The sequence below is a fragment of the Coregonus clupeaformis genome, chromosome 1 (genome assembly GCF_020615455.1).
Source record: "Coregonus clupeaformis isolate EN_2021a chromosome 1, ASM2061545v1, whole genome shotgun sequence".
NCBI classification, from domain to species: domain Eukaryota; kingdom Metazoa; phylum Chordata; class Actinopteri; order Salmoniformes; family Salmonidae; genus Coregonus; species Coregonus clupeaformis.
This window is the reverse complement of record NC_059192.1, coordinates 42,250,215-42,322,303: the sequence shown is the minus strand read 5'-3', so window position 1 is coordinate 42,322,303 and position 72,089 is coordinate 42,250,215. Positions and strand designations below refer to the sequence as shown.

Below are 72,089 nucleotides of genomic sequence, written 5' to 3'. Positions count from 1 at the left end.
ATAGTACATGTGCATGCATACAGTACATTTTGTTGTGTGACAGTCTGAATATAAAATGTATTAGTTATTGTGCTGACATTGCTTCCGGAGGCAGTTTGGAACTCGGTAGTGAGTGTTGCAACCGAGGACAGACGATTTTTATGCCCTAAGAGCTTCAGCACTCGGCGGTCCCGTTCTGTGAGCTACCACTTCGCGGCTGAGCCGCTGTTGCTCCTAGACATTTCCACTTCACAATAACAGCACTTACAGTTGACCGGGGCAGCACTAGCAGGGCATACATTTGACGAACTGACTTGTTGGAAAGGTGGCATCCTATGACGGTGCCACGTTGAAAGTCACTGAGCTCTTCAGTAAGGTCATTCTACTACCAATGTTTGTCTATGGAGATTGCATGGCTGTGTGCTCGATTTTATACACCTGTCAGCAACGGTTGTGGCTGAAATAGCTAAATCTACTAATTTGAAGGGGTGTCCACATACTTTTTTTATATACAGTGCATTCGGAAAGTATTTAGATCCCTTGACTTTTTCCACATGTTTTTACATTACAGCCTTATTCTGAAATGGATTTAAAAAATGTTTTCCCTCATCAATCTACACACAATACCCGATAATGACAAATGAAAAACAGGTTTTTAGAAATCTTTGCAAATTTATTTTAAAAAATCTAAAAACTGAAATATCACTTTTACTTAAGTATTCAGACCCCTTACCCAGTACTTTGTTGAAGCACCTTACTTTGTTGAAGCACCTTTGGCAGCGATTACAGCCTTGCGTCTTCTTGGGTATGACGCTACAAGCTTGGCACAACTGTATTTGGGGAGTTTCTCCCATTCTTCTCTGCAGATCCTCTCAAGCTCTGTCAGGTTGGATGGGGAGCGTCGCTGCACAGCTGTTTTCAGGTCTCTCCAGAGATGTTAGATTGGGTTCAAGTCCGGGCTCTGGCTGGCCCACTCAAGTCATTCAGAGACTTGTCCCGAAGCCACTCCTGCGTTGTCTTGGCTGTGTGCTTAGGGTCATTGTCCTGTTGGAAGGTGAACCTTCGCCCCAGTCTGAGGTCCTGAGTGCTCTGGAGCAGGTTTTCATCAAGGATCGTTCATCTTTCCCTTGATCTTGACTAGTCTCCCAGTCCCTGCTGCTGAAAAACATCCCCACAGCATGATGCTGCCGCAGCCATGCTTCACCGTAGGGATGGTGCCATGTTTCCTCCAGACGTGACGCTTGGCATTCAGGCCAAAGAGTTCAATCTTGGGTTTCATCAGACCAGATAATCTTGTTTCTCATGGTCTGAGAGTCTTTTGGTGCCTTTTGGCAAACTCCAAGCGGGCTGTCATGTGCCTTTTACTGAGGAGTGGCTTCCGTCTGGCCACTCTACCATAAAGGCCTGATTGGTGGAGTGCTGCAGGGAGAACCTTACGGAGCTCTGTCAGAGTGACCATCGGGTTCTTGGTCACTTCCCTTGCTCAGTTTGGCCGGGTGGCCAGCTCTAGGAAGAGTCTTGGTGGTTCCAAACTTCTTCCATTTAAGAATGATGGACACCACTGTGTTCTTGGGGACCTTCAATGCTGCAGAAATGTTTTGGACCCTTACTCAGGTCTGTGCCTCAACACAAATCCTGTCTCTGAGCTCTACGGACAATTCCTTCGACCTCATGGCTTGGTTTTTGCTCTGACATGCTCTGTCAACTGTGGGACCTTATATAGACAGGTGTGTGCCTTTCCAAATCATGTCTAATCAATTGAATCTATCACAGGTGGACTCCAATCAAGTTGTAGAAACAACTCAAGGATGATCAATGGAAACAGGATGCACCTGAGCATATTTATTTATTCCATTTTAGAATAAGGCTGTAACGTAACAAAATGTGGAAAAAGGGAAGGGGTCTGAATACTTTCTGAATGCACTGTATACTGTATATATATCTCAATGGTATATTGAAATGTTAATGTTTTAAAAGTGGTGTGCAACTGTGAAAAAAATTGTCTATTTACATATGCACTTTTGAGCATTAGCTGTTCCACTCAACTTGACAAGATACAATACCTGAGCTAAAACCTCCATGAGGGAAACCATCCAACAGCTTAAATGTGTTACCAAACATGAGAAATCCATTCAGTGGGCCATGAAAAACAACTGTCAACAGTCTCTTTGTGCCATTTTGCCCATGTTACACACATTCCCCCTTGTTTCTTCATGGTATCACTTTTCCCCCTCCCCAATACTGTATATGTGACAAGTAGAAATTCGATTTCTAGGGAAGAGAGGAGAGAGTAGAGAGCGAGAGAAAGAGGTAGGACATTACCTTCAGGCATTTAAGTGGAAACGGGGCCTGTTATAGTTTTAACGAGATATCGAGGTGGATAAAGACATAAGAAAGGGGACTATCTCTCTCTCTCCATCCCTCCCTCTTTCCCTCTTCACGTCCGCCTTGAACTTGTCAGGAGTTCAGCCGGCTCTGTGACTACGGTCCAGACGGGCTCCTGGAATGCGAGTGCGCCCACTCAAGCCCGTCCGACCTGCCACCGAAGCGGCTCTGTTTCACTAGGGCTAACTTACCTATTCATTTTCAATGGGACTTCAACTTTATCTCTCACCGTAACACAACATTAACTACCAAAGAGCTGGAAATGTATTATCAGCCTGCCCCAAAGCTTTGGGATTGCTTCCCTCATAAATAAGATCATTATACCAGTGGTAATCCCATTAAATAGATCATTTTGCAAATATCTAAATCCAATTAATAATGTGTTTTCAGAGGGTGGTGCAGAAAACACTGCTCTTTAGAAAGCTGACATGCTGGGAGTCAAAGTCCTTTGTTAGTTGCCACTGCCTCCGTAGCTAGCGTGATATTAATAAAGTACAAACTTGAAGCCTGAAGCGCAGTCTAAAGGAAAACAGCAAGATAAAGGCTTTTGCTTATATTCTCACAAAATAAGACATCTACTGACATTCCTTAGAAGACTATTTATCAACATATCTTAGACAGTGCTCGGGACATTCGACTCAAACCATCTCTAGCTATTTGTTGCGAACATATTGTACATATAACATTTGAAGTCATAAATCATAAAACACAGAAATGTTCTCTCTATTACAAATACACGTGTACAGTAAAAAATGTGTATAATGGCATCAGATGATAGAACTCACGTAACCCTCATGAGTCAAGTTAAAAGTGCTAATCTTAGGCCATATGGTTCAATAAACTAATAACCAACCATTCAACCATGCTAAACCATTTAGGTTTAAACTTAGGTAGACTTGGTTTATAAATTAGTAATTTATAGGATTAATAGGGGTCACTTAATTGGGAATAGCTGAGAATTACGAAGCTATTACAAAAACTCATCAGAGAGAATACCCTCTAAGTGTCCTTTAACAACCTCACTAACTTAGTGGAGAATATTTGAAGATTTAGAAATAATGGTGACACTTCACATTTTGATGCAGTTATAATGCATTGTAAGACTTATAATGTCTTATAATCATTTCATAATGATCCTGACTAAATACAGACCATTTGAGTCAGTTGAAATGTTGAGACATACTGTAGTAGACATAACAATTATAACACATTTCAAAGGCTCATGTTCTTTTAAAAGTTATAAAGCATGGTCTGCAAGCTCTAAGTGTTACCAAAATAGAATTATTCATTAATATTATTGTATTTTATTAAAACAGCAACAATACAACAGAAAGACAATACGAATGGCCGCTCCCATCAGTGGGTGCTCTGGTCAGTGGGTGCGCTTGCCCCCACCAGCCCCGAGACGCCGGCAGGGCGAAGCCCCCGCCCCCGGCCTAAAGGGATTTTCAAAGGTCGGGAAAGACAAAGCATAGAAGCGAGCGCACCCATAACCACCAGGACATTTGCCGTATTTCCAGGAAATTATACCATGCCCAAGCGGCTATCAGCGTAAAGCATTTATCACAATTTAACGATACAGTAGTTGTCCCTGAAGTGGTTTTGTATGTTACACTAGACTAATAAGTGTATAATCCATTGAGAGATGATATCCTGAGCTCTGATTGTGCCTGAAGTGGTTGTTTTACCTTTGTAGAATTCACATCTAGTATGGTAAGGCTGTTTTCATGTCTTTCCATGGTTTTTAATTGCCAACTGAAGCGGTTAAGAAAACACTGTTGTGGTGAAATGAATTAGTGTGGAATGCCCCGGGTGAAGTTAACACATTATACACATTTCATCCATGCATACGTGTGTGCAGGTACGTGTGATTCCTCTGGGTTAAACAGTTAAACAGTTTGGGCTACCATCCCACCAGATCATATTCCGTGATGCAGCCTAGGAAGGAGAGGTTTGCGCACTACAGCAGACCCCTCTTCAGCATCGTAATGACAGTATAATTAGAAGTATCATTGTGGTAATTATTATTTTCATCTGAAGGGAAGTCTGCAAAGTGGGTGGGTGAAGAACCCAGGTTGAAGGTTGCCAGAGCCCTCCTCTTTTAGTCCCCCTTTTTACCTGTCTAATCTCAGTCTTTCTCTAATGGAAAGAAGGAAAGAAAGACAAGAGAGAGAGCGAGATAGAGAGAGATGTGGAGGGTCAAACTCGAGGGGTTATACCTGGTGTCCAACACAGCACACAAACTCTGCTGAGCTCATCACACTAATTAAACAGACACACATCCTCTCTGAGCTCCGATGGCCAATCACTGCCAGCTAAAAAAGCAGCCCATTCATGGAGCCTGGCAGGGTGTGTGTGTGGGGTGGGCCGGGGAAATGCTACCTGGCCTTGCTCAGTTTGATTAATGTGGGGAACAATGGCACACTTGTGGGCCGTCAGCCCCACTCCACTTGGTTCTGGTTCAGAGCTCCCAAAGAGGAGACTTCATGTTCCAAGCTCATACCCACTAACCCACCCGCAACTAACCACCCTCTATCTATTTCTACCTCGTCTCAGCCACTCTGTTCACTACGCCCATCTCCTCTATCAATGGATCTGTCGTTGTGTTGTGATCGTTGTGATATCATTTTAACATTTTAACACACAGTAGCAAAGGCATGTCCTAATGGACCTTGTTCACTGATAAACCAATATGGATGATAGCGTCCTCTATTTTCTAAAATGATTGGAAATGATTGCCATTTTAATGAACAAAACTCATATTATAATACTACTAAACTACTAAGCTACTCTCTATGAGAGTTATATACTTTGGTTTAGTTCATTTACCTATTGTACTGTAATACTTGAACGAATTTGATGACACAATCTTTATTTACTTATCCTCCACATCAGATAATTTAAGGGTTATCCTTCGATGTTCATTTACATTTCTCAACTTTGCTATCCATCACAAGTGGAAGAGAATAATGGATGTTTTAGCCTACAAGTGTGACCATCCTTCTCTCTCGCTCTCGCCGTCTAACTGACAGCCAGCAATTACCTCTCAGGGATAAAGATGTCAAAATCATCCTTCTCTGAGACTGACGGCATAATGCTATGTTTGTCAAAACTGGGCAGACATAATTAATTGCAGCACTTCTTCAGCTCACAGAGAAACTCCTAGAACTCAATCCTCACTCTCAGGCTCACTGCCTCCATTGTATTAAAACATGGAAACAAATTGAGCAACATGTGTACGTTTCCAAAACAGACCCCGAAGCCTCATTTCACTTGCAAATCAAGAACGTTTTTGGAGGAGAAAAAAAAGAGAGAAGGTCCACAAAGGTTAGCTAGATTCCAGCCAGCTCCGACTTGATGGGACTTCATGGAGCTATGTGACACTTGGAAAACATTGGAGACTTTCCATCTCATTTCAGGCTGGAAAATGAGCATGTGAAGCCCTAATGAGAACATATGGCCTGAGAGTATGGTGTTGGGCTGTTTTGAGAAATCCTTCACGGGAATCTGCCTTGCACTTGACTTGTGTTTAGAAAAATAAACCTTGCCATGTTCTCAGGCAGGGACAGTGAAAGCTTGGTTTGTTGGACGTGACAAGGACTTGGATGATCATTCCTCAAGTTGAATCTAAGATCATTTATACAGTTTATATTAAGGCTGGGCTACATGAAGAATAGAGGTAGGCTGAAGTGGTATTAGCATTCACAGTAATTATCACCAAAAGAAAACTGCAAACCTGGAGCACTTCTGCTGAGAACCTTGAGAAAGAACACACTACTACTGCATAATTGACCTTGCTCTTGACACTGTTAACCATGCTGCTAATACTAATCTTATCAGAAAGGTTTACTCTAAAGTCGTGTTCACATTGGCAGTTTGAAGTGACTCAAATCCTATTTTTGTAGGTGGATTGAAATCAGATACAAATCTGATTCCTGGCCATGCGTGTCTGAATGGTCAAATCTGATTTATTTGCCCTCAAGTGGTTTTAGACTGTTATTTGGCAAATCTTGTTGCTTGCTAGCTACTTTGTTGACAGTTTGACAAGAACATATGGTAGCTAACTAGCTTGTTAATTGTTTACAAACAAATTAGTGAATGTGCTAGAAAGCTAAACAGCTACCTAGCTAGCTAGTTGACTGTTGTGGATAGCCAAAAAGGACTTGTTTGAAAGTTGGATCATCTTATCCTTTGAGGCTTTAAAGGTGTTCTTACACTATGACTTTGATCATTCAAAGGAACTGGGAAACATCCATGGCAGGCATTGTTGTCACCTTCTCTTGGTTGCAAAATAACTTCTGCGTGATAGGAAGTATGAGCATCACCTCCAATCAGCCTACACCACTGCGCAAACACCTGTCATTACTATGACAACTAGCATAGCCATATGCTGTCTGAACACACTCAAATCCGATTTGGTCACTTGTAACTTTCTGTTTGGACAGTCAGTATTCCAAAACGGATTTGAAATACAAAACTGATTTGAGCATTAAGGCCTGCAGTGTGAACAAGGCTTTAGAATATTTTAGTGTAGGTTTAAAATGGAGAGAGAGAGAGAGAGAGAGAGAGAGAGAGAGAGAGAGAGCGGGCCCATCGATAAAAAGTTATTATTCGGTTTGGTGTTTTATGATTTTGTAATCCTCTCTGGAAGCAATTTTGAAATGGAGTAAACTATTATCTCAGATTAATTTGATTAAAGACCCTTTAAATCTCGTCTGCTGTGGAGTGCTCATGGAGCTTCTCTTTGTGCGAAAAATTAACACCAATGGACCTTTCCAGCCAGTCATCTTCTGTAGATTAAAGGATTGTAATGAATTGGTAAATTGGCTAATTGTTCTGTTGCTTAATTAGGCACCGCAGAGGAATAATTGTCTTCACTAAATGACCCTCATTTAATGTGCAAAGCACCGAGGTGTAGTTTCATTACCTCATTCATGCAAGTCATATTCAGTATAACTGCACACGCAGAAGCCATGGAAATGCAGCTCCACCACACCTTGACAGCAGCAGTGTCCCAGATCCATGCTCTCTGTACTGTACACACAGGCAACATAACAGACAAATTACAAAATGGGGGCAAATCAGGGAATCATGCCATTGTTTGGGGTAAAAACATCTGTGTATCTGAGAAATCTCATCACCTCTTGTGTTAGAAGAAGGATTAGAGTGAAATTACACTAGTCCTTGACTTCTCTAATACACATTGGTGAAAATAACAGTATTCACATCTGATTGACTGTTATGATCAAACACATAATAAAGGGTAATAACTGAAGTTATATACAGTACAGAACGAGGACCTGATTTGTTTGTTCATCTGCTGGAACTAAATAATTCGTAGTTTGAAAAACGGAACACTAACTTTGAACTTTCAAATCAATACATTGCAAGAAATATGCAAACAAATATACGTGAATTTGTGTATAGGGCAAAACAGTCTAATAAACTATACAATCCATTTCAACAAAATAAGTTGTATTGAGTATTTTGCAGTTAAATGTTGCATTTAAAATGTTTTTCAAAACCTTACATGCAAACACTTTTTTTTCACTTTCAGTGATGGTTTTAAGGTTAGGGTTAGCACAATTTATTTTATTTTATTATTCCTAACTAAAATTTACAGATATTGTGCTTTTTCATTTTGCTAGTTTGATCCAAGCTTCTACACAAATAAACCATCGAATTGTCACCTCCTTGGATGAAATTCCTCCACTCTGTGGCGTAGTTAGTGGAGTACCCCAGTTCAATCCTTTGATCAAAAACAATTTTCGAAGAATGTTGAAGACGCCATAAACTACAGTGAGTATCGTCAGCTGAACCACCATGTAATGTCATGCATGGCCTGCAAACAGGTGAATATGCACAGCCTCAACAGCAGCTTTCACACTTTCACATTTGAACAGTGGTGCTCTGTGCAGAGCTACAGGGTTAACTATCAAGCCAGACACTCAAAGACATTGGCAGATCACTGAGTCGAAGGTAGCCCAAATATACAACGTTTTCCTCTCAAACCTCGGCTTGTTTAGCTGCTGGCACCCAATGCCAGCCGAGCTGAAGTCTGTCCACAGAGTACACACAGTGGCATCTCTACTAGCACTCCTCATGCCCTCACTGTGTCTACCTTGGCACATTTGATGGAAAAAGCAACACATTGTAGCTGACAAGTCAAGTGCCAGACAACATATTTATACATCTTAATTAGCATTAATGAGGGGTGCTATCTGCCAACATCTGATGCCAGTGGTGCCAAGTGTTGACTGTGTATGTCTGTTGTTTGCCTGTTACTACAGTAAATGTTAGACTCATTTACCAGAATAAAATAATTGGAATGTTTAGACATCTTTGTTTCTCTGTATAAATTGTTAATCTACATTATTTTATTCTGTGGAAATGAAAAATGTCCATAGACTTGATGTGCTCGTGAGGTATGTAAACAGTTTGAACTGAGGGAGAAAAGACTTACAAGTTGTAACTTGCCTCGAATTTACACAGGATTATGAATTGGCTTAAAATATGATTTATATTGCACTTGGATTTGACATCTCACACATCTTTCGTTTCAGCGGACCTGTTACGACATGGCGGGGAGCCACGTTACTCTCGAGACATTTCCTCAAAGATTTCTATGATTTGAGGCCATGTTTTGATGTAAGCATGTTTCGATTTGCCAACGGTGATAAGTTTCAGCCCTGCAGAGAAACAAGTTCTAACAACAGTTATGGAAACGAGGACAGCGTGGATTTTCTGTAAAATACAGCCGTCCCAGTGACGTGAATTTATGTCTGGGAAATTCCCCAATAGAGTAATTTGGTTGGTACATCTGCAGCTTAGCAGCATTCCAGCAGAGCTTCCCTGCCCTGTGAAGTCAGGGAGATGACTGATTGATTGTATTACTCCCAGTTTAGCATGTGTTTATACTGAGCAAGCAATAAAAGTTAAAATGCAAACTACGAGCAACCTGTTCGCATAAGTCTGCTGCAAGACTCACAAACCCATGTTGATTATGTTAACCATTACTAGTATGTTGGGACCTTGATCGGTCTGGCTGCACAACGTGAATAATCATCATACAGATTCCACCCATCTAATTAACCTGACAGAGGTTAGAAGAAGTGATGAAGTGTCACTTATGTCACATGTAGAACATTGGTTAACTCATCTTCAGTGTTGACCTGCTGTCTGAGAGATCATGAGCACCCTTAATGAAAATCCTGGTTGACAACGAGATCCTCATTACCTTCTAGTTTGCACTCAAATTGGCTTTCACACTAATATAATCCCTCCCAAGGGCCTTTGTGGTGCCAATTACAGGATATAAATGACTAAACACTACAGCCTGTAGTCTCTCATTGAGCCGGCTCATGTTTCATAGCTTTTGGATGATAAGTCTCATCAGGCACGTGCTGGTCAGACAGTGCTAATAATGAGAGAAGTCGCTCACCAGCTTGCTGAAGGATGTGTTTTTTCCTGACACCTCCAGAATGGCAGTGAGAAGGCCTAGTCGCACGTGCTCAATCTGTTCTGCCACAACAGTTACACAATGATAGAGCATGGATCTGGGACGCTGGTGCTGTCAAGGTGTGGTGGAGCTGCATTTCCATGGCTTCTGACAGGATGGATAGCCACAAAGAAAGTCAAAAGGCCCAGCTGAAACGTGACACACTGACCACCGAGGCTGGACAGACTCAGTCCTTAGCAGGTGCCTTTCTAGCTCCATTGTTTCTAAAGGCTCTAACTTTTAATCATTATTTCTCGATGATATGCATTTGCCAAGAAATTGTGTGACATCTGCTCAAATTGTGATGAATAAAAGTAAGGGTAAACTGCAAGTAGCATAGAAATTAAACCCATGTCACTTTCTCATTGAATATTGTGCATTCTCGTACAGTTATGTCAGGATATCTACAGTAAGATCCTAAGGGAATACCAGTCAATGTGTGTAGATTTATGGCTTTAAAGACGTTAAATACTCATTACTTCAGCATGGCCCTGTTACAGAGAGACATGGTTACAGGGTGTCATCTTGCTTTGTTCACCTGATCTTAGACGCGTGGCAGCGATCAGAGGCAGACAGTAGACACAATATGCACAAGGCTCGGGTCTTGCCTGAAGTGAGCGGAACACAGGGCCGGCCCTAGGCATAAGCGACATAAGCTGCTGCATAGGGCCCCCGACCAAAAATTATTACTTTTAAAATTATAATTATGTTTTTAGGAACTCAGTCGTGGTCTGAACTTACTGTTCAGAGTTAGTATAGTACAATACACAAGGTTTCATTTAGAAATGTGGTTGTGCATCGGCAGTTTTCCTCTTCTTATGTCAGTCACTGACAGGCACTCAATTAGCCCATGTCAGCTAAAAATGTTTTGATTGGTAAGTTAGTCTAGCCAGCTATCTAAACCTTGTAATAATCGTGGTCAAATTACCGACTGTGCACGCAGGGCATGGGCTCAGGGGCCCTGACGTCCAGGGGGCCACTTTTGATTTTGTTAGTCACTCTCACTCAGATATCATATTAACATGGCATAAGTCATGGCAAAACATTATGGAATTGCAGGAAATTAGTTTTTAAACTGCAAATGTTTGTCTCCTCCCCATGATAAAATGAGTAGAATTGCAGGAAGTTAGTTATAAAATTGCTAAACGTTCTCTCCGTCCCTTGAAATGTTTTGTAGAAAAGCATAAAACTTGCTTTAAAAACGGCAACATTTTCTCTATGCCCCATGGTTAAATGTGTAGAATTAAAAAAGGTGTAGAATTCTGCTGTCAAGTAGGGGGCCATTAAATGTTTTGCCTGCAAAGTGGTGATGCCCCCCAAACCAAATCTTGCTTACGGCCCCCAAAAGGCTAGGGCCGGCCCTGGCGGCACATTTGACACCTGATTTCTCTTGAACGCCTATTCAGATTAGCTAACTATCTTTTGTACGTAGCCATGGAGGCTCCATGGAGGGCGGGATTGACCTTGACATCTGGCCCCTGTCCATCTACCTTGTCTGGGGCAGCTTCCCAAATATAGGTCTACATTCTCCCTCAAAAGCACTTCATCCACCTGGCATATTTCACCTCAGAAATGATTCATACCCCTTGACTTATTCCACATTTTGTTGTGTTACAGCCTGAATTCAAAATTCTTCAAGCTCTGTAAAATTGGTTGTTGATCATTTCTAGACAACCATTTTCAGGTCTTGCCATACATTTTAATGTAGATTTAACTGAAACCTGTAACTCGGCGACTCTGGAACATTCACGGTCTTCTTGGTAAGCAACTCTAGTGTAGATTTGGCCTTGTGTTTTAGGTTATTGTCCTGCTGAAAAGTGAATTAATCTCCCAGTGTCTGGTGGAAAGCAGGCAATAAGGTTTTCCTCTAGGATTTTGCCTGTGCTTAGCTCCAATACGTTTCTTTTTTATCCTGAAAAACTCCCCTGTCCTTAATGATTACAAGCATACCCATAACATGATGCAACCACCACTATGCTTGAAAAATGGAGAGTGGTACTCAGTAATGTGTTGTATTGGATTTGCCCCAAACATAACACTTTGTATTCAGGACAAAAAGTGCTTTGCCACATTTGTTGCAGTATTACTTTAGTGCCTTGTTGCAAACAGGATGCATGTTTTGGAATATTTTTATTCTGTGCAGGCTACCTTCAATTAGGTTAGTATTGTTGATCCATCCTCAGTTTTATCCTATCACAGCCATTAAACTCCGTAACTGTTTTAAAGTCACCATTGGCCTCTGTGAAATCCCTGAGCGGTTTCCTTCCTCTCTGGCAACTGAGTTAGGAAGAACGCCTGTATCTTTGTAGTGACGGTGTATTGATACAGCATCCAAAGTGTAATTAATAACTTCACCATGCTCAAAGGAATGTTCAGTGGCTGTTCTTTTTCTTTTTACCCATCTACCTCAAAACCTCCCTGGTCTGCGTGGGGTACAGAGATGAGGTAGTCATTAATAACAAAAATTAACACTTATTGTTGCACACAGTCTATGCAACTTGTGTGACTTGTTAAGCAAATGTTTACTCCTGAACTTATTTAGACTTGCCATAACAAAGAGGTTGAACTCAAGACATTTCAGCTTTAGATTTTTAATTAATTTGTAATAATATCTAAAAAAAAAAAATCCACTTTGACATTAAGGGGTATTGTGTGTAGGCTACTGTCAAAAAAACTCTAAATTTATTCCATTTTAAATTCAGGCTGTAAAACAACAAAATGTGGAAAAAGTCAAGGGGTGTGAATACTTTCTGAAGGCACTCTAAGTGTCTACGTGATTGCCGCGGGCATTCCCCATTCATCGATGCGTGCGGGTGACATCAATCCCAGGCCCATCCATTTAAAAAGGGGAGCGCAGGTGACCTGTATGTGGCCCCCCTCTAGCACGTGTCCTCTTTAACTGCACACGCGTGCTGTCCGGTGGGCATACTCCCTACCCAAGCTGTTGTTACCCCTGCCATTCACTTATCCCCATACATAACATGTTTTGTAGTTTTTGCTCAAATTCAAGCAATTTAATGTACACTAATATAATTATCTAATGGGCTTTCATCTTTGGAAGTGTCCATGCAGGCGACACGTGCCATCCAAAGCCTGGCCTATGTGAAACTTGATCTGCTGATGAATGTGTATTGGTGGCAGTGAGTGCTTCAATTAGCTTCTCATTGGATCAGATGACACCTAACACATACTGTAAGGACCATTTAATCATTTGATGTTGGTTCACCAATGATTATGTAATATGAAACATTATGCAGCTATTCAAAAGTTAATAGCAACAAAAACATATCAATGACTTTGAGATTGTCTTGACGGAGGATGTAAAATGCATAACTGGCCTAAAATAAATTAACCAAAAGCACTATGTAAACTAGCAACAAAAAATAACTAGTATAACTTGGGGTATGTTAGCAGTTGAACATTCATATAATAAGTGTTAAGAGGTGTGAATGAACAGTTTATTCACAGTTCATATTCCCCAGTCTGAGTAAATCCCATCTCAGAAAGATTGTTGGTAATGGTTTCCAACAGAGTACCGTAATTATTACAGCACGATAAAACATATTTGTAAAATATTATAAGCCATTCAGACACTTTTATCCAAAGCGACTTACAGTCATGTATGCATACATTTTACGTATTGCTGGTCCAGGGAATCGAACCCACTACCCTGGCGTTACAAGAGCCATGCTCTACCAACTGAGCTACAAAAAACTGATTCTATATACAGTCGTGGTCAAAAGTTTTGAGAATGACACAAATATTAATTTTTACAAAGTCTGCTGCCTCAGCTTTTATGATGGCAATTTGCATATATTCCAGAATGTTATGAAGAGTGATCAAATGAATTGCAATTAATTGCAAAGTCTCTCTTTGCCATGAAAATGAACTTAATCCCCAAAAAACATTTCCATTGCATTTCAGCCCTGCCACAAAAGGACCAGCTGACATCATGTCAGTGATTCTCTCGTTAACACAGGTGAGTGTTGACGAGGACAAGACTGGAGATCACTCTGTCATGCTGATTGAGTTAGAATAACAGACTGGAAGCTTTAAAAGGAGGGTGGTGCTTGAAATCATTGTTCTTCCTCTGTTAACCATGGTTACCTGCAAGGAAACACGTGCCGTCATCATTGCTTTGCACAAAAAGGGCTTCACAGGCAAGGATATTGATGCTAGTAAGATTGCACCTAAATCAACCATTTATCGGATCATCAAGAACTTCAAGGAGAGATTCACTTGTTGTGAAGAAGGCTTCAGGGCGCCCAAGAAAGTCCAGCAAGCGCCAGGACCGTCTCCTAAAGTTGATTCAGCTGCGGGATTGGGGTACCACCAGTGCAGAGCTTGCTCAGGAATGGCAGCAGGCAGGTGTGAGTGCATCTGCATTGATGGCCTGGTGTCAAGAAGGGCAGCGAGGAAGCCACTTCACTCCAGGAAAAACACCAGGGACAGACAGATATTCTGCAAAGGGTACAGGGATTGGACTGCTGAGGACTGGGGTAAAGTCATTTTCTCTGATGAATCCCCTTTCCGATTGTTTGGGGCATCCGGAAAAAAGCTTCTCCGGAGAAGACAAGGTGAGCGCTACCATCAGTCCTGTGTCATGCCAACAGTAAAGCATCCTGAGACCATTCATGTGTGGGGTTGCTTCTCAGCCAAGGGAGTGGGCTCACTCACAGTTTTGCCTAAGAACACAGCCATGAATAAAGAATGGTACCAACACATCCTCAGAGAGCAACTTCTCCCAACCATCCAAGAACAGTTTGGTGATGAACAATGCCTTTTCCAGCATGATGGAGCACCTTGCCTTAAGGCAAAAGTGATAACTAAGTGGCTCGGGGAACAAAACATCGACATTTTGGGTACATGGCCAGGAAACTCCCCAGACCTTAATCCCATTGAGAACTTGTGGTCAATCCTCAAGAGGTGGGTGGACAAACAAAAACCCACAAATTCTGACAAACTCCAAGCATTGATTATGCAAGAATGGGCTGCCATCAGTCAGGATGTGGCCCAGAAGTTAATTGACAGCATGCCAGGGCGGATTGCAGAGGTCTTGAAAAAGAAGGGTCAACACTGCAAATATTGACACTTTGCATAATCTTAATGTAATTGTCAATAAAAGCCTTTGACACTTATGGAATACTTGTAATTATACTTCAGTAAACCATTGTAACATCTGACAAAAATATCTAAAAACACTGAAGCAGCAAACTTTGTGAAGACCAATACTTGTGTCATTCTCAAAACTTTTGACCACGACTGTACACTGAGCAAAAATATAAAAGCAACATGTAAAGTGTTGGTCCCATGTTTCATGAGCTGAAATAAAAGTTCCCAGAATTTTTTCATACACAGAAAAAACTTATTTCTCTCTAATTTTGTGCACAAATGTGTTATCATCCCTGTTAATGAGCATTTCTCCTTTGCCAAGATAATACATCCACCTGACAGGTGTGGCATATCAAGAAGTTGATTAAACAGCATGGTCATTACACAGGTGCACCTTGTGCTGGGGACAATATAAGGTCACTCTAAAACGTGCAGTTTTGTGACACAACACAATGCCACAGATGTGTCAAGTTGACGGAGCATGCAATTGGCATGCGGACTGCAGGAATGTCCACCAGAGCTGTTGCCAGTGAATTTAATGTTCATTTCTCTACCATAAGCCACCTCCAACATCATTTTAGAGAATTTGGCAGTACGTCCAACTGGCCTCATAATCACAGACCATGTGTATGGCGTCGTGTGTGCAAGTAGTTTGCTGATGTCAACGTTGTGAACAGAGTGCCCCATGGTGGCGGTGGGGTAATGGTATCTGCAGGCATAAGCTACGGACATTGAACACAATTGCATTTTATCGATGGCAATTTGAATGCACAAAAATACTGTGACGAGATCCTGAGGCCCATTGCGAGGTCTATTTTTGTGACTAACAGATGCATATCTGTATTCCCAGTCATGTGAAATCCATAGATTACGTCCTAATTAATTAATTTCATCATATGAACTGTAACTCAGTAACATCACTACTAAAGGACACCAATAAGAAGGAGAGACTTGCTTGGGCCAAGAAACTCGAGCAATGGACATTAGACCGGTGGAAATCTGTCCTTTGGTCTGATGAGTCCAAATTTGAGATTTCTGGTTCCAACCACCGTGTCTTTGTGAGTAGGTGAAAGGATGATCTCCGCATGTGTGATTCCCACTGTGAAGCATGGAGGTGGTGGTGTAATGGTGCTTTGCTGGTGACACTGTCTGTGATTTATTTAGAATTCAAGGCACACTTAAACAGCATGGTTACCACAGCATTCTGCAGCTATACGCCATCCAATCTTCTTTGCGCTTAGTGGGACTATCATTTGTTTTTCAACAGGACAATGACCCAAAACACACCTCCAGGCTGTGTAAGGGCTATTTCACCAAGAAGGAGAGTGATGACCTGGCCTCTACAATCACCCGACCTCAACCAAGAGTGAAGGAAAAGCAGGCAGAGTGAAGGAAAAGCAGACAAGTGCTCAGCATATGTGGGAACTCCTTCAAGACGGTTGGAAAAGCATTCCTCATGAAGCTGGTTGAGAGAATGCCAAGAGTGTGCAAAGCTGTCATCAAGGCAAAGGGTGGCTACTTTGAAGAATCTCAAATATAAAATATATTATTATTTGTTTAACACTTTTTTGGTTACTACATGATTCCATATGTGTTATTTTATAGTTTTGATGTCTTCATTATTATTCTACAATGTAAAAAATTGTAAAAATAAAGAAAACCCAAAGCAGTAATATCATGTTATTTGTTAAAAGCTTTTGTAGATTTTTGGTTTGCTTTAGTTGCCGCCGACCAAACATGTTAGAACTGTTCTTATTGTTAAATACTTGTACTTGAGCGTGTCAAACCCTCATTCCACGGTTCAGCATGCTAATGATTTTCTTTGTATTTCAAAATAAACATTTAGTTGAATACCACAATCAAAACATGTATTCACAAAGTTTAAATGTTTTACCCTAAAAACCTGGTAACGAGTTTGATTGAATAGGGTCCTTTATCTGCCTCTTGTTCTTAGTTCTATTGAGCGTAAACAGTTCTACTGAACAGTAAAACTGTAGTCTTTGGTTTTAACCTGACATCTGTCTGAGAGCTGGGATGTATCCTACTGCCTTTGGGTGCCGGGGTGACAGAAGAGGGGTCATGTTTTAACCTGCTATTTGGAGAGGTGGAACGAAACCTGCCCACAAAAGCACCAGGTGGTAAACAACACAAGTGTTACTTGTCCTGAACGAATTCACACACACTTCTTATACACATAAGCAAATTAGAGGGGAGGTTTAACGAGCAACCTTGCCACTCACAATTGTCTAACTACGCCACTCGTTTTTTCCTGGGAAGGCATGGGAATTTCTCCCGAACAAAAACAGCCACTCAATGGTAGGCACACAAAGTTGGACAAGAAATCCAACACAAATACAGTTCTAATCATGAAATCTGAGTACTGCATTGTATACTGAAATGTGTATAAGGACTATTAATACAGGAATGGAAAGCAGGGAAATTACTTTCCTTTTTATTCAATGGACTGGTGATTCAAATGTATGTAGTGCATTTGAAAATGTTCAGACCCCTTGACTTTTTCCACATTTTGTTATGGTACAGCCTTATTCTAAAATACATATTTTTTTAAACCATAAATCTTCACACAATACCACATAATAACAAAGCGAAAACAGGTTTAGACATTTTTGCACATTTATTAAGAATAAAAAACAGAAATAGCTTATTTACATAAGTATTCAGAGACTTTGCTATGAGACTCGAATTTGAGCTCAGGTGCATCCGGTTTCCATTGATCATCCTTGAGATGTTTCTACAACTTGCTTGGAGTCCACCTGTGGTCAATTCAATTGATTGGACATTAATTTGAAAGGCTCACACCTGTCCGTAGAGCTCCGAGACAGGATTGTGTCGAGGCACAGATCTGGGGAAGGGTACCAACACATTTCTGCAGCATTGAAGGTCCCCCAAAACACAGTGGTCTCCATCATTCTTAAATGGAAGAAGTTTGGAACCACCAAAACTCTTCCTAGAGCTGGCCGTCCGGCCAAACTGAGCAATCGAGGGAGAAGGGCCTTGGTCAGGGAGGTCACCATGAACCTGATGGTCACTCTGACAGAGCTCCAGAGTTCCTCTGTGGAGATGGGAGAACCTTCCAGAAGGACAACCATCTCTACAGCACTCCACCAAATCAGGCCTTTATGGTAGAGTGGCCAGACGGAAGCCACTCCTCAGTAAAAAGGCACGATAGCCCACTTGGAGTTTGACAAAAGGCACGTAAAGGACTAAGACCATGAGAAACAAGATTCTCTGGTCTGATGAAACCAAGATTGAACACCTTGGCCTGAATGCCAAACGTCACGTCTGGAGGAAACCTGGCACCATACCAACGCTCAGGACCTCAGACTGGGGCGAAGGTTCACCTTCCAACAGGACAACGACCCTAAGCACACAGCCAAGGCAACGCAGGAGTGGCTTCGGGACAAGTCTCTGAATGTCCTTGAGTGGCCCAGCCAGAGCCCGGACTTGAACCCGATCGAACATCCTGGAGAGACCTGAAAATAGCTGTGCAGCAACGCTCCCCATCCAACCTGACAGAGCTTGATGTTCGATCGGGTTCAAGTCCGGGCTCTGGCTGGGCCACTCAAGGACATTCAGAGACTTGTCTGCAGAGAAGAATGGGAGAAACTCCCCAAATACAGGTGTGCCAAGCTTATAGCTCTGGCTGGGCCACTCAAGGACATTCAGAGACTTGTCTGCAGAGAAGAATGGGAGAAACTCCCCAAATACAGGTGTGCCAAGCTTATAGCGTCATACCCAAGAAGACTCAAGACTGTAATATTCGCCAAAGGTTTAGTAAAGGGTCTGAAGACTTATGTAAATGTGATATTTCCACATTTCTAAAACCTATTTTTGCTTTGTCATTATGGGGTATTGTGTATAGATTGATGAGGGGAAAAAACTATTTAATCCATTTTAGAATAAGGCTGTAACGTAACAAAATGTGGAAAAGGTCACGGGGTCTGACTGTTTCTATATTTAGTTTGTGCCTATATACAGAAAAAGCACATTGTATTATTTATATAAATCATGAAAATAAGCAATATAGGTGCATTAGTAAATCCATTAAAACAAAAACAGGTGTTTTCTTTAAGAAGTACAGTGTATTTATTGAAAAGAGCAATGTAATCATCTTGTTTGTGGCTTCCAATTTTGTTATCCAGTGGATCACTGGAAATTCATAATACATTTCTACTCTCCAAGACATTCATGTAAGTACATCCATGCCACATGCCAAAATTGTTTAAGTAGTTAGGAAGAAACCAGCTTTTGGGGGGACTGTGTGTGAGAGAGAGATGGACAATAAATATACAATTTACACTGAAGGCTTTTGAAGCAGTCATGTCAAGCAGCACCATTCTTAGCTTTTTACATAATCTGCATTGTTGTCCCCATAATTATACCTTGTATACCAACATAGACATCACGTTCATATTTCTTTTTAAGTATCACAATCAATAGTTTTCCAAACAAACCAAACTTTCCCTCAACCCCTTATGCCCAATCATCCAGACATACAAACATTTGCATAAAGTGTGAAAAATTTTAATGTCTTGCGAAAACTTGCACCCACCTTCGTGAACTGCAGCTAAGGTTAAAGAAATGCATAAGGAAAAGTATAGTGCCATTGCCACCATACAGAGAAGAGGCGTTTGGAGACATTCCTGCTGTATTATTGTACAATCCCGACTTTGATCAAATACTGTTCTTTTTTTCTATTTTTTTTTGCTATGATATGAGCAACTGTGATGGCTCTCTAAACAGAAAGTGACAAAATTGCATGAAGCTGTATTGCGAAAATGACAAATGCAATTTAAGATGAAAGCTAACTGCAGAGTTAGCGCTCAGATAATGATTAAATAAGTAAAAGTACACAGATGTTGTGCTATGGAATTAACTCATGGAGAAAGTGTTAGAATATTAGCTGTATATCAACACAATGAAGGGATTTTAAATACTTAACAATGAGCGCTGAAACAGTGATTGTGGGCTTGAAACTGGTATTATTTACTTGTAAGCGTAACAGCCTTCATAGAGCTCAGTGCTATCAATGATACTTCCTCCATGGAGATCTCAAAGTATTCATTGTCACCGTTTCCACGGAGTAAATGGACAGACTTCAAAATCAACCTAGTTGTCGGATGCTGAAGAAAACAACTATTACCTCCTTTAGTATGAAATTAATTATGCCCGTCATCCTATAAAGCCATTTGAACATTTAATAATATTGTCCTAGCTTTTTCCCATTATTTAATACATGAGATTTCATTATCATGTTTTTCAATAAAAAGGGCATATTCATTGGAGCAAGCGTATTAGTTCTGCTATAATGTTGCTGTAAAAATTAAAACAAATTACCTTTAAATTTCCAGCGCAACAAACAAATTAACATCTGTTGTTATTCATTAGCATGGGTTTACCCCATCTAATTCTGGATTAAGTCATTTCTGTTGCGTCAAAACACATTCAAAGTCAAATACAAACAGCTGAATAATGTATATGTACAGTTGAAGTCGGAAGTTTACATACACCTTAGCCAAATATATTTAAAATCAGTTTTTCACAATTCCTGACATTTAATCCTAGTAAAAATTCCCTTTCTTATGTCAGTTAGGATCACCACCTTATTTTAAGAATGTTAAAATGTCAGAATAATAGTAGAGAATGATTTATTTCAGCTTTTATTTATTTCATCACATTCCCAGTGGGTCAGAAGTTTACATACACTCAATTAGTATTTGGTAGCATTGCCTTTATAAACTGTTTAACTTGGGTCAAACATTTCGGGTAGCCTTTCACAAGTTTCCACACAATAAATTGGGTGAATATTGGCCCATTCCTCCTGACAGAGCTGGTGTAACTGAGTCAGGTTTGTAGGCCTCCTTGCTCGCACACACTTTTTCAGTTCTGCCCACATATTTTCTATAGGATTGAGGTCAGGGCTTTGTGATGGCCACTCCAACACCTTGACTTTGTTGTCCTTAAACCATTTTGCCACAACTTTGGAAGTATGCTTGGGGTCATTGTCCATTTGGAAGACCCATTTGCGACCAAGTTTTAACTTCCTGACTGATGTCTTGAGAGGTTGCTTCAATATATCCACTTAATTTTCCTTCCTCATGATGTCATCTATTTTGTGAAGTGCACCAGTCCCTCCTGCAGCAAAGCACCCCCACAGCATGATGCTGGCACCCCCGTGCTTCACAGTTGGGATGGTGTTCTTCGGCTTGCAAGCCACCTCCTTTTTCCTCCAAACATAACGATGGTCTTAATGGCCAAACAGTTCTATTTTTGTTTCATCAGACCAGAGGACATTTCTCCAAAAAGTACAATCTTTGTCCCAATGTGCAGTTGCAAACCGTAGTCTGGCTTTTTCATGGCGGTTTTGGAGCAGTGGCTTCTTCCTTGCTGAGCGGCCTTTCAGGTTATGTCGATATAGGACTGATTTTACTGTGGATATAGATACTTTTGTACCTGTTTCCTCCAGCATCTTCACAAGGTCCTTTGCTGTTGTTTTGGGATTGATTTGCACTTTTCGCACCAAAGTACGTTCATCTCTAAGAGACAGTATGACGGCTGCATGGTCCCATGGTGTTTATACTTGCATACTATTGTTTGTACAGATGTACGTGGTACCTTCAGGCATTTGGAAATTGCTCCCAGGGATTAACCAGACTTGTGGAGGTCTACAATTTTTCTTCTGAGGTCTTGGCTGATTTCTTTGATTTTCCCATGATGTCAAGCAAAGAGGCACTGAGTTTGAAGGTAGGCCTTGAAATACATCCACAGGTACACCTCCAATTGACTCAAATTATGTAAATTAGCCTATCAGAAGATTCTAAAGCCATGACATCATTCTCTGGATTTTTCCTAGCTGTTTAAAGGCACAGTCAACTTAGTGTATGTAAACTTCTGACCCACTGGAATTGTGATACAGTGAATTATAAGTGAAATAATCTGTCTGTAAACAATTGTTGTAAAAATTACTTGTGTCATGCAAAGTAGATGTCCTAACTGACTTGCCAAAACTATAGTTTGTTAACAAGACATTTGTGGAGTGGTTGAAAAAAGAGTTTTAATGACTCCAACCTAAGTGTATGTAAACTTCCGACTTCAACTGTACATGAAGTCATTTTGAATTATGGTAAACAGTAACTGAATATAAGGTCTGGATAAAGCTAAAATTGTAAAACATGAGGCAGAAATATTTGCCTAATTATATCAGTATAATGAATGACGGCACACTTTAGAGCCTACATTCAAAACAGGATGATTTAGGTAAAGATTGAGAAGAATAAATTTTTTTGGAAAGCTTTTTTCAAAAATAAAATACATTGTAATAGAGGCTAAGCATTTGTACACAATAGGTGCAGAAAACAAAAAAAAGTGTCTCAGTGATGCTTGCTAGGACAAGCTTTATAAAAAGCAGCTTTTGCATTTTGTGGAATACAATTACAAATTCTTTGTCCTAGTTAATTGTGACTGAATTGGGAGGATTTTGCAGTAAACTGTATTTGTTACTTAAGAAAAAAGCAATGAAATATCACATTTTAATGTAGAGTGAGTAATCCAAAAAGTTCTGAAATTGAAGCCTCTGAGGTTTTGAACTTCCAAAAAGGAATGTCTTAAAATTCTCATGCTTTCACTTAGAGCTGTATCCTGACTTGATATGTGGACATTCAGTAACTTCACCATATTTTACCAATACAAATTTAGAATATAAAAATTAGAATTAAACAATTTACCAAAGAAAAAAAAGTAGACAAAAGACAGGAAAAAGCAACAAAAATTGTCTAAAATGTGTGACTATTCAACTCAGTGTAGTCAATGGTTTAGACTTCTGAGGTGTCAATAGTTCATAACAGGGGTCACAATACAGTGTACATAACTTTGTAACATTAATCCTATTGTCTAAAATACCAAGCATATAACACTGTAAATGGCACAACATTCTACAAAAACAAAAAAGTTTAAAAAAAAAGTAAACCTTTCTGCTAATTAGGCGAGACATGTTTGTCATCACTGGCATTTGCTCTATGAAAGGAAGTACATATTGAGGGAAAATATTTCAGTAACACAGTAATAGTTTTTTCTGTAAGTAGGTAAAACTAAGTAATAACTAAGTAAAGTAACCTTTATCAAAAGCATTACAGTGTATGTAACTATTAAAGAAAATTCAGTAGCACTCATTAAAAGTAGTCTCAGAAATATGATATCATACACAGCGGGGCGACTCCCTGCTTAAAGCATACAATGATACTTGACAGTAAAGGTAATAGCAGAATTTGTGTATGCTGTGTAGAACACACATTGTATTTGTTATGAAGCGATATGCCACGGTGACACAAACTATTAAATTGAGGGTGGTCTGTTTTTTTGACAAGCTGATACTGTTTGTTATGTCGTCATAGTACTATTTAAGGTAACATATTTCATAACAGTTAGCCTACATTGATTGTAAAAGTGTCATGATATGTTATATATTTGGCCTTGCTTTGGACAGTATTTGTCATACAAACTATTTGTCTCCTGCGGGGGCAAACCACAGCCATAACGATTAATTATTCAGTAAAACATAAATGTCATAAATGATCACATATAAATTGGAATTAACAGGTTAACTCGAGCCCTTGTTACAATCTGTACTGATAGTTTGGTTTGTGGATGTGTTAAGTTAGTACACAGTGTATTACTAGCACTTTGATCCGTCAACGGGCAGTGTAACATTTTAACAAAATAAATACATACATAAAAATCAGCCAGCAAATTAATTGCCATGTAGCTAGGTACCTTGCTTATATTACCTTCAAATAATTAAAACAATTCAAGCAAGAAATCAGTAAATCTACAAACTGTAACAAAAATTGAACCACCTGTACCTAATGGAACCATATTTTCTTTCTGTTGACAAACAATGACAGATCACAAGTGTCGAACGGATGTCATTCAGACGTGTTCGACTTGAGTACACAATACAATGATTAAAAGTGTAAACATTTTGTGGACACCAATAGAATATTAAACATGTTGCTAAATTATGATTGCACTTCATCTTTCTGTCTGTGTAAAGCCATACAAGTAAAGCGAGAATAACTTGACCAATGGTTTATACACATTTGCGTATGACAATGTATGGGCCTACATTTAATGCAAATTAAGGTCATACAATGCACTTGATCCTAAAAACAAAACGATAGTCATCACGAGTCATTGAAAAATCTAAAATAACAAACCCAAAAGCAATGACTTCAGAGTTGATATGCTGGACAATGGTAGCTCTTTGAATGAATTCACTTTGGTGTAAATATTGGGGAGGCTTCAATAGCAGTGTCTTTAGTTTGCCTCCACTCAATTACATTCTGCGCCTGCACGATGCCCAGACATTCCATTTCATCAAAATTGACCAGAGAATACAGTGTTCATATATTTTTTAGTTTTCACTGAAGGTCACAAAATTGGAATTCCGTGTCACATTGTTTTTGGATGTGTGTTTGGAAATGCATGCCTTGAGTAAAAATTCAGTAGTACCTACCCTCATAAGAGTACCTTTAAATAATATATTTTTGTCAACAGATACTGTAGGTCCAAACCATCCTAATGCCAAAAAGCTCACATCAGTCACAGACAGGCAATAACAGTGTGTTCATACCTGCATATCAGTATATCAACACAATCCTGTATTGCATACAGTATGAGCAGTGGAAGGCTGATTGGCAGAGTGTGGAGTTTGTGTCATAATCCTGCATCTTGGTCTGAAGTGTAAACACAGTCATTAATGCTCTGCAGTCCTCAACCACTTGACCACTGACAACAGCACACGACTGCCTCTGGTAAACATATACTTGCCTACATTCACAATATAAGAGCATCTGGGTTGAATACCGCATCAAGTGGCCATATTTGTTATGGCTATATGTTGCTTCACACTTCCATGTCAGACCTATTAATATTGCAAACCCTATTCAATTGACCCTTCACTAAGCCCGGCCCCAGAATTTGGGGCAACCAATCACAGCACTCCAATGGAAAGGAGGATACCTAATCAGTTGTACAACTGAAATGTGTCTTCCACATTTAACCCAACCCCTCTGAATCAGCTAGAAAGTGTTGTCGAGTCAGACCCCTCGGACAAGCTCACGTTTTAAACGCATGGAAGCCATTGAGGGCATTGCAAAAACTGAATTTATCCAAAAACAGAGTTTAAATGGCTAAATAATTGAACAGTGCACCAGGAGCACTTGCTTCTGTGATTCCTGAAATGCAGAGCCTGTTGGAGTACTTTTCGAATCTGAAAAACTACTTTTGTTACATTGTCTGCTAGCTCAGCTGGTTATTAGTACATCACTGGGACCGTGCTCCCACACATCCAGGACATATACTGGAAACGGTGCCTGAGGAAGGCCTGCAGCATCATCAAGGACCCCACACACACCAGCGGTTCACTCCCTTACCGTCGGGCAGACGGTATCGGAGCATGATGTCTGATACCAACAGGCTCAGAGACTATTTCTATATAGAAGCCAAAAGAATGCTGAACACTTGAACTGACCACCTGCACTGACTCTCCGCACCTTAGCACCCATGCACTCACGCGCACAACCCTAGACCATGCCCTTTTTGTTTTTTAACACAATTGTTTGGATACGTTTTAACACTTAGGCCATATACATTTTATTAAATGTTTAACGGATTACATTTTGGGGGGATAATTGAGGCGTGCAATCAAATACAAAATAAAAAAGTAGACCCTTATTAAAATACTATAGCAACCGTAGCCCAATAATTACATTTTACATTTAAGTCATTTAGCAGACGCTCTTATCCAGAGCGACTTACAAATTGGTGCATTCAACTTAGGATAGCCAGTGTCCTAATCATGAGATGACCTAATCATGAGATTTTTGCCTCTTGGAGAGGCTAAAAGAGGCATAGTTCAATCATAATCAGAGAGGAAGTTGTTTCTCTCTTTACTGGAAGCTCGAGGACATTCTTTTTTCAAATCTAATCGTGCAATTTTTCAGTACAACTGATGTGAGCGGTGAAGAGGTACACACTTTAAATATTTAATCAAATCTAGATGGCCTTATCAGTGTTAAAACGCAAATCTAGCTTGATGGTGGTTCCATGTGCACACAATCGCTCCAGAAGCTGTCTGGGATTTTCATATGTTATTTTACATTTTAGTCATTTAGCAGACGCTCTTATCCAGAGTGCATACATTTTTTCATACTGGCACCCCGTGGGAATCGAACCCACAACCCTGGCGTTGCAAGCTCCATGCTCTACCAACTGAGCTACGCCTACGTTATGTGTGTGAAAGTGCACAGGTCCATGGCATACACTATTAAAGGCCTTGGGAAACGGTCAGGCATGGCATAACCCCACTAGTTTGTTCCTCATCATCTCATAATCAACGGAAAATGAGGTCAACACAGTGCTAGCTAATTTGAATTCCACTGGTTTCTGCTAAGGTGTTCTCATGAATTTGTGAGATACATGATGTAATTTCACATTATTTCAATTCACCTGAGGAAGGAATGCCATACAAACAACAGAGCAGGAGGTATCAAATTAAAAAGGATGAGTGGATCAATATAGAGCAACTGATTCAGAGATTAGCCTACCTATCACAATGGGACAGCCATGGGGTTAGTTATAATGCAAGTAAAATGTCTTATTTATGTCGTCGGATGTACTATTCTGCTGGGGAAACCGGTGTAAACTCAAATCACAGCATACAAAACCTATAAAAACGTATAAACTGCATCAATGCAGTTTCAGTAAAGAAATCAAAACGACCGATTTGGCATTGGTCAATCCCCCTTCTCTTAATTTTATGTTCCATACCCACAATACATTACAAAAATGGCTAGGATGGGATATTACTGTTACAAGACACTATTTTTTGGACCCTACTCTACCTTGACTCTACTTCTTTTTGGAGATTTTCCCCGCTTTCCTGTTGGGCTCGTAGGGTGTCCGTAGGATGCTCGGCGAATCCTCCATAACACGGACCAGCAGGTTATCAATGTAGTCTTCCAGTTCACGGATATGCGCGTCCTTCTTTTTCACCACATCCTTCTGCTTGATGAGCTCGCGCACCACCTCATCAAAAGACAAGTTGCTATAGGAGGCCACGCTCGGCTGCTTTGTCTCCTGCGGGGGCAAACCACAGCCATAACGTTGAGTTTCAACAATGATAGCACCATTTACAAATACCTCAGTAAAAGCGTATTACTCCAAATTTTGTCTTGAGATACGAGACAATTAACGATAATTGTTCTCAATGAGTATTATAGCTATATGGTATAAATAGAAAAATCAAGAAAAAGGTAAATCAGTGCTAAAGATTATCTAAAGCACGACGGAAGGTAGGCTAGGCCAGGGAATCCCACATATTATGGCAGATAGACTAATTGCCTAATTAAAGGTGTTTGAATAATGTCACAAACTATGTCATTACTGCATGTGTTTATCTCTTATACCCTGCTGGCAATCAAGACTAATTGAGCGTCTGTGATAAGATGTCACTCCACAGGTTTGTTGGCACTGTCAATGCCATTGCATTTCATTTCAGGTGTTTGATCTGTTCAAGTCAATAGTATTAATCAGAAAATTATAGATGCTCGATCAATCAGGAATCCTGTGGGAGGGAATCTGATTTGATGTTTTAAGTATCAGTTCTGGAAAATAAAAGTGTTAACTCCCATTCCCTATTTAAATCTTAAACCACATATCCTCCTCCCAAACCAGCAACGACTGAGACCTTGACCAGCTGGTAGAAAAGAGCATCACATTAAGATTAAACTCCTTAGATAACAGTAATAAAGATTAAAACTGGTTGTTTTTTTCCCCAGGGGAAACGACAGGATGTATATTTCTGGAACAAAAGATCAGACTAACGAACACAAAAACAAAGATGCAACCAAACTATTTGTTTAGTTTTTTCTTTAGAGGAGAAATGGTCTGTGTAGACTGTTCCGATCTCATTACGGGGGGACAAGAGGAGCTGTAATCGTTTTTAAATGAGGCACCACGTTATCGCTTCAACAATGGACATCCTCCCCCAGGCAGAAACAGCGGCAAAGCCATCAACCTGTTTAAAATACTTCACTTATCAGTCTCCTCTCCTCCCTGTTCCCAAATCAAGCTGAGATCGCTGTGCGGTGTCTACGACGTGAAGAAGACCAAGTGCCGGACCATATTTACCTGTATACTGTATCTCTTCCTAGTTTGAGAAACAAAGATAAACTAGAATGTGAGGCTCCCAACAAATCAAGACTAAGGCGGGGATCACACTAAGCATGCCTGCACCTATATTTCCATAGTTTTCAATGGTGTGGACATGCTAGGAGTTCTGCGTTCCTCCATCGCTGGTAAGCTTCAAGTTGTTTTGTCATAGTGTTCTGGGCAGCCAAAGTTGAAAGTAGCTCAGCAATGTGCCTCTTGTTTTCGGTCAGAGAAAAAAAGGAGGTGTGTTTAGGAGTTTAGCGACTGCTTACTTGGGAACTGAATATGCTTTTGGAAACAAAACAGGGAAAATATACTAAGAAATAGGCCTTTTGCACTTCCAGTCATAAGGACAACCAATTTCGCAGAGATTTTCCTAACATGAATCAAGTTACAAGCTCAGTTTAACTATACTGTATGAGCAATGGTGTCCATTTCACACAGCAAAGAGCGCCAGGCATTATATAAAGCTACACAGCCAGAAGCTGTAGTGGCTGGTGACAGAGGCCTATAAATGACCATCAACTAACTAAGTGATGACCATTTTTCTGCGATCGGTAGTGAGAAGGAGATAAGGAGAACACACTTGGCATTCTCCAGTTGTCTCATTACTACTTCTAATGAGCTCTGCTTTGAGAATTTAAAAGCTCTGTTCTTTGAACTCTCACTATCCTCCCCTCCTCCCTCACTGGTTTATTAGCTAGGGCCTGAAAGCAGAGGAAATGGAACTAATTTCTGCTAGACTGCAGTAGAGTGTATGGAGGGGCACATGTGGCTAAGACAACTGCTCAACACCCACAACGAGAGGTGAGGAAAGCCATTATCAGCATCCCTGTTTCTCATTTCAACATCACTTTGGACATGGCTCTCTTACCATGGTAAACTAATTCAGCAGTGTAATTGCCAGCAACTACTAGAATGATGCACCAGCAGAGCATATTTTGTGCCTTAAATTTTTTTGGGGAGGGGGTGACAAAACTAAGGTGGCAAATGACCTCCCTCATCAATCCAATGACAATTTCATACATATTTATCCTTACATAGTGCTCCAATTATGGTACCAGCACGATATAATAGTACTTTACCTGACCTTAGAGACCGAAACTTCACACAGTTTTAATTGATGAGCCGATCAGAGATGGTTGTTGTTTTCAGCTGTTAATTAGTTAAATTACACTCATCGTGAAGTGTCAAAGACAGAAGAGACAGCAGCTCAGAGATCATCATCACCAAGTACAATGTCAAATGAGATCAGGGAGAGCTACTCAATTAAAAGTTGGTGGTGTTCTGAAACTAGGCCTATGCTTTTTGACGTTCTCTCTCCATTTATTTTTTCCCATGTTCTTTATGAAAGGGTTATACATATCAATGTAAAACTTATTTGAGATGAAATCATTAAAAGTGTGTAAGGTGTGAGCTCTTACATTTTTCTTGCCATGTTTCTCTCTCGCCTTTCGGATGTCTTCATTACTGGTGGGCTTTTTATCACTGCAAAACATACAAAAATACTGAATTACAAAAAACATTAAAAAAATAAAAATAAAATCACGTTTACCTGAAGGTTATATTACTAATAACTTTCCCACCGCCAAGCGTCACCTCTGGAGGAAAAGTACAGAGAGATCCTTGATTAAAACCTGCTCCAGAGCGCTCAGGACCTCAGACTGGGGTGAAGGTTCACCTTCCAGCAGGACAACGACCCTAAGCACACAGCCAAGACAACGCAGGAGTGGCTTCAGGACAAGTCTCAGAATGTCCTTGAGTGGCCCAGCAAGAGCCTGGACTTAAACCCAATCGAACATCTCTGGAGAGACCTGAAAATAGCTGTGCAGCGACGCTCCCCATCCAACCTGACAGAGCCTGAGAGGATCTGCAGAGAAGAATGGGAGAAACTCCCCAAATACAGGTGCGCCAATCTTGTAGCGTCATACCCAAGAAGACTCGAGGCAGTAATCCCTGCCAAAGGTGCTTCAACAAAGTACTGAGTAAAGGGTCTGAATACTTATGTAAATGTAATATTTCCGTTTTTATAAAAACAGTTTTTGCTTTGTCATTATGGGTTATTGTGTGTAGATTGATGAGGGGGAAAAAACAAATTAATCAATTTTAGAGTAAGGCTGTAACGTAACAAAATGTGGAAAAAGTCAAGGGGTCTGAATACTTTCTGAATATATATATATATACATATATATATACACATATATACATATATATATATACACATATATACATATATACATATATACATATACACACACACACACACACACATATATATATATATATATATACATACACACACACAGTGGGGAGAACAAGTATTTGATACACTGCCGATTTTGCAGGTTTTCCTACTTACAAAGCATGTAGAGGTCTGTAATTTTTATCATAGGTACACTTCAACTGTGAGAGACGGAAAAAACTAAAATCCAGAAAATCACATTGTATGATTTTTAAGTAATTCATTTGCATTTTATTGCATGACATAAGTATTTGATCACCTACCAACCAGTAAGAATTCCAGCTCTCACAGACCTGTTAGTTTTTCTTTAAGAAACCCTCCTGTTCTCCACTCATTACCTGTATTAATTGCACCTGTTTGAACTCGTTACCTGTATAAAAGACACCTGTCCACACACTCAATCAAACAGACTCCAACCTCTCCACAATGGCCAAGACCAGAGAGCTGTGTAAGGACATTAGGGATAAAATTGTAGACCTGCACAAGGCTGGGATGGGCTACAGGACAATAGGCAAGCAGCTTGGTGAGAAGGCAACAACTGTTGGCGCAATTATTAGAAAATGGAAGAAGTTCAAGATGACGGTCAATCACCCTCGGTCTGGGGCTCCATGCAAGATCTCACCTCGTGGGGCATCAATGATCATGAGGAAGGTGAGGGATCAGCCCAGAACTACACGGCAGGACCTGGTCAATGACCTGAAGAGAGCTGGGACCACAGTCTCAAAGAAAACTATTAGTAACACACTACGCCGTCATGGATTAAAATCCTGCAGCGCACGCAAGGTCCCCCTGCTCAAGCCAGCGCATGTCCAGGCCCGTCTGAAGTTTGCCAAGGACCATCTGGATGATCCAGAGGAGGAATGGGAGAAGGTCATGTGGTCTGATGAGACAAAAATATAGCTTTTTGGTCTAAACTCCACTCGCCGTGTTTGGAGGAAGAAGAAGGATGAGTACAACCCCAAGAACACCATCCCAACCGTGAAGCATGGGAGGTGGAAACATCATTCTTTGGGGATGCTTTTCTGCAAAGGGGACAGGACGACTGCACCGTATTGAGGGGAGGATGGATGGGGCCATGTATCGCGAGATCTTGGCCAACAACCACCTTCCCTCATTTAGAGCATTGAAGATGGGTCGTGGCTGGGTCTTCCAGCATGACAACGACCCGAAACACACAGCCAGGGCAACTAAGGAGTGGCTCTGTAAGAAGCATCTCAAGATCCTGGAGTGGCCTAGCCAGTCTCCAGACCAGAACCCAATAGAAAATCTTTGGAGGGAGCTGAAAGTCCGTATTGCCCAGCGACAGCCCCGAAACCTGAAGGATCTGGAGAAGGTCTGTATGGAGGAGTGGGCCAAAATCCCTGCTGCAGTGTGTGCAAACCTGGTCAAGACCTACAGGAAACGTATGATCTCTGTAATTGCAAACAAAGGTTTCTGTACCAAATATTAAGTTCTGCTTTTCTGATGTATCAAATACTTATGTCATGCAATAAAATGCAAATGAATTACTTAAAAATCATACAATGTGATTTTCTGGATTTTTGCATGCTTTGTAAGTAGGAAAACCTATATATTATATTCAGTGGGGAAAAAAAGTATTTAGTCAGCCACCAATTGTGCAAGTTCTCTCACTTAAAAAGATGAGGCCTGTAATTTTCATCATAGGTACACGTCAACTATGACAGACAAAAAAATCCTGAAAATCACATTGTAGGATTTTTAATGAATTTATTTGCAAATTATGGTGGAAAAGAAGTATTTGGTCACCTACAAACAAGCAAGATTTCTGGCTCTCACAGACCTGTAACTTCTTCTTTAAGAGGCTCCTCTGTCCTCCACTCGTTACCTTTATTAATGGCACCTGTTTGAACTTGTTATCAGTATAAAAGACACCTGTCCACAACCTCAAACAGTCACACTCCAAACTCCACTATGGCCAAGACCAAAGAGCTGTCAAAGGACACCAGAAACAAAATTGTAGACCTGCACCAGGCTGGGAAGACTGAATCTGCAATAGGTAAGCAGCTTGGTTTGAAGAAATCAACTGTGGGAGCAATTATTAGGAAATGCAAGACATACAAGACCACTGATAATCTCCCTCGATCTGGGGCTCACGCAAGTTCTCACCCCGTGGGGTCAAAATGATCACAAGAACGGTGAGCAAAAATCCCAGAACCACACGGGGGGACCTAGTGAATGACCTGCAGAGAGCTGGGACCAAAGTAACAAAGCCTACCATCAGTAACACACTACGCCGCCAGGGACTCAAATCCTGCAGTGCCAGACGTGTCCCCCTGCTTAAGCCAGTACATGTCCAGGCCCGTCTGAAGTTTGCTAGAGTGCATTTGAATGATCCAGAAGAGGATTGGGAGAATGTCATATGGTCAGATGAAACCAAAATATAACTTTTTGGTAAAAACTCAACTCGTCGTGTTTGGAGGACAAAGAATGCTGAGTTGCATCCAAAGAACACCATACCTACTGTGAAGCATGGGGGTGGAAACATCATGCTTTGGGGCTGTTTTTCTGCAAAGGGACCAGGACGACTGATCCGTGTAAAGGAAATAATTAATGGGGCCATGTATCGTGATATTTTGAGTGAAAACCTCCTTCCATCAGCAAGGGCATTGAAGATGAAACGTGGCTGGGTCTTTCAGCATGACAATGATCCCAAACACACCGCCCGGGCAACGAAGGAGTGGCTTCGTAAGAAGCATTTCAAGGTCCTGGAGTGGCCTAGCCAGTCTCCAGATCTCAACCCCATAGAAAATCTTTGGAGGGAGTTGAAAGTCCGTGTTGCCCAGCGACAGCCCCAAAACATCACTGCTCTAGAGGAGATCTGCATGGAGGAATGGGCCAAAATACCAGCAACAGTGTGTGAAAACCTTGTGAAGACTTACAGAAAACGTTTGACCTGTGTCATTGCCAACAAAGGGTATATAACAAAGTATTGAGAAACTTTTGTTATTGACCAAATACTTATTTTCCACCATAATTTGCAAATAAATTCATTAAAAATCCTACAATGTGATTTTCTGGATTTATTTCTTCTCATTTTGTCTGTCATAGTTGACGTGTACCTATGATGAAAATTACAGGCCTCATCTTTTTAAGTGGGAGAACTTGCACAATTGGTGGCTGACTAAATACTTTTTTTCCCCACTGTGTGTGTGTGTATGTATATATATATATATATATATATATATATATATATATATATACACATACATACACACACACACACACACACACACACACACACACACACACACACACACACACACACACAACCGTTCAAAAGTTTGGGGTCACTTAGAAATTAACTTGTTTTCGAAAGAAAAGCAATTTTTTTGTACATTAAAATAACATCAAATTGATCCGAAATACAGTGTAGACATTGTTAATGTTGTAAATGTCTATTGTAGCTGTAAAACGGCTGATTTTTTTTATGGAATATCTACATAGGCGAACAGAGGCCCATTATCAGCAACCATCAGTCCTGTGTTCCAATGGCACGTTGTGTTTGTTAATCCAAGTTTATCATTTCAAATGGCTAATTGATCATTAGAAAACCCTTTTGCAAACTATTGTGCTGATTAAAGAAGCAATAAAACTGGCTTTCTTGAGACTAGTTGAGTATCTGGAGCATCAGCAATTGTGGGTTCGATTACAGGCTCAAAATGGCCAGAAACAAATAACTTTCTTCTGAAACTCGTCAATCTATTCTTGTTCCGAGAAATGTAGGCTATTCCATGTGAGAAATTGCCAAGAAACTGAAGATCTCGTACAACGCTGTGTACTACTCCCTTCATAGAACAGCGCAAACTGTCTCTAACCAGAATAGAAAGAGGAGTGGGAGGCCCTGGTGCACAACCGAGCAAGAGGACAAATATATTAGTGTCTAGTTTGAGAAAGAGACGCCTCACAGGTCCTCAACTGGCAGCTTCATTAAATAGTACCCGCAAAACACCAGTCTCAACGTCAACAGTGTAGAGGCGACTCCGGGATGCTGACCTTCTAGGCAGAGTTGCAAAGAAAAAGCCATATCTCAGACTGGCCAATAAAAGAAAATATTTAGATTGGGCAAAAGAACACAGACACTGGACAGATGAAGATTGGAAAAAAGTGATATGGACAGACGAATCGAAGTTTGAAGTGTTCGGATCACAAAGAATAACATTTGTGAGACGCAGACCAAATGAAAAGATGCTGGAGGAGCCCCCCGTGTAGCTCAGTTGGTAGAGCATGACGCTTGCAACGCCAGGGTTGTGGGTTCGATTCCCACAGGGGGCCAGTATGAAAATGTATGCACTCACTAACTGTAAGTCGCTCTGGATAAGAGCGTCTGCTAAATGACTAAACATTTAAAAATGCCTGATGCCATCTGTCAAGCATGGTGGAGGCAATGTGATGGTCTGGGGGTGCTTTGGTGGTGGTAAAGTGGGAGATTTGTACAGGGTAAAAGGAATCTTGAAGAAGGAAGGCTATCACTCCATTTTGCAACGCCATGCCATACCCAGTGGATGACGCTTGATTGGAGGCAATTTCCTCCTACAACAGGACAATGACCCAAAGCACAGCTCCAAACTATGCAATCACTATTTAGGGAAGAAGCAGTCAGCTGGTATTCTGTCTATAATGGAGTGGACAGCACAGTCAGCGGATCTCAACCCTATTGAGCTGTTGTGGGAGCAGCTTGACCGTATGGTACGTAAGAAGTGCCCATCAAGCCAATCCAACAAGTGGGTGGTGCTTCAGGAAGCATGGGGTGAAATCTCTTGAGATTACCTCAACAAATTGACAACTAGAATGCCAAAGGTCTACAAGGCTATAATTGCTGCAAATTGAGGATTCTTTGACGAAAGCAAAGTTTGAAGGACACAATTATTATTTATATTAAAAATCATTATTTCTAACCTTGTCAATGACTACATTTCCTATTCAAACTCATTTCATGTATGTTTTCATTGAAAACAAGGACATTTCTAAGTGACCGCAAACTTTTGAACGGTAGTATATATATATATATACACACACACACAGTGAGGGAAAAAAGTATTTGATCCCCTGCTGATTTTGTACGTTTGCCCACTGACAAAGAAATGATCAGTCTATAATTTTAATGGTAGGTTTATTTGAACAGTGAGAGACAGAATAACAACAACAAAAATCCAGAAAAACGCATGTCAAAAATATTATAAATTGATTTGCATTTTAATGAGAGAAATAAGTATTTGACCCCCTCTCAATCAGAAATATTTCTGGCACCCAGGTGTCTTTTATACAGGTAACGGGCTGAGATTAGGAGCACACTCTTAAAGGGAGTGCTCCTAATCTCAGCTTGTTACCTGTATAAAAGACACCTGTCCACAGAAGCAATCAATCAGATTCCAAACTCTCCACCATGGCCAAGACCAAAGAGCTCTCCAAGGATGTCAGGGACAAGATTGTAGACCTACACAAGGCTGGAATGGGCTAAAAGACCATCGCCAATCAGCTTGGTGAGAAGGTGACAACAGTTGGTGCGATTATTCGCAAATGGATGAAACACAAAATAACTATCAATCTCCCTCGGCCTGGGGCTCCATGCAAGATCTCACCTCGTGGAGTTGCAATGATCATGAGAACGGTGAGGAATCAGCCCAGAACTACTATCTTGTCAATGATCTCAAGGCAGCTGGGACCATAGTCACCAAGAAAACAATTGGTAACACACTACGCCGTGAAGGACTGAAATCCTGCAGCGCCTGCAAGGCCCCCCTGCTCAAGAAAGCACATATACATGCCCGTCTGAAGTTTGCCAATGAACATCTGAATGATTCAGAGGAGAACTGGGTGAAAGTGTTGTGGTCAGATGAGACCAAAATCGAGCTCTTTGGCATCAACTCAACTCGCAGTGTTTGGAGGAGGAGGAATGCTGCCTATGACCCCACGAACACCATCCCCACCGTCAAACATGGAGGTGGAAACATTATGCTTTGGGGGTGTTTTTCTGCTAAGGGGACAGGACAACTTCACCGCATCAAAGGGACGATGGCCGGGGCCATGTACCGTCAAATCTTGGGTGAGAACCTCCTTCCCTCAGCCAGGGCATTGAAAATGGGTCGTGGATGGGTATTCCAGCATGACAATGACCCAAAACACACGGCCAAGGCAACAAAGGAGTGGCTCAAGAAGAAGCACATGCTTAGCCAGTCTCCAGACCTTAATCCCATTGAAAATCTGTGGAGGAAGCTGAAAGTTTGAGTTGCCAAACATCAGCCTCGAAACCTTAATGACTTGGAGAAGATCTGCAAAGAGGAGTGGTACAAAATACCTGCTGAGATGTGTGCAAACCTGGTGTCAAACTACAAGAAACGTATGACCTTTGTGATTGCCAACAAGGGTTTTGCCACCAAGTACTATGTCATGTTTTGCAGAGGGGTCAAATACTTATTTCCCTCATTAAAATGCAAATCAATTTATAACATTTTTGACATGCGTTTTTCTGGATTTTGTTGTTGTTATTCTCTCTCACTGTTCAAATAAATGTAAATAAACCTACCATTAAAATTATAGACTGATCATGTCTTTGTCAGTGGGCAAACGTACAAAATCAGCAGGGGATCAAATACTTTTTTCCCCCTCACTGTGTGTGTGTGTGTGTGTGTGTGTGTGTGTGTGTGTGTGTGTGTGTGTGTGTGTGTGTGTGTGTGTGTGTGTGTGTGTGTGTGAATATATATATATATATATATATATATATATATATATATATATATATATATATATATATATATATAGATAGAAATAAATGCCTGTGACGATAACAGTATAGCAATATTTTTTGCATATAAAAAATGAAAACACGAAGCAGACCAGACTCTTTTGTCCTTTAAAAACCTGCTGTATGTAAAATAGTGTGCTATAGCTTGGAAAACAAATAAATGTGACTCTGGATGACAACATAATGTGTCCAACATTATGGCTGTTTTCCTAAAGTTAAATCCGCTTCGTGTTTTGTTTCCTTAACACGATACTAACGAGTATCGCGATACTGGCATTGTCCCGGTCCTAGTATACTTCATTTAAAAGTATAAAAATGTAAGTAGCAGATTGCCCCTTAAAGCCAGTAATGACACCTTTATACTATGATAAAGAAGATTTGGCCAACAAGTGGATAACTATAAGCTACTGCTGATATACACTCACCGGACAGTTTATTACCCCGTTCACGAAAATGTATTGCTCCTACAGACAGCGAGTCACGTTACCGTGGCTTGCTATATAAAGCAGGCAGAGGCATTCAGTTATTGTTTGATTGAACATTAGAATGAGCAAAACAAGTGACATAAGCAACTCTGAGCGTGGTTTTTCACGCACAACAGTGTCTAGGGTTTATTGTGAATGGTGCGACAAACAAAAAACATCCAGTCAGAGGCAGTGCTGTGTGCGAAAACAGCTCGTTGATGAGAGAGGTCGAAGGAGAATGGCAAGAATCGTGCAAGCTAACAGGCGGTCCACAAACATACAAATAACAGCGCAGTACAACAGTGGTGTGCAGAACGGAATCTCGGAACGCACAACTCCTTGTCACAGATGGGCTGTTGCGGCAGACGACCACACCAGGTTCCACTCCTGTCCGCTAAAAACAAGAAGAAGCGGCTCCAGTGGGCACCCGAACACCAACACTGGACAATTGAGGAGTGGAAAAATATCGCCTGGAACATGACAGCGAGTTCAGTTTACTTGAGTGGCCTGCGCAGTCCCCAGACCTCAATCCAATAGAGCATCTTTGGGATGAGATGGAACAGGCTGTTCGCAGCATGAATGTACCGCCGTCCAATCTGCAGCAACTTCGTGATACCATCTTGTCAGCATGGACCAACATCCTGGTGGAATGTTTCCGACACCTTGTACAATGCCCTGAATAATTAAGGCTTTTCTGGAAGCAAAGGGGGGTCCGACCCGGTACTAGATGGATGTACCTAATAAACTGGCTGGTGAGTGTATAAATAAGCAATATGGACAAACATTATGTTTGACACTACATAAGTAACACATGAACCTGATATGATTGGTTCTGTGAAACAGGTTAGAAAGGTACAGGTTCAGTTAAACTTTGTGTTCTAAAAGCATGTTGCAATGTTTTGTAGTGGAAGTTCTAGTTGTATTATCTACTTAGCTAGTCCTGAATAAGCCAGCTGACCAAACGTTAGCTCACTGACCGCAAAAGCCATTCAGTTTTGTAAGTCTTCTAATATTTGAAACTATTCTAAGGGATCAGGAATACTGTGCAATACATGTGCATCTGGGTCGTGTTCATTAGGGCACACAATTGAAAGCATTGTAAAATGTTTTTCAATGGAAAATGAAAAAGGTCTGTTTCTTATTGGCTAAATCCAGGTAGTCCCTACATGTTTCAGTTAGTTTTTTATGCTTAATGAACATGACCCTGGCTTGGATTCCAAACATGGTGATGTGGACGTGAAAAGCTTTACCTTGCTTTGTAGTGTGAGCTGAAGGGGTTGGTTGGTTGGATGTCGCCCTGAGAGTCGCTGTTGAAGGGATTAGGCGAGCGCAGGTCTCCAGAGCTGCCCGAACGCCCCCCGTTGGTCTTGCGTCCCTCCTTCTTCCCGGTCACACGTTCCAGCAGGCTGACCTTCTCCTTCTTCTCCTTTTTCTCCCCTCTGTCCCACAGCTGGACCTGCTCCACCTCGAACGGGTTGCGGTTTCGTGGGAGGGTGGCGTACTTCTGCGGCAGGCCATCGCTGATATCAGTAAAAGGGTCACAGTGTTCTTCTGTGTTCTGGTAGCCTGGCACCTCGCTCTGGGAGCGCCTGTGAGGGGCGGCACCACTCCCTTTCTCTGTGAAACACAACAAACAAAATACCTGACATTTTCATGGAAATAATACTAATCACAGATTAAAAATAAAATAAAAGATGGGTCCTTAGGAGTACTAATTTCATACATGTAGACTAACACAGTGGTTCCCAAAGTGAAAAGATGTATGCACGCATGACTATCAGTCGCCTTGGATAAAAGTGTCTGCTAAATGGCTTTATATATATCTCAGTGAAGGCTCCTCAAAGGAGGAAGGGGAGGACCATCCTTCTCAGTGAATTTCAGAAACATTAAAAAAGGTATCCTTTTTAGATAAAACTATCCTAAATATATTCACGTCACCAAATAATTGATTAAAACACACTGTTTTGCAATGAAGGTCTACTGTAGCCTCAACAGCACTCTGTAGGGTAGCACCATGGTGTAGCCAGAGGACAGCTAGTTTCAGTCCTCCTCCTGGCAGATTGACATCAAAACAAAACATAGGAGGCTTGTGGTTCTCACCACCTTCCATGACAGAGAAAGAAAATAGTTGAACAGTTTTGAACAAATTAATTTCTTCAAAAATGAAGGAGAAGCAAGAGAGATTTATTTTTCACTTACTTATCTAGCGAATGCAGCTAGCTAGTTTAGCCTACTCAGCCTACGCAAACTATGTTAGCTAGCTAGCTAGCTACGGCTATCCAACACTGGAACTCTTTCAAGTCAAGGTAAGCTTTTGGTTTTATTAACATTGCCACCGGGGCCCGTAGGTGTAACTGCTAAACCGCTTGCTGCTGACTGTACACTGTACTGCATGATTGTAGCAGGTTTACTAACGCGTTAGTTCTAGTAGCTATGTTGACTATGACGTTAATATGGTGACAACGATGTAGGCTGTGTGTAGTGGTTAGCGGTTATTATATGAAGGTTTGGCTTGGAAAAGTATTTTTCGCCTGGGTCACAGAAAGCTGATGTGTTGTGCACTGAAGTCCACAAGCGAAGGGAAAAGGATAGAGGAGAAGAGCGCGTAGATGCGAGAAGGAATACAACGATCAAAGGGATCATGCCGTTTGTATGTGGCTGCTATGAAAGTGAACTGCGTTTGCATGTGATAAGGGGTGTATTCATTCTGCCGATTCTGTTGAAAAACATTTCTTGAATGGAAGCAAACGGAACAAAACGGGGATAAACATACCTGAATTTGCCCAATAGAAACTCTCGTTTGCAACATTTGGACTAATGATTACACCCTAGATCAGCTAGATGCAGGCAAGAGCGTGCAAGGCAATATTGGAGTCCACCTGTGGTAAATTCAATTGATTGGACATGATTTGGAAAGGCTCACACCTGTCTATATAAGGTCCCACAGTTGACAGAGCATGTCAGAGCAAAAACCAAGCCATGAGGTTGGAAGGAATTGCCCGTAGAGCTCCCAAAACAGGATTGCGACGTAGCACAGATCTGGGGAAGGGTACAAAAACATTTCTGCAGGATTGAAGGTCCCCAAGAACACAGTGGCCTCCATCATTCTTAAATGGAAGAAGTGTGGAACCACCAAGACTCTTCCTAGATCTGGCCGCCCGGCCAAACTGAACAATCGGGGGAGAAGGACCTTGGTCAGGGAGGTCACGAAGAACCCGATGGTCACTCTTACAGAGCTCTAGAGTTCCTCTGTGGAGATGAGAGAACCTTCCAGAAGGACAACCATCTCTGCAGCACTCCACCAATTAGGCCTTTATGGTAGAGTGTCCAGACGGAAGCCACTCCTCAGTAAAAGGCACGACACCCCGCTTGGAGTTTGCCAAAAGGCACCTAAAGACTTTGACCATGAGAAACAAGATTCTCTGGTCTGATGAAACCAAGATTGAACTCTTTGGCCTGAATGCCAAGCATCACGTCTGGAGTAAACCTGGCACCATCCCTACAGTGAAGCATGGTGGTGGCAGCATCATGCTGTGGGGATGTTTTTCAGTGGCAGGGACTGAGAGACTAGTCAGGATCGAGGCAAAGAAAAACAGAGCAAAGTACAGAGAGATCCTTGATGAAAACCTGCTCCAGAGTGCTCAGGACTTCAGATTGGGGCGAAGGTTCACCTTCCAACAGGACAACGACCCTAAGCACACAGCCAAGGCAACGCAGGAGTGGCTTCGGGACAAGTCTCTGAATGTCCTTGAGTGGCCCAGCCAGAGCCCGGACTTGAACCCGATTGAACATCCTGGAGAGACCTGAAAATAGCTGTGCAGCAACGCTCCCCATCCAACCTGACAGAGCTTGAGAGGATCTGCAGAGAAGAATGGGAGAAACTCCCTAAATACAGGTGTGCCAAGCTTGTAGCGTCATACCCAAGAAGACTCGAGGCTGTAACCACTGCCAAAGGTGCTTCAACAAAGTACTGAGTAAAGGGTCTGAAAACTTATGTGAATGTGATATTTCATTTATTTATTTTTAATACACTTGCAAAAATGTCTAAAAACCTGTTTTTGCTTTGTCATTATGGGTTATTGTGTGTAGATTGAGGAGGGAAAAAAACAATTTAATCAATTTTAGAATAAGGTTGTAACGTAACAAAATGTGGAAAAAGTCAAGGGGTCTGAATACTTTCAGAATGCAGTGTTAGAATATTGCTAGCTAGCAACAACAGATTCAACTAATTTTGGACAAGGGATCCATGGAAAAGAGTGTGCAATACAATACAATGTAATATTATTCATCAAATTGATGTCCTTAACTCTTAGATGCACAACATGGGGCTGGGAAGCTCACAGGGATTTTTGTGTCCACAGTACTCCCTCAATTATACATTTTTTCAAAACAATTCTTATTTTATTCTCCCAAAACGTTGTCTTGAACATAAACGCACTGTAATTTAAACTGATGAATTTATCATCACAAAAGGGGTCATCGACGCAAAAACGTTTGGGAATCCCTGGGCTAATACATGTAAATACTAAAATAGGCCTAACTCTAGAAGAAGCTGCTGTCCTTACCCAGCTCCTCGATGGAGTTCATAGAGTCCAGCTTGGGGCGGAAGTGGGTGCCAATGAGGTCGGACATGGAGTGGGCAGCAGAGAGCTTATGGGAGCCGGCCAGTAAGGGTCTCTTGATCTTGGGCTCCGGTTGGGGCTGATGTTCCGGAGCACTGGGCTGGCGAAGGGTCTCCGAGTCACACATGGCAGAGCTGGGCAGGATGGCTGAGGTGGTGTCGGAGAAGCCACCATCGTGCTTGCGACCCTTCAGCTTGTCCTTGAGTTTGGTGAAGGGCGAGCGGGGCTTGTCCTTTACGGAGAGGTCGAACATGCTGGCCGTCATGTTGTTCCTCATGAACTGGATGCTGACCTGGATCTTCCCTCTCGCCTTCTTCTTCTTCCCTGGCCTGGAGTCCAAGGAGTACCAGCTGAAAGAAGGAAATAGGGATAATTATTAGACAGGTAATTGTTGTTAGTGGCACATTAAAATGAATACAGGAATATAAGATGAAAATATCAAAGAAAACATCAGGTGCCTTAATGGGTGGTAAAACATCACAAATTCAAGTTAAAAAAGCTATTTGTTTTTGTTCTGAGCTCATTTAGGTTTGTCATAGCAACAGGGGTGGTTACGTATCCATCCTTTTGAAAATGTATTAATTATGAACATGTTCAGATCTTTTTTCCACTTTGAATTATTGGCGTAAGTTGTTTAAAATCAGTGGGAAATATAGGCCTATTATTTCATGTATCTAAATTCTAGGCTTTCTTTATGAAATATTAGCTTAAAAAACGAATAGGCTAAAGTGATATGCTCCATCGATTTGGAGGTAAAAACTATCAGTAAAGGTACAATACAGAAATCTGAGAGTAAATAAGTGAGTTAAGCTATTTCATTTTGAAGAAATTAGTAGAAAAGTGAGGATCAAAAAACAGTTTGAGTCTGACACATTTCCCTGATGAACAGCTACAACTCGTGTATTCAATAAATGATTAGGGTAAAATGTCTGTGGTGAAACTCCACAATTTCACCTCACATAAATCCACAGGCGACGTCACTTGAAGCTTTTCGCCTCCATGAGAATCCATATTATACGAGGGATAAACATAATTCCCTGCTAACTGTGATGGTCTGAATCTCGAAAGAATGTTAAATAATATGGTTCGTCGAGGCCATTCTGCTACTGTTTATTTAACCTCTTTGCCTTTTCTGCTGGAAGTAATACGATTGATGCCTACACAGAGAAAAACTGGTGACATTTGCACAAATCTGGCCTTTGTTCAGAACTGCTACGACAAGCAATTGGGAAATTACAAAGGCAATTGTGCAGGACAACCATGCAACTCATACATGCTAATGAGAATGCTGGCTTCTCCATAGTCTAGGTCTAGCCCAGTGGACACCAACCTTTGAGGTGAGATCACTTTCTAAGTCAAAATGCAGGCTGAGGTCTAGCGCTTAGATAAAAAAATAAAAAATAAACATTACTTAAAAAACGGAAGCCTATGCAACATTAACCTATTAAAAACTGTTCTGCAGCAATGATGTGTATGCAGTAGGCTATAGGCCCAATACATTATCAATGCATATTGGCTATGCTTGAATTGCCCTGCCAATGGCATTGCAATGTTGTTCTTCTCAGACAATTTTAACATTATATTTTAAGACTTGAGGTATATGATCACACTGGTAATAGATTATTTGTTGTATTACTTGTGAGGCATAGCTGAGTGAGCATAAATTGAAATAATTCTCTTTTTTATTGTATTTTACTGGACTGATGGTGCCTGCATCTGATGGTCAGTCTCAGCGGAGGGAGACTGACATAAAGGAGACACCGTCTTCCAGTTGATGGTAAACCTCGGGTTGTACTTCATTAATTCTGCCTTATGCACCAATTCATGTTGTTACTCCTATGACCAGAGAAAGTGAAATATTCCTCGATATTAAAAAAGACAAGCCGCTAATAATAATGCAAGCCTAATGATACACTTTGTAGCAACAAAAATAAAAGCTGTATTCGCGCTCTCTAGTCGTGGTTTTAAAAGTTTTGAAATCTCACAGTATAAACGTCGCTGTGGGCTCTTGGAAGCTGCACGGTGATCTGAGATATCTGATTGGCCAGCGGTAGGCCTATAGGTGCACATGATTTGCTCTCTGGGCCCGCTGGGTAGGCAGAGTTTGTACCTTCAGACACATGAAATGGTTCAACATGGGAACACTGACTACCCCGCGCAGGGCAGCTGAATCAAGTGCACCTACTGCAAACCACGTGAAACTAATATAAAAACAGGAACGCAAGGCTTTATCAAAGAGAGTACGAAGATAGGCAAAAACTGCTTCTCCAATAGAAATCCCCGATCACACTTGAGGCGATGTCATGGCGACGTTGGCTAGCTAAACTCATGTGTAGAAACACGTCATCGGGTCCAACGGTTGTTTTGCGCCGAACTGCGCAGGCCATCAAATCAAAAGGCACTCCTTCAATATAAAGTTGTTTTGACAAACATTAAAATGTGTCTGTCATGATCATAGGCTCGAATCTAGGTTGTGCCTTTAGATTTCGGGAAAATTAACAACTAAGGAAGACTTTTGCACTTCTCATTGACTTCTCAAACCCCAAACCCTGGCCTGGTCTGTTTGGCCTGTTTTGCAAGCGTTCCCCAAAGTCTCACGAACTTGCGCCTCTGGGTTTAGAAACTCTGTGGCTTTATTGTTGGGTTTTTTATAGAAATGTTTGGCGATCGACTAGGAATGCCTAGGAGACCGACTAGTAGACCGCGATCAACCGGTTGGTGACCACTGGTCTAGCCTATATAAACCAATGGTTTGTCGACTGCAACAATGTAGAACTGGGAACAAAGCTCATTCAAAATACAAAGTCAACATTTAAACTACCTCTCAAACAGCAGGTGCTCTGGTAAATTCCACAATTCCTCAATGAGCACAAACTCTCTCTGTCTGTTCAAGCTTTAGCCTACTTCTGTCATTGGAAAAGTAGACAGGGATGATGGTTTTTGCCCTTTACTGTGGCCAAAGAACCGCCATGGCAAAGGCCTCTTGGTCTAGCTAGCTTTATTCACATAGTGTGCTCTGTCCTTCGGAGCACGATCTAGGAGCCACAGCATGCTGCTGAGATGGGGCCAGCCCTGTACTTCACATGGGTGTCAAGGCCAAGATAAACCTCCCTTTGCCTGGAACCACAATACTCCCACTCTACCAAGACCTCTGAGAAACTCCTCACAATCAACAAACACAGGTGTGCGATAATTAGGGGCTGCCTACTTCGATGTCAAGATAGACTCTCCTCCCCATGTGTCAGCTTGAAAACACAGTTGACGGACACAGTTGTTAGCGAATTGGGACTGCTCCAGTATATGGATATGGCAGCACAAAAGTAGGCCTTTGGCTCATTCTATTTGCATCAGTTGTGTGGGATGACTAAATACTGGTACATTGACATCTCCACAACAGCTCTGTACTTGAATGACTGCAAACCCTGGGAGGTGCATCAGCTCCGGCACCTTAAATAAATACTACCATCAGCGGTTGATTATGACATATCGCAATTCTCCCCAACTAGCGGGTAAAGAGGAAGTGTGCTAATGTTTGCATGATGAAATGTACCAATGGCTAATTGACACCAGATCCTCCTATGTTCCTGTTCCTCTGAGCAGAATGTAGGCTTACCCATCATGTAGCCTAGGCCTAGCTAACTACAACACATTGTGCTATAGTTATTCTACACAGCCAAAAATAACTTTACGTAGCACCACTGGATTGGGTGGAGCTGGTGTAGTGTTTTTTTCCATACATCCACAATTAGTAACAAGACATGTTTGGCAAGCTCCACCACATTCAGTTAGCATAGGCTAATACTCAAAATAGCACAACACAACATTTAGCCTTTGTCCATAAATGACAGTTTACCATCTCAATTACAGTATAAGGCAAGAATAAGCAAGGACAGTATTGCCATTTGTTATCTTACAAAGAGAAAAATGTGTGACTCAAAGGGGGCGTGTCTGTAGCACAGTACCTCTCATCTCCCACTCTGGGGTAATGTGATGGGCTGTCGCTAAGTACCTCTGTGTAGCACTGGAGGTCCATCCATCTGTAGTAAGTGCAACACAGGGTGCATTGCTTATATAGAGCGGGTACTACCCATTTGCTGAAATGGGTGCGAGAGGGCGAAGTTCATAATGGGCGCATATCTGTGGCTATAAACATGCCTATCGCTCTTGTAATTTATTTGGCCCGGTCAGAATCAGCTGCCAAGGGCTGCTTGAATGCAGAGGGGAGACGAAGTTGTGACGTTGTTTTTTTACGTCTTGCTAGGAATACTAGGGTGATGTCGACGTAAATTTGTCAACATGTTTGAGGTGTTGGCAGCTGCAAAGGCTATTCTCGTTGAGCAGTGGCGACATTGTACTGTTAACTCTCTGTCCATCGCCGTTGTAATCTACTGGGAAGCCAAAACGTTCCCAAACTGGAGATTTAAACGATGATTGAGAATCCTCCTGGTTTATCGACCCCATCACCTGCCATCGTACAGGGCCCGGTTTCCCGATAGCGATGGAATTTAGGCTTACGAGTGATTTAACGACGCATCTTTCCTACAACGGCCGACATGCATTTCCCAGTGCGTCGTTGAGGCCTGTGTCAACTGATAAGATCGAAAGAAATTCAGCACTGCTCTCTGATCAGTGTTCTCCCATTCCAATCATACCTTAACATTAGAATTATTCCACAATACTGATGACGGATCAGCTCCTAGAGAGATATAACCTATGGCTACAAATATTGAGGCGGCGTACTCTAATGCTTTTTTTTATTTAATTTTTATTTCACCTTTATTTAACCAGGTAAGCCAGTTGAGAACAGGTTCTCATTTACAACTGCGACCTGGCCAAGATAAAGCAAAGCAGTGCAATAAAAACAACACAGAGTTACATATGGGGTAAAAAACATAAAGTCAAAAATACAACAGAAAATATATATACAGTGTGTGCAAATGTAGCAAGTTATGGAGGTAAGGCAATAAATAGGCTATAGTGCAAAATAATTACAATAGTATTAACACTGGAATGCTAGATGTGCAAGAGATTATGTGCAAATAGAGATACTGGGGTGCAAAAGAGCAAAATAAATAACAATATAGGGATGAGGTAGTTGGGTGGGCTAATTTCAGATGGGCTGTGTACAGGTGCAGTGATCGGTAAGGTGCTCTGACAACTGATGCTTAAAGTTATTGAGGGAGATAAGAGTCTCCAGCTTCAGAGATTTTTGCAATTCGTTCCAGTCATTGGCAGCAGAGAACTGGAAGGAATGGCGGCCAAAGGAGGTGTTGGCTTTGGGAATGACCAGTGAGATATACCTACTGGAGCGCAGACTACGGGTGGGTGCTGCTATGGTGACCAATGAGCTAAGATAAGGCGGGGATTTGCCTAGCAGTGATTTATAGATGGCCTGGAGCCAGTGGGTTTGACGACGAACATGTAGTGAGGACCAGCCAACAAGAGCGTACAGGTCACAGTGGTGGGTAGTGTATGGGGCTTTGGAGACAAAACGGATGGCACTGTGATAGACTACATCCAATTTGCTGAGTAGAGTGTTGGAGGCTATTTTGTAAATGACATCGCCGAAGTCAAGGATCGGTAGGATAGTCAGTTTTACGAGGGTATGTTTGGCAGCATGAGTGAAGGAGGCTTTGTTGCGAAATAGGAAGCCGATTCTAGATTTAACTTTGGATTGGAGATTCTTTATGCGAGTCTGGAAGTTGAGTTTACAGTCTAACCAGACACCTAGGTATTTGTAGTTGTCCACATACTCTAGGTCAGACCAATCGAGAGTGGTGATTCTAGTCGGGTGGGCGGGTGCCAGCAGCGTTCGATTGAAAAGCATGCATTTAGTTTTACTAGTGTTTAAGAGCAGTTGGAGGCTACTGAAGGAGTGTTGTATGGCATTGAAGCTCGTTTGGAGGTTTGTTAACACAGTGTCCAATGAAGGGCCAGATGTATACAAAATGGTGTCGTCTGCGTAGAGGTGGATCTGAGAGTCACCAGCAGCAAGAGCGACATCATTGATATACACGGAGAAAAGTGTCGGCCCAAGAATTGAACCCGGTGGCACCCCCCATAGAGACTGCCATAGGTCCAGACAACAGGCCCTCCGATTTGACACACTGAACTCTATCTGAGAAGTAGTTGGTGAACCAGGCGAGGCAGTCATTTGAGAAACCAAGGCTATTTAGTCTGCCAATAAGAATGCGGTGGTTGACAGAGTCGAAAGCCTTGGCCAGGTCGATGAAGACGGCTGCACAGTACTGTCTATTATCAATCGCGGTTATAATATCGTTTAGGACCTTGAGCCTGGCTGAAGTGCACCCATGACCAGCTCGAAACCGGATTGCATAGCGGAGAAGGTACGGTGGTATTCGAAATGGTCGGTGATCTGTTTGTTAACTTGGCTTTCAAATACTTTCGAAAGGCAGGGCAGGATGGATATAGGTCTGTAGCAGTTTGGATCTAGAGTGTCACCCCCTTTGAAGAGGGGGATGACCGCGGCAGCTTTCCAATCTCTGGGGATCTCAGACGCGTTATGAAAGAGAGGTTGAACAGACTAGTAATAGGGGTTGCGACAATTTCGGCGGCTAGTTTTAGAAAGAAAGGGTCCAGATTGTCTAGCCCAGCTGATTTGTAGGGGTCCAGATTTTGCAGCGCTTTCAAAACATCAGCTGTCTGAATTTGTGTGAAGGAGAAGCGGGGGGGGCATGGGCAAGTTGCAGCAGAGTGTGCAGAGTTGGTGGCCGGGGTAGTGATAGCCAGATGGAAAGCATGGCCAGCTGTAGCAAAATGCTTGTTGAAATTCTCGATTATTGTAGATTTATCGGTGGTGATAGTGTTTCCTAGCCTCAGTGCAGTGGGCAGCTGGGAGGAAGTGCTCTTATTCTCCATGGACTTTACAGTGTCCCAAAACCTTTTGGAGTTAGTGCTACAGGATGCAAATTTCTGTTTGAAAAAGTTAGCCTTTGCTTTCCTGACTGCTTGTGTATATTGGTTCCTAACTTCCCTGAAAAGTTGCATATCGCGGGGGCTATTTGATGCTAATGCTGTACGCCACAGGATGTTTTTGTGCTGGTCAAGGGCAGTCAAGTCTGAGGAGAACCAGGGGCTATATCGGTTCTTAGTTCTGTATTTTTTTGAATGGGGCATGTTTATTTAAGATTGAGAGGAAATTACTTTTAAGGAACAACCAGGCATCCTCTACTGACAGAATGAGATCTATATCCATCCAGGATACCTGGGCCAGGTCAATTAGGAAGGCCTGCTCGCTAAAGTGTTTTAGGGAGCGTTTGACAGTGATGAGGGTGGTCGTTTGACCGCGGACCCGTTACGGACGCAGGCAATAAGGCAGTGATCGCTGAGATCCTGGTTGAAGACAGCTGAGGTGTATTTAGAGGGTATGTTAGTCAGGATGATATCTATGAGGGTACCCATGTTTACGGATTTAGGGTTGTACCTGGTAGGTTCGTTGATAATTTCCGTGAGGTTGAGGGCATCTAGTTTGGATTGTAGGATGGCTGGGGGATTAAGCATATTCCAATTTAGGTCACCAAGCAGTACGAACTCTGAGGATAAATGGGGGGCAATCAATTCACATATGGTGTCCAGGGCACAGCTGGGGGCACAGCTGCTTACACCCCAGCGGTTCCCGAACTAGGGGTCACGACCTGATAAGAAAATGGGTTTGTGGGATAATTCTTAAAAATCCTGTTTTATAAATGAAATATGATATACTGAACAAAAATATAAAACGCAACATACAACAATTTCAAAGATTTTACTGAGTTACGGTTCATATAAGGGAAATCAGTCAATTCAAATGAATTCATTAGGACCTAATCTATGGATTTCACATGACTGAGCAGGGGACCTTTCCCCACCCACTGGGGAGCCGCCAGGCCCAGCCAATCAGAATGAGTTTTCCCCCACAAAAGGGCTTAATTACAGACATAAATATCCCCCCCACCACCAAGTTTGCCGTTTATTTGAGCAATATGAGATGGAACGGAGTTCCATGCAATAATGGCCCTATATAATACTGTACGCTTTCTTGAATTTGTTCTGGATTTGGGGACTGAGAAAAGACCCCTGGTGGCATGTCTGGTGGGGTAAGTGTGTGTGTCAGAGCTGTGTGTAAGTTGACTATGCAAACAATTTGGGAATTTCAACACAATGTTTCTTTATAAAGATAAGTGATACAGTCAGTCTCTAAACTCTTAGCCAAAAGAGACTGGCATGCATAGTATTTATATCAGCCCTCTGATTACAATGAAGAGCAAGACGTGCCGCTCTGTTCTGGGCCAGCTGTAGCTTAACTAGGTCTTTCCTTGCAGCACTCAACCACACGACTGGACAATAATCAAAATAAGACAAAACTAGAGCCTACAGAACTTGCTTTTTGGAGTGGGGTGTCAAAAAAGCAGAGCATCTCTTTATTACGGACAGACCTCTCCCCATCTTTGCAACCATTGAATCTACATGTTATGACCATGACAGTGTACAATCTAATGCCAAGTAATTTAGTCTCCTCAACTTGTTCAACAGCCACACCATTCATTACCAGATTCAGCAGAGGTCTAGAACTTAGGGAATGATTTGTACCAAATACAATGCTCTTAGTTTTAGAGATGTTCAGGACCAGTTTATTACTGGCCACCTGATTCGATGAAAGATTGAGTTGAATTTGCCTTTCTGCCCATAATTTCATGTAAAGTACTCCAATGTTTTTCCTTTATATCATTGATCTTGGCTTCATAATACAGTTTCTTCTTTTTGTTGAGTTTAGTCACATAATTCCTCAATTTGCAGTAAGTCAGCCAGTCAGATGTGCAGCCAGACTTATTAGCCACTCTTTTTGCCCCATCTTTTTCAACCATACAGTTTTTCAATTCCTCATCAATCCATGGAGCCTTAAAAGTTCTAACAGTCAGTCTTTTAACAGGTGCATGTTTATCAATAATTGGAAGAAGCAATTTCATAAATTCATCAAGTCCTTATTAAATCACATCAGACCAATAAATATTTTCAACATCATCCACATAAGAGTCACAGCAAAATATTTTGTATGATCTCTTACACACTATTTTAGGCCCAGCTTTTGGAACTTTGGCTTTCCTGGATATAGCCACTATATATTGTGATCACTGCATCCAATGGTTACGGATACAGCTTTAGAACACAGTTCTACAGTATTAGTAAAAATGTGATCGATACATGTGGATGATCTTGTTCCTGTAGCGTTTGCAAACACCCTGGTAGGTTGAATGATCATGCTATTTAATCTGCTTCTTGATATACCACACCTGTCAGGTGGATAGATTATCTAGGCAAAGGACAAAATGCTCACTAACAGGAATGTAAACAAATATGTGCAAAATATTTTAGAGAGGACCTCCCGAGTGGCGCAGCTGTCTAAGGCACTGCATCGCAGTGCTTGAGGCATCACTACAGACCCGGGTTCGATCCCGGGGTGTGTCACAGCCGGCCATGACCGGGAGACCCATAAGGTGACGTACAATTGGCCCAGCGTCGCCCGGGTTAGGGGAAGGTTTGGCCGGCTGGGATGTCCTTGTCCCATCGCGGTCCAGCGACTCCTGTGGCGGGCCGGGCGCATGCACGCTGACACGGTCGCCAGAAATATGGTGTTTCCTCCAACACGTTGGTGCGGCTGGCTTACGGGTTAAGCGAGCAGTGTGTCAAGAAGCAGTGCGACTTGGCAGGGTCGTGTTTCGGAGGATGCATGGCTCTTGACCTTCGCCTCTCCCGTGTCTGTACGGGAGTTGCAGCAATGGGACAAGACTGACTACCAATAGGATATCACGAAATTGGGAGAAAGAGCTAAAAAGTAATATATATATATATATATACACATACACACACAGTACCAGTCAAAAGTTTGGACACACCTACAGTGAGGGAAAAAAGTATTTGATCCCTTGCTGATTTTGTACATTTGCCCACTGACAAAGACATGATCAGACTATCATTTTAATGGTAGGTTTATTTGAACAGTGAGAGACAGAATAACAACAACAAAAATCCAGAAAAACGCATGTCAAGAATGTTATAAATTGATTTGCATTTTAATGAGGGAAATAAGTATTTGACCCCTCTGCAAAACATGACTTAGATCTTGGTGGCAAACCCCTTGTTGGCAATCACAGAGGTCAGAAGTTTCTTGTAGTTGGCCACCAGGTTTGCACACATCTCAGGAGGGATTTTGTTCCACTCCTCTTTGCAGATCTTCTCCAAGTCATTAAGGTTGAGGCTGACGTTCGGCAACTCAAACCTTCAGCTCCCTCCACAGATTTTCTATGGGATTAAGGTCTGGAGACTGGCTAGGCCACTCCAGGACCTTAATGTGCTTCTTCTTGAGCCACTCCTTTGTTGCCTTGGCCGTGTGTTTTGGGTCATTGTCATGCTGGAATTCCCATCCACGACCCATTTTCAATGCCCTGGCTGAGGGAAGGAGGTTCTCACCCAAGATTTGACGGTACATGGCCCCGTCCATCGTCCCTTTGATGTGGTGAAGTTGTCCTGTCCCCTTAGCAGAGAAACACCCAAAGAATAATGTTTCCACCTCCATGTTTGACGGTGGGGATGGTGTTGTTGGGGTCATAGGCAGCATTCCTCCTCCTCCAAACACGGCGAGTTGAGTTGATGCCAAAGAGCTCAATTTTGGTCTCATCTGACCACAACACTTTCACCCAGTTCTCCTCTGAATCATTCAGATGTTCATTGGCAAACTTCAGACGGGCATGTATATGTGCTTTCTTGAGCAGGGGGACCTTGCGGGTGCTGCAGGATTTCAGTCCTTCACAGCGTAGTGTGTTACCAATTGTTTTCTTGGTGACTATGGTCCCAGCTGCCTTGAGATCATTGACAAGATCCTGCCGTGTAGTACTGGGCTGATTCCTAACCGTTCTCATGATCATTGCAACTCCACGAGGTGAGATCTTGCATGGAGCCCCAGGCCGAGGGAGATTGACAGTTATTTTGTGTTTCTTCCATTTGCGAATAATCGCACCAACTGTTGTCACCTTCTCACCAAGCTGCTTGGCGATGGTCTTGTAGCCCATTCCAGCCTTGTGTAGGTTTACAATCTTGTCCCTGACATCCTTGGAGAGCTCTTTGGTCTTGGCCATGGTGGAGAGTTTGGAATCTGATTGATTGATTGCTTGCTTCTGTGGACAGGTGTCTTTTATACAGGTAACAAACTGAGATTAGGAGCACTCCCTTTAAGAGTGTGCTCCTAATCTCAGCTCGTTACCTGTATAAAAGACACCTGGGAGCCAGAAATCTTTCTGATTGAGAGGGGGTCAAATACTTATTTCCCTCATTAAAATGCAAATCAATTTATAACATTTTTGACATGCGTCTATCTGGATTTTGTTGTTGTTATTCTGTGTCTCACTGTTCAAATAAACCTACCATTAAAATTATAGACTGATCATTTCTTTGTCAGTGGGCAAACTTACAAAATCAGCAGGGGATCAAATACTTTTTTCCCTCACTGTACACATTCAAGGGTTTTTCTTTATTAATTGAAATGCATTCCAGGTGACTATCTCATCAAGCTGGTTGAGAGAAGGCCAAGAATGTGCAAAGCTGCCATCAATGCAAAAGGTGGCAATTTGAAGAATCTCAAATATAAAATGTATTTTGATTTCTTTAACACTTTTTTGGTTACTACATGATTCCATGTGTTATTTCATAGTTTTGATGTCTTCACTATTATTCTACAATGTAAAAAATAGTAAAAATAAAGAAAAACCCTGGAATGAGTAGGTGTGTCCAAACTTTTGACTGGTACTATATATATATATATATATATATATATATATATATATATATATATATATATATATATATATATATATATATATATATATATATATATATACAGTTGAAGTTGGAAGTTTACATACACTTAGGTTGGAGTCATTTTTCAACCACTCCACAAATTTCTTGTTAACAAACTATAGTTTTGGCAAGTCGGTTAGGACATCTACTTTGTGCATGACAAGTAATTTTTCCAACAATTGTTTACAGACAGATTATGTCACTTATAATTCACTGTATCAAAATTCCAGTGGGTCAGAAGTTTACATACACTAAGTTGACTCTGCCTTTAAACAGCTTGGAAAATTCCAGAAAATGATGTCATGGCTTTAGAAGCTTCCGATAGGCTAACTGACATCATTTGAGTCAATTGGATGCGTACCTGTGGGCCTACCTTCAAACTCAGTGCCTCCTTGCTTGACATCATGGGAAAATCTAAAGAAATCAGTCAACTTCCAACTATGTATGTATGTATGTATGTATGTATATATATATATATATATATATATGAGAGAAATAAGCTTTTCATGTGCATGGAAAATTTCAGTGATCCATGTTTCACGAGCTGAAATAATAGGACCAACACTTTACATGTTGCGTTTATATTTTTGTTCAGTATAATATTGTCTTTGTCCCTCAAAATCATTTTATTGATGTTAACCTTAAAAATCTAAATGCAAATTATTCAAATCTTAAAAGTTACAATTCAACCACAGCGCCCTTAGATTGTGGGAAAAGGTCGCACCTGACCGTTGCTTTGGAATCATTCTCATGGTAAATGGCTAAGCCCGCTACTCTATGAAACCACACACTATTGCGGAGACTTTAATATTACCGGCCGCAATTGATATGGTGAAAACAATGTGTGGGGAGGCAGAGGCACAGAAACTCACATCAATACCGTTGTCAGCTAACACTGTGAAACTAAGAATTGATGCTATAGCTAGCAATCAAGAGGAAACTGACTGAACGACTCAAAAACTCCCCACGTTATGCTCTCCAAATGGACGGTAGCTTTGAGGGCCAAGATGCCCATGCATTGACTTTTGTTCGCTACATGTCGAAGGGATGCTATTCACGAGGACATATTGTTTTGTCTCACGATTCCCAAGCATGAAAGGGCACAGGGGATGTTCAATGTGCAGCGTGGATATATTGACGAAAAACTGATTCCATGGGATCGAAATGGTGGACTTTTGCATAGATGGGGCTCCATCTATCACAGGACGGCGGGCAGGCCTCTGCACTCTAGTAATTCACGTGTCTCCCTCTGAGCTATAATGGATACACCGAGAGCAACTGGCTGCAAAAGAGCTGAGCGCAGAACTCTGAGATATGCAGCAGGTAACTTTGATCGTAAACTACATCACGTGCGCCTGTTCGCAAAACTATGTGGAGATATGGGATCAAAGCATGACAATGTTCTATTTCACACTGAGGCTTGGTGGTTATCGAGGAGGAGTACTGGAAAGAGTTTGAGAGCGGAACGTTTGTCATTTGCAATGTATGTAAAAAACAGACTGACTTTCTGTGTAATGAAAAGAAAATGTGTCTCCATGCCTATGTAACAGACATATTTGGGAAACTGAACGCAAGCATGCAGTGGAAATACAAAATAATTATACAGATGAGTGACCGAATCAGCTAAATCTGTTTGACATTGATCCTGGCTCAGTTGACATGCCGGTAAGTGAAATCAAACAGCTGATCGAGCTGTCATGTGACCGAATGCTGCAGACAAGGCATTCACGGGTTACTATGGAGGAGTTTTGGTTCCTGACTCAAAGGGAATACTGTGCCGTCTCCCTCCGAGTATTAAAACTCATGTTACGCTGATTCAGTGCTCTCGTCTGCATTAAAAACAAATATTGATCCAGGTTGGATGTGACTGGAGAGATGAGGTGCGCACTGCACTGTTGACCTCGCCCCCTGACTTTGAGAAGATCCGACGCAACATGCATCAAGCACACCCATCTCGTTAGTGGTGGTGAGATAAGACACATTTTCAGACTAATTTGCAATTGACTGTCATAGCCCCACATTAAAAATATATGACAGTGAGTTGAGAATACAATCAGAAATACTGTTAGAATGTTTTCCAATTGACTGCCACATTAAAACATTTGCAAAGCTGACCACAGAGACAAATCATTGGTGATTAGGGTCAGTTTTTCCAAACCATCAAATGATTTAGGCTAGTCTACCCAACCCTCTGAATCATGTTCCATGTTATTTCTGCAGGTTAGTCCTGTGACATGAATAAGACATACGCAAATCCACCCTACTTCTTCCTGTTGGCAGTTCCTGAAACATCAAACACAGAACTAGGAAACCAAAGGCCTAGCATTGTTCGTTGTGACTAAGGATGCTTTACAGCCTATATGTTTATGCATGTGGGGTTGAGAGCTGAGCAGAAGACACATTTTCTATTTAACAGTTAGACAAATAAAGTTATATTGTATTAGGCCTAATGTTCTGAAACTTCCTTGAAAGGCAAAAACATTATTTAGTTAGATTAGTTGGTGATACTTACTCAGTTTTCCTTCTCTCCTTGTTATCAAAAATGTCATTGAGATTGATGGTACTCTGGCCCAGGAATTTATCCATCCCCACCAGGGACCTGTGCATCACGATGAGGCATAGTTCGTAGATTTCTGGGTTGCCCTCCAGAAGCAGACCTGGCAGTTCAAATGAGGCTTCTTCTCTCCACACTGGGCTGAGTGTTTTCTCTGCCACAGATGTCGAGTACTTCTCCTTTCCCAGCTGGATGATAGTGTAGGCGTCGTTGGTGCCATTCTTACTCTTAGCTTGTAGGTCAGTTGCTTGGAGAACAGTGGCTTGGACATGAGTTGGGAACCACTTTTGGGACTGCTCTGCTAGCGACATGATCAGCTCTGTTTATGTGTGGTTAGCAAAACAAATGTATGTGGAGGTGAATTGACCTTAAAAAGTGGCGACAGAGCATGCAAATAGTAACAACTTATTTCTTAGTGCATGATGTTCATGTAGCTTGGTGATTTGTAGGCATGTATAACTTAGTGCTTATTGGTCATTTATTTACATGTACAGCTAGTAGCACATCTCAATAGTTAGCAACTAACTAATTACTTCAGTCCATTTTAGACACTTGTCTTTTGTGATTAACATATCACAAATGTCCAAGCCACTGTTGTTAAGCAAGTCACCTGAAAGCAACATGGGAGAGAAGAGTACATTGTAAGCAGTTGTGCAGGTTGACTTGTTAGCTAGCTAACTTATGTACTACAGATGTACTATGATTAAAGTTGAGCAGGCTAACTAACGAACAAGCTAAACAGCTGACACCAATCACCATTGTTAGCATGGCTGAAGTATTAGCTAGCTATCTAGCTACACAGCAAAAATTGCGTGTTTTTCAGTTCTATGTTGCATTTGTCATATTGTGACACACCAATGGTTATTCTTACGCAATAATAACGTTGCAAAGTAGTAGCATTGATTACTAGCCGTGAATTAGATTGGACAGCTGATTATGTTAGCTAGTTAAACAAGCTTGCTTGCTCACTACTGTACCTAGTCATTTTCTCCAAACTTGCGACATGTTGCCATCGTGTAAATCCATCCGATTGTTTAACATATTTCACAAATAAACTGGAAAAATTATTTATTGGAGCTACAGTTCGTGAATTTACAGCCTGCTAGTTGTACCAACCAAAAACTATCTAACTTCCTTGTTAGCCAACTACATCCGCTACAGTCACAGGTGAAAGTTCAAGCTCCTCCTCTGTTGCCGTGGAAACGAACGGGGTTTCAGGAGCACGCTCCTTATCTTTGATATGTCAAACAATGAATAAAAAGCTATGTTCATATTTGTACCCGCCCTAGGTAAACAGCTGACACATACTTTGTTCATTCAGAAAAGAGTCAAGACTGTGCCTTTTAGAAAAAGCAGGAAACATATGTCCATGTGATTCTAATGTAGGTGATGCAGTTTTCTCGATTTTGAAAGAGTTGGTGGATGACGAAAATGGAAAATGCATTATAACAAAAAAAAAATAGAGTGGTGAATCCAAGCATATCGTAATTAACAGTAATGAATTAAAACCATGAAGTAATTGATGAAACAAAGGAAATAATTAAATGATGTGTCTTTATGATTTACAGGCCCAAATATCTGGTTTCCACTAGATACCACTGCCACAAAGTCATAAACCCCGCCTTCTAGAATGTATCATATTTTTAACCTTACCCTAACTACACTGCTAACCTTATTTATCCACTCTTCTGGGAAGGCTTTCCACTAGATGTTGGAACATTGTTGTGGGGACTTGCTTCCATTCAGCCACAAGAGCATTAGTGAGGTCGGGCACTGATGTTGGGCGATTAGGCCTGGCTCGCAGTCAGCATTCCAATTCATCCCAAAGGTTTTCGATGGGGTTGAGGTCAGGCCTTCCACACCAATCTCGACAAACCATTTCTGTATGGACCTCGCTTTGACCACAGGGGCATTGTCATGCTGAAACAGGAAAGGGCCTTCCCCAAACTGTTGCCACAAAGTTGGAAGCATAGAATCGTCTAGAATGACATTGTATGCTGTAGCATTAAGATTTCCCTTCACTGGAATTAAGGGGCCTAGCCCGAACCATGAAAAACAGCCCCAGAACATTATTCCTCCCTACCAAACTTTACAGTTGGCACTATGCAATGGGGCAGGTAGCTTTACACTACTCCAGCCGACGCTTGGCATTGCGTATGATGATCTTAGGCTTGTGTGCGCTGTTCTACCATGGAAACCCATTTCATGAAGCGCCCAACAAACAGTTATTGTGCTGACGTTGCTTCCAGAGGCAGTTTGGAACTCGGTAGTGCGTGTTGCAACCGAGGACAGCACTCGGTGGTCCCGTTCTGTGAGCTTGTGTGGCCTATCACTTCACTTGACCGCGATAGCTCTATTTTACGAACTTACTTGTTGGAAAGGTGGCATCCTATGACACTGCCACATTGAAAGTCACTGAGCTCTTCAGTATGGCCATTCTACTGCCAATGTTTGTCTATGGAGATTGCATGGCTGTGTGCTCGATTTTATCCACCTGTCAGCAACAGGTGTGGCTGAAATAGCCGAATCCACTAATTTGAAGGGGTGTCCACATACTTTTGTATATATAGTGTAGAGACAGACACTTTACATAGATAGAGACGGAAAAAAATGCTCAACCTCCAGATGAGTATGAGTTGGGAGTTTAAGTACAATTCTTACAAGCTTGTTTGGCTGGTAGCTTATTCTTTAGATATTTGGGGCTGCTGGTGAACCATGATGTGCAGGCATAATCAAAGTGACACTGGACTAGCACACTTCCCAGTTTTTAGGGTGTCTATAGCTAATTTTCCATCCAATTGGCGACAGATTTCCATGTGAATATTCTAAATTCTTCATAAAAAGTCAGTCCCCTGTAGCTCAGTTGGTAGAGCATGGCGCTTGCAACACTAGGGTTGTGGGTTCATTTCCCACAGGGGGCCAGTATGAACATGTATGCAATCACTAACTGTAAGTCGCTCTGGATAAGAGCGTCTGCTAAATTAGTAAAATGTAAAAACAATATGACATTTCCTTGAGGAGAATTTTGTGCCGGACAACATGACAGGGAAGATTTTAATTTACAGGACATTTGAGAAATGTTATGGACATCCATATGCATTCAACCTGGCACAGCCAGCGCCATCAATAAACGAGGGATGTTGGCCAAATGAGCCACATTTACTTGTCCTTAAAAACAGCCTATAAGAATTTACAAAAACACTATTCCTTGTGTTTCGATGTGTAGCATACGCATAACTTTATATACAATTTGGGTGGGGGGGGGTGTTGGTGCGTTTTAGGCTACTTTCCTGAAAAAATAATTGTCCACCTCATGGTTTAGCTGTCAGAGATTTGAGCACTAAATATATTAGGGCATTGTATGCAAATGCCTATAGGCTTAGGTGTATCAGGGCATTGCATACAAAGGCTTAGGTGTCCACTGTATAATATTCATATTTTAATATATATTAATATATATATATATATATATATATATATATACAGTGTGGGAAAAAAGTATTTGATCCCCTGCTGATTTTGTACATTTGCCCACTGACAAAGAAATTATTAGTCTATAATTTTAATGGTAGGTTTATTTGAACAGTGAGAGACAGAATAACAACAAAAACATCCAGAAAAACGCATGTCAAAAATGTTATAAATTGATTTGCATTTTAATGAGGGAAATAAGTGTGGATGAGGAAATACAATTGTTAAAGAATTTAAAAAGTTATCCTTTTTAGAAAAAACTATACTAAATATATTCACGTCACCAAATAATTGATTAAAACACACTGTTTTGCAATGAAGGTCTACAGTAGCCTCAACAGCACTCTGTAGGGTAGCACCATGGTGTAGCCGGAGGACAGCTAGCTTCTGTCCTCTCCTGGGTACATTGACTTCAATGCAAAACCTAGGAGGCTCATGGTTCTCACCCCCTTCCATACACTGTAGACTTACACAGTAATTATAACAACTTCCGGAGGACGTCCTCCAACTTATCAGAGCTCTTGCAGCATGAACTGACATGATGTCCACCCAATCAAAGGATCAGAGAATGAATCTAGTACTGAAAGCATAAGCTACAGCTAGCTAGAACTGTAGTGCATAAAATGTGGTGAGTAGTTGACTCGGAGAGAGAAAGACAATAGTTAAACCGTTTTGAACAAATTAATTTCTTCAAAAATGAAGGAGAAGCAAGAGAGAGAGAGAGAGCTAGCTATATTTCGGGGGAGTTTTCTCACTTTAACTTAGTTAGCTAGCAAATGCAGCTAGCTAGTTTAGCCTACTCAAACACCTGACTCAACCAGAGAGGGATGCTATGTTAACTAGCGTGCTATGGCTATCCAACACTGGAACTCTTCCAAGTCAAGGTAAGCTTTTGGTTTTATTAATTTATTGTCACTGGGGACCGCCGGGGCAACTGCTAAACTGCTTGCTAACTCTACTGCATGATTGTAGTGGATTTACTATCACATTAGTTCTAGTAGCTATATTGATTTGACGTTAGCTAATATGGTGACAACAATGTAGGCTGTGTGTAGCGGTTAGCGGTTATGATATGAAGGTTTGGCTTGGAAAAGTTTTTTCACCTGGTCACAGACAGCTGATGTGTTGTGCACTGAAGTCCACCAGCAAAGAGAAAAGGTGAGAGGAAGAGAGCGTGTAGATGCGAGAGAGAATTATACAACGATCAAAGTGATCATGCTATTTGTATGTGGCTGCTATGAAAGTGAACTGTGTTTCAGGGGTGTATTCATTCCGCCGATTCTGTTGAAAAACGTTTCTTGAACGGAAGCAAATGGAACAAAATGGGGATAAACATTCCTGAATTTGTCTAATAGAAACTCTCGTTTGCAACTGTTGGACTAATGATTACACCCTAGATCAGCTAGATACAGGCAAGATTGTGCAAGGCGATATTAAATGTGTCAATGTCTGTCACCATGATTACTCAAATTTCTCTCGACCTGTGCACATACACTTTCATTCATAGGCTAGGTTGTAGCAAGCTCATGAAGCTCAGGAAAATTTTTGTATCATGTAGTAGTCTAAACCTATCGATGTTACATTGAGCTGGGAGAATGGAATATGAATGACAGTCATCCAATATGCTATAATGGAAATAAGGCCATGCTCATAAAATAAATAATCGTCTTCCCTCATCTTAAACGGCACTGGCCACCACTGAACTCAAGATACTGCATTTTTATTGTTACAGAGCAGACATCATCATGCCCCGTGTATACAAATGTAAACAAGCAGAGGTCTAGCCCCCCTTTGGGTTCTTGTGAGAGCAGCAAAGGAAGTGAGAGAATGGAACTGGTCAAGAAATGGAAGGATAAGGGATATTGAACAGAGAGATCTACATATATCTCAATGTAGGCATATATTTAAGATATACAATATACCACACCATGAATTAAACTTTGACCTACCAGCACCATCACCCACTGTCACAGGACACCGTCACCCACTTACCCCAAGGCGGCTCAACTTACCCTGTCCCTATACTCAACTTACCTCATACCCGGGGTAAGTTGTGCCAAGAGACCCCTTTTTTTGAACAAGCTATGTTTTCAAAATGTATGTTTACATAAATTCTGATTATTTCCAGGGAAACATGACATCCTGAAATATATGTATATATCTTTGTTAGAAAGAATGCTATAATTCCCTTGATGTAGTGATGCTGAATGTAAAAAATGGCTCAACATACCTCACTCTCCCCTACATCTTAACCAAATGCACCTGCCTATGTTGGTTTTATCGTCCTCCCATGAACAGTGCAGTATTCACAGTCCCAGGGATGGAGCTGGGCCATCCATCACAGTGAGATTATTACTCTTATCTAGAGTGCATCTCTAAATGAAATGCTATGGCTTAGTGAAATATTAGGCTGTATAGAACATGCTTCAGGCTGCTTTAAATAAGGAGGTACCTTTTCACCCTGCCATTTTGTGTCAAGTCTGACTGCAAACACCAGAAAAGCAGGGAACCATTGGAGTAAAATGTAAGAATGACAGTATGAGGAATTGCGTGAAGTATGCTACTTATTGAGTAAGAAAAGCTAGCAGAAGACCATACACTATAAAGATGTAATGTTACACCCAGTATAAGAAATCAATGTTTCTGGGACTTGGTGAATACCCTCTCGGCTTGAAACGTGTCTCAATAAATGTAAGCCAATAAGCTACCTTAATTACCAACGAGCTGCTTTCCTTCTTCTCTTCAGCCTATATGTTATTTTTTTTCAGTTCTATGTTCATGGTTGCTCCAAGTGTATTTTTTATATATTGTATTGTCAGGTTGTACTTAGTGAAATAGCATGATTTTGCATCTGCCAGGGTACATGACACAGATCCTTAAAGGCCCAGTGCAGTCAAAGAAATCCTGTGTTTTATATATATTTCCAGACTGAGGTTGGAATAATACTGTGACATTATGAAAATTATAATAATGCACCTTTAGTGTAAGAGCTGTTTGAAAAGACAGCCTGAAATGTCAGCCTGTTTTGGTGAGACCAATAAGAAAGAGAGTTCCAAACCTCTCTGCCAATAACAGCTAGTTTTCAGTTTTCCCCTCCCCACTTGGATCCCTCCCAGACAGACATAGCAAAATTCTTGCTTGAGAAATTGCTCTTTGCTAAGAAGCTATTGTGGTTTCTTTTTAACCATTTTAATTAAAAACAATCATAGTAGGGTACTTAATTGTTACCCAGAAAGGATTTGATATTGAGATAAAAAATGGCTGCATTGGACCTTTAATTTTACAATTTGTCAAACACTTTAATGTATTACCCTGTTGGAAAACAGTATCTCAATCTCTCCATCTTGTGCGGGATATAAACATGAAAGGCATTGCATTCCAACATCACCTGTATCCTTTTATTATTTTACTCTGAGTATACACCGGCATATATAAAAAACATCAAGTCATAAATTAAAGAACAGTAACATATGGCCTAAGTCTATACGTTCCAGGGGAACAACACTGAAGCCCCATAAACTGTCCAACATGTAAAGAAAACCTGTATTGCATGGCAGCCAGGTCCACATGTTGAGCCATATTAGGCATCCCCTTTAATGTCCACAGTCTACCAAGGGTCTCTCGCCGCGGTCAGGCAGATGGTTCTGGTTTAGCCTCCTTTCTTCAACACTATATAGGTTGTATTACATTTATTAAACACTTAAAAAAAGTATCTGGCTGCAAGATTGTCCATCTGTTGGAGGCAACACAATATACTATGAAGAAAGTATGAAACCCGGTGGGGAGAGGTGAAATCGTTGTGATGTCAGTGTTGCTCTAAATGTGATGCAAGTCTAAGTTGCAGGTTGACGTTTATTGGGATGAATCTTGTACTTGAGGCAGAACTGAGAGATTTCCGCTAGATGGGCCAGCTACAAAGTCAAAATTGGCTATAGGCTATTGCAAAAATATATGAAAACAAAATGGTGCTTTTTTGTATGTATTTAAGGTTAGGCATTAGGGTTAGCAGTGTGGTTAAGGTTAGGGTTAAGGTTAGGTTTAAAATCAGATTTAATGACTTTGTGGCTGTGCCAGCTAGTGACCACTCTGCAGAGCTGGCTCCAGAACAAGATTCATGACAAAAAAACGTTAACCTGCATCTAAATTCGGGATGGATGAGTGATTTAAAAGGGTGCGCTTTTAGCTAAGCAAACATTTAGATCACAGATGAAAATGTAATATAAAAAGAAGGAGAAAGGAACACAAATCACACATTACTCTCTGGAATGTTTTTGTGCACAGGTTTGATATATAGTGGTGTAGATGTGCGACTGGTGAGTAACGGAGAGAGCTAAAAGAGTTACTAAATCAGGGGAACGTGTCAGCTTGGTGGCTCCCAAAAATGTATTTTCTTAATAACCCCTGATTCACTAGTGTATAATGGCAGAAATGAGTGAATGAAGGCTGATGCACAGAATAGTTCTGGCCATGCACATAAAATACAACTTTTGTTCAATAATTTCATGGAAGGCTGAATATGTATCCAATGTCCTGTTCTATTTTCACATGCTTGAGCACACACACACAAACACACACATTAAACAGCTATTAAACAATTGTAACTGTAACCTACATACCTCTTGTCAAGTGCCATCCAACATGTTCCTGGGGGTCTCACCAGCAAGGGTATGACAAACAAATTGAATAGATTATGGTAATTAAAACAGCTGGTTCCACTAATAGCATGACCAATGCATGCAATTAAGAGGAATGAGACACACCAACTTTTCAACATTTAATGCAGCAGTAATTTCAATAGTTGCTTTTAGTTCAGTTTCTAACACTACAAATTCATAATGACGTTTCTATCCAGTAGTTTCATATAATTTGCTGAAAATGCATTTACTAGTAATCTAATTTATTGTACAAAAGGCATTTTCTGGACATAAACATAGAATACCTAAATATGTTTGTTAATGTATACTAATAGTGGTATCTGTAAATAGTTCACTAAAGTTTTCTGCATTGTAATGGCCTCCTACTTGTTTTCTTTCTTGGATTTCTTGCCATTTATGGGCCTACCTTCCACTGCCCTCATCTCACTAATAGTGGCATACCTGACACTCCCTGGTGTGCCTCAGTATCTCTGTGTTATCTTATCTCTGCCATGATTTGCAACAGAGCACTGTTGAATTGCAATTTATCAGAAGTAATTATGCCATGGAATCCATTTCATTGGTCCTGATAGAGAAATTAGTCATAGCTGTCAGCGGTGATAACACAGTTGTTGACATACAGTGCATTCAGAAAGTATTCAGACCCCATCACTTTTTCCACATTTTGTTACAGCCTTATTCTAAAATGGATTTTTTTTTTTATTACTCATCAATCTACACAGAATACCCCATAATGACAAAGGAAAAACAGGTATTCAGACATTTTTGCAAATGAATTTAAAATAAAAAACATAAATACTTTATTTACATAAGTATTCACACCCTTTGCTATGAGACTCGAAATTGAGCTCAGGTGCATCCTGTTTCCACTGATCATCCTTGAGATTGTGACGAGTACTGAGCATACGAAGAGGCAGGACGCAGACGCAGGAATTAACATGGTCAAGGTTTACTTAATAACTAGAAAGAGAATAACAAAGAGAGAGTGTTGCCGAGGTGGTGCGCTCAGACCGGCGAATCAGAGCGCCGGAGGGGAGCAATGGGAGGAGACATGACAGTACCCCCCGGACGCGCAGCTCCAGCCGCAGGACGTCGCTGGCCAGGAGGACGACCCCGAGGACAAGGAGAGGGCCGGTCAGGGCGGCGACGGTGAAAGTACCGAATTAGGTTGGGGTCCAGAACGTCCCCAGCCGTAACCCAGCTCCTCTCCTCAGGACCATACCCCTCTCAGTCCACCAGGTAATGGAGCCGTCCCCCACGGAACCTGGAGTCCAGCAGGTCCCTCACCGCATACGCCGGACTCCCGTCAATGTCCAGGGGGGAGGGGGCGTACCCCGGAGTACGTCATCCGCCAGAGGACCAGGAACCACCGGCCTGAGTAGAGACACATGAAAAGTGGGTGAGACACGGTAGTGAGGGGGAAGGAGCAGCCGGTATGATACCTCATTTATCCGCCAGAGGACCTTAAACGGCCCCACAAACCGGGGGCTCAGTTTCTTGCAGGGCAGGCGGAGAGGGAGGTTTTTTGTGGACAGCCAGACATGATCACCAGGCTGGAATACAGGGGCCTCACTGCGGTGGTGGTCGGCTTGGTCCTTCTGCCGACGAATGGCCCTCTGGAGATGGACATGGGCAGCGTCCCAGACCTGCCCGGCCCTGTGGAACCACTCGTCGACAGCGGGCGCATCGGTCTGGCTGGGTGTCCAAGGGGCCAGGGCCGGCTAGTACCCCAGGACGCACTGGAAGGGAGTGAGCCCCATGGTTGAGTGAACGAGGGAGTTCTGGGCATATTCTGCCCAGGGAAGAAACCTCGCCCACTCACCCTGCCAGTCCTGACAGTGGCAACGAAGAAACCTCCCCAGCTCCTGGTTCATGCGCTCCACCTGCCCATTCGACTGAGGCCTATACCCGGAAGTGAGGCTGGCCGTGGCCCCGATCTTCTCCAGGAAAGCCTTCCACACTCAGGAGGTGAATTGGGGCCACGGTCCGAGACGATGTCCTCCGGAAGTCCATAATGCCGGAAGACCTGTTGGAACAGGTTATCAGCAACCTGGAGAGCAGAAGGAAGACCAGTTAGTGGCAAAAAACGGCATGATTTAGAGAACCGATCTACGACCACCATGACTGTGGTGAAGCCGTCAGAACGTGGAAGGTCGGTGACTAAGTCTATGGACAGGTGTGACCAAGGTCACTGAGGCACTGGGAGAGGAACTAGTTTGGCTGCTGGGGCGTTCCGATGTGTCTTCGTTTGGGCACATACGGAACAGGAGTTGACATCAGACGCCAAGATGGGCCACCAGTATTTTTGGGCTAGAGAATGCAGGGTGCGCGTAATACCAGAGTGCCCTGCCGTAAGGGTGGTGTGCGCCCAGATCAGCAGGCAGTCACAGACACTGGTGGGTACAAACAGGATCCTGGGACTAAACACCTCCCTCTGCAACTGGATCCTGGACTCCTTGACGGGCCACCCCCAGGTGGTAAGGGTAGGTAACAACACATCTGCCACACTGATCCTCAACACGGGGGCCCCTCAGGGGTGCGTGCTCAGTCCCCTCCTGTACTCCCTGTTCACCCATGACTGCATGGCCAGGCACGACTCCAACACCATCATTAGGTTTGCCGACGACACAACAGTGGTAGGCCTGATCACCGACAACGATGAGACAGCCTATAGGAAGGAGGGCAGAGACCTGGCCGTGTGGTGCCAGGATAACAACCTCTCCCTCAACGTGACCAAGACAAAGGAGATGATTGTGGACTACAGGAAAAAAAAGAGGACTGAGCACGCCCCCATTCTCATCGACGGGGCTGTAGTGGAACAGGTTGAGAGCTTCAAGTTCCTTGGTGTCCACATCACCAACGAACTATCATGGTCCAAACACACCAAGACAGTCGTGAAGAGGACACGACAAAGCCTATTCCCCCTCAGGAGACTGAAAAGATTCGGCATGGGTCCTCAAATCCTCAAAAAATTCTACAGCTGCACCATCGAGAGCATCCTGACTGGTTGCATCACCGCCTGGTATGGCAACTGCTTGGCCGACCGCAAGGCACTACAGAGGGTAGTGCATACGGCCCAGTACATCACTGGGGCCAAGCTTCCTGCCATCCAGGACCTCTATACCAGGCGGTGTCAGAGGAAGGCCCTCAAAATTGTCAAAGACTCCAGCCACCCTAGTCATAGACTGTTCTCTCTGCTACCACACGGCAAGCGGTACCGGAGTGCCAAGTCTAGGTCCAAAAGACTTCTCAACAGCTTCTACCCCCAAGCCATAAGACTCCTGAACAGCTAATCATGGCTACCCAGACTATTTGCACTGCCCCCCCACCCCAACTTTTTACGCTGCTGCTACTCTGTTAATTATTTATGCATAGTCACTTTAACTCTACCCACATGTACATATTACTTCAACTACCTCAACTAGCCGGTGCCCCCGCACATTGACTCTGCACCGGTACCCCCCTGTATACATAGCCTCCCTACTGTTATTTTATTTTACTTGTGCTCTTTTTTTCTCAACACTTTTTTGTTGTTGTTTTATTTTACGTTTTTATAAAAAAAAAAAAATGCACTGTTGGTTAAGGGCTGTAAGTAAGCATTTCACTGTAATGTCTGCACCTGTTGTATTCGGCGCATGTGGCCAATAAAATTTGATTTGATTTGATTTGGCATACACGCGCCCTGGAGGGGCGTTGGCAGGCACTGGGTCCTCCTGAGCTGCCAGGCAGATGTCTTCGTCCACATCCCAAACGACAGGTGCAATGATGAGAGACGACGGCAGGATAGGACCCCCCCAGATCCTTCCTTTCTCCGGTATGGTGCATCCTGGAGAGTGTGTCGGCTTTCACATTCTGGGATCCTGGGCGGTAGGACAGAATGAATTGAAAGCGAGTCAGAAATTGGGCCCACCTGGCTTGACAAGAGTTCATCCGTTTAGCCCGTATGTGCTCCAAATTCCGGTAGTCAGTAAGAATCCGGAATGGATGGACTGCGCCCTCCAGCCAGTGTCTCCATTCCTCCAGAGCGAGGACCACCACCAACAGCTCCCTGTCTCCAACTCCATAGTTCCTCTCTGCGGGGATAAGCTTTTTAGAGAAAAAGGCACAGGGATACATTTTCTCTGGCTTACCGTGCTGCTGGGAGAGGATCGCACCCACGCCCTCCTCCGATGCGTCCACCTCGAGGATGAAAGGACAAGATGGATCTGGGTGTTTTAGGATGGGCGCTGTGGTGAACCTCTCCTTCAGCCTCTTGAAGGCAGCGTCAGCCTCAGGGTTCCAGTGGAGAGTCCGGAGTCCGCCCTCCAGCCCAACATTCCACGTGAGTACGCAGATCTCTCCGATGTCTTCTCTTCATCAAAGGCTACGTGTCTCCCTCCTCAAAGGTCCTGGGACTGCGCCATTGACCAGCTGGACAGTTTTTTTTTTTTTTATTAAAAAAAACTTTTCTCCCATTGTCAAGGAAAACAACTACACGGAGGTAGGTAAAACAGCTAGCAGAAGAAGAGAGAGGGAATTTTTACTCAGGGTCCAACTTGGTACCGGGCCCCTCGTAGCTGCTCGATGGCCGACGGAACCAGAGGGAGGGTGTACCGGTACTTGGTGGTGACTGCGTTCAGCCCCCTGTAGTCATTGCATGGTCTCAGTCCTCTGTCTTTTTTGGCCACGAAGAAGAAGCTAGTGGAGGCAGGAGAGGTAGAGCGTCTGATGAACCCCTGTTTCAGGGTCTCCACCACATACTTCTCCATGGCCTCAGTCTCCGCCATGGAAAGGGGGTAAACTCTTCGGGGGGTGTTGTCCCTCCAGCAGGTCAATGGCGCAGTCCCAGGACCTTTGAGGAGGGAGACACGTAGCCTTTGATGAAGAGAAGACATCGGAGAGATCTGCGTACTCACGTGGAATGTTGGGCTGGAGGGCGGACTCCGGACTCTCCACTGACGTGGAACAACAATCCACCGGCAGGCAGGTCTTTCGGCATGAGGTGGACCAGGCTCCATTCAGAGACCAGCTCCCTATCTATAAGGTTCCCCGCTGATCCGGAATCTATCATTGCAGTAGAAATGGAAGAGAAGGAATAACCAGTCACCGTTATGGGAACTAAAAACAATGGTTTTGTGATAGGAGATGACGTAACATTCACGGAGCGGCGACGGGAGTCATACCGCCTAGATAGGGAGCCGCCAGGAGATCTGTGGTCCGTGGTGGTGTAGGGGGTGCTTCCCACCTCCATGGGTGAGGACTCGGAAGCAGGGCGGCTTCCATAGCTCAGATGGGGTGAGTGTCGAGGCTCCGGGAGGTGTTGGGAACGCTGTCTCTCTCTCAACATGTCATCAAGACGGATGGACGTGGTGATGAGGGTATCAAGGTCCATCTCGTCATCCCGACATGCGAGTTCCGTCTTAATGTCCTCCCGTAAGCCTCTCCTGAAGGCTGTGCACAGAGCACGCTCATTCCAGCCGGAAGACGCCGCCTCCGTGCAAAAGCTCAGAGCGTACTTGGACGCGGGCCCCTCTCTCTGCTGTAGATGGAGGAGACGCTCACCCCCGTCCTTTCCCTCCGTGGGATGATCAAATACCGCCCTGAACCGAGCGAGGAAGGTGGGGTAGGGAAGCGCCACTGCCTCCTCTCCTTCCCAGACTGCCGTGGCAGTATACGAAGAGGCAGGACGTAGACGCAGGAATTCACAAGTTCAAGGTTGACTTAATAACGAGAAAGAGAATAACAAAGAGAGAGTAAACGACACGACGCTTAACAAATACACACAACACAATGCAGAACAGTCCAGGGCTAAATAGGGGTGGTGATGAGATGATGAGGTGCAGGTGCGCTGGAAGTGATTAGGGTGCGTTGGGTTTCCATTCCGGTATTGCCGAGGTGGTGCACTCAGACCGGTGGCTCAGTAGACTGGCGAATCAGAGCGCCAGAGGGGAGCAACGGGACGGAAGCCACTCCTCAGTAAAAGGCACATGACAGCCCGCTTGGAGTTTGCCAAAAGGCACCTAAAGGACTCTCAGACCATGAGAAACAAGATTCTCTGGTCTGATGAAACCAAGATTGAACTCCTTGGCCTGAATGCCAAGCGTCACGTCTGGAGGAAACCAGGCACCGCTCCTCACCTGGCCAATACCATCCTTATGGTGAAGCATGGTGGTGGCATTATCATGCTGTGGGGATGTTTTTCAGCGGCAGGGACTGGGAGACTGGGGAAAGATGAACGGAGCAAAGTACAGAGAGATCCTTGATGAAAAGCTGCTCCAGAGCGCTCAGGACCTCAGACTGGGGCGAAGGTTCACCTTCCAACAGGACAACTACCCTAAGCACACAGCCAAGACAACGCAGGAGTGGCTTCTAGACAAGTCTCTAAATGTCCTTGAGTGGCCCAGCCAGAGCCCGGACTTGAACCCGATTGAACATCTCTGGAGAGACCTGAAAATAGCTGTGCAGCGACGCTCCCCATCCATCCTGACAGAGATTGAGAGGATCTGCAGAGAAGAATGGGAGAAACTCCCCAAATACAGGTGTGGCAAGCTTGTAGCGTCATACCCAAGAAGACTCGAGGCTGTAATCGCTGCCAAAGGTGCTTCAACAAAGTACTGAATAAAGGGTCTGAATACTTATGTAAATGTGATATTTCAGTTTTTATTTTTAATACATTTGCAAAAATTTATAAAAACCTATTTTTGCTTTGTCATTATGGGGTATTGTGTGTAGATTGATGAGGGGGAAAAACTATTTAATACATTTTAGAATAAGGCTGTAACGTAACAAAATGTGGAAAAAGTGAAGGGGTCTGAATACTTTCTGAATGCACTGTACAGTCGTGGTCAAAAGTTTTGAGAATGACACAAGTATTGGTCTTCACAAAGTTTGCTGCTTCAGTGTTTTTAGATATTTTTGTCAGATGTTACTATGGTATACTGAAGTATAATTACAAGCATTCCATAAGTGTCAAAGGCTTTTATTGACAATTACATTAAGTTTATGCAAAGAGTCAATATTTGCAGTGTTGACCCTTCTTTTTCAAGACCTCTGCAATCCGCCCTGGCATGCTGTCAATTAACTGGGCCACATCCTGACTGATGGCAGCCCATTCTTGCATAATCAATGCTTGGAGATTGTCAGAATTTGTGGGGTTTTGTTTGTCCACCCGCCTCTTGAGGATTGACCACAAGTTCTCAATGGGATTAAGGTCTGGGGAATTTCCTGGCCATGGACCCAAAATGTCGATGTTTTGTTCCCCGAGCCACTTAGTTATAACTTTTGC

General features: G+C 42.2%; 1 protein-coding gene across 1 annotated transcript; it reads right to left on the bottom strand.

The window, feature by feature from the left end:
* Nucleotides 1–22,510: 22,510 nt before the first annotated feature.
* On the bottom strand, nt 22,511–57,831 carry LOC121568947 (rab11 family-interacting protein 2-like). The gene is made up of 6 exons (XM_041879447.2): nt 57,677–57,831; nt 56,658–57,309; nt 42,239–42,645; nt 38,924–39,290; nt 29,629–29,692; nt 22,511–27,130 (listed from the first exon to the last, which is right to left on the bottom strand). Exons 2-6 carry the CDS (start codon nt 57,008–57,010, stop codon nt 26,903–26,905), a joined length of 1,419 nt encoding a protein of 472 aa, XP_041735381.1. The 5' UTR covers nt 57,011–57,309; nt 57,677–57,831; the 3' UTR covers nt 22,511–26,902.
* Nucleotides 57,832–72,089: the final 14,258 nt, after the last annotated feature.

Excerpts from the sequence above, each read along its gene's own strand:
- LOC121568947 (XM_041879447.2), bottom strand. The coding sequence starts at position 57,010 with ATGTCGCTAGCAGAGCAGTCCCAAAAGTGGTTCCCAACTCATGTCCAA. Across the intron at positions 39,291-42,238 it reads GAACTCCATCGAGGAGCTGG|AGAAAGGGAGTGGTGCCGCC; the intron begins GTAAGGACAGCA and ends TGTGTTTCACAG. Across the intron at positions 27,131-29,628 it reads AGAAACATGGCAAGAAAAAT|GAGACAAAGCAGCCGAGCGT; the intron begins GTAAGAGCTCAC and ends TTGCCCCCGCAG.